Source organism: Ranitomeya variabilis, chromosome 7 (genome assembly GCF_051348905.1).
Source record: "Ranitomeya variabilis isolate aRanVar5 chromosome 7, aRanVar5.hap1, whole genome shotgun sequence".
NCBI lineage: Eukaryota > Metazoa > Chordata > Amphibia > Anura > Dendrobatidae > Ranitomeya > Ranitomeya variabilis.
In genome coordinates this window covers 21,759,939-21,830,457 of record NC_135238.1, presented here as the reverse complement: position 1 = coordinate 21,830,457, position 70,519 = coordinate 21,759,939, and the positions used below count along the sequence as shown (strand labels likewise).

Genomic DNA, 70,519 nt, shown 5'->3' with positions numbered 1-70,519 from the left:
AGCAGACTATACAGAACATGGAGAGAAGGGAATACTTGAGAGAAAGCATATCACCCGGATAACGCTCACTGAGCTCTGAACTTGGCATGTCAAAGAAAACAAATCTTAGAAATTGTCCATCTGCCAAGAGATGGACAAATCAATTCATAATGAGCTGATTTTTTTATATTTCCCATAACATTGGACTTACCAAAGTTGACATTTTTCAAGCATCTAACAAACTGGTGGCTAGAACAATCCAAAACCCAGAGCGGGCATAATGGGGACTGGGCGGGGAGTTGTCCTTCCCAGACTTCCATTTATTTTACTTTGGGGTCCGGAGAGATATTTTTCGTGCACATTCGATTTGGGCCAAATTTTATTCAAACTAAATCAAAACTGCCGGCAGATTTGAGTGAATCTGAATGAATTTTGGGACATTTGCTAATGTCTAGTAATCCTCATTATAAAGAATCAAGGGCATGCGAGAAAGCATGTCGCCTGGTAACGTTCACTGAGCTCTGAACTTGTAGCTGAACAAGAAGACATGTCAGAGAAACTAATTCTTGCTAAAAAGGAGTAATCCAGAAATCAGTGTGTGTGTATAATGGCTTCTTATCGCCCACGCCTTAATATTTGGAATATTTAGTTTATATAACTCAGTACTTTTCTTATTACGTAGTGCCGGTGCGCTCTGCTATGCCAGGAATCTATTTGAGCTCTACATACAGTATCTATCTGATTTCAGCTGTAGACACCTGTGTGGACAGGAAGGACGGAGTACAATTATTTTTTCCCCAGAAAGGACGAGACATGATTTTATGAGTCATCACCAGTAAAAGTAACCAGACACACCTTCGTGATTGGACGGAGGGGCAGAACCCAAGCCCGTCCTTCTGGCTATACATGACCTATGTCTGCCTTCTACAGACTTTAGTTTTAGCATCTACACAAAGATGAAGGAAAGTAGCAGCCGGCATCCCGTCAATGTTGAAGCCATTGGATTAATGCAACATGGCAATGATAAGGTGAGACCCGGGTTATTATACACAGTATTATCGTCCAGCATGTGAGGCGGCCAATAGAATTGTAATATACAAAACTTAGAGTCACATTTAAGACATTTATTTTATATTTGTAATACATTATTAAGAATGAAAGTTGAAAGTTGCTTATATTGCGATTACTTTTTATAGTTAGGTTATTTATATGAATTATTTAATATAACGTAGGCATAGAAAAAAATATTTTCTGGTGTCAAGAGGAATTTTTTTTATGATTTTCAGGAAATTTTTGGGTTATAGATTCGCGAAATATCAGTATGATAAAAAGTGTAATAATAAGTAATTTTAGCGCTATTTCTCACCTGCCTTCTGCTCTTTCAGACATACATGTTTTCAGTTTCATGGTCCGACCACAACAAGGTCCTGATCTACAGAACATTTGGAGAATTTAAGAAATTCCAGGTAAGTTGCATATAAGGATAAGAATTCAAAAACATCATTTTTTTTTTAGGGAAGGAAATTGTAAAACAAAAAAATAATAATGTAGCAATTTTTTAATAATTTGCTGTGTGGTATAAAATGCGTGCAAATTTTATTCTGTAGATCGTTACCAAATGTATTAACTTTTTCGAACAATTGAAAAATAAAGTATTTGTTATTTTGAAAGCTGTGCCTTTTATTGTTGCTTTTTTATTGTTTTAATTTAGGAGAAAAAATTGGTTTTGTTTTTCTTCTTTGATCTTTTTGAACATTTTATTGCGTTTTTTACAAAAATGTTTCTAGGGTTTTTTTTTATTATTTTTGTAGTCCCCGTAGGGGACTTAATTGTGCGCAAATATGAAAATTCAGTTTAAGATTAGAGGAAAAGGCATGCTCCTACTGAATGATAAAGCATGTTGTCTTTTGTACTTAGAGAGATCTTAAGAAAAAATTCCCATTAGAAGCTGGAGCCCTAAATAAGACAGAAAGAACACTGCCCAAACTGAAAGGTGAGAAGAAAAATGATACATTATTGCATTTATTTTATGATAATATATAAAGAGGTCAATAACATGGAGATCAATAATAAAATTGTAGCTGCTTGCAGTCACCAACAGAGGGAGCTCATGAGCTTACGTTATACTGTGTATGCAATGAACTGCATGATAATACAGTCTGCAGTAAGCTCCTTAGCTCCCCCTAGTGGTGACTGCAGGCGGACAAAATATATCATGCATCTTTATGAGGGCTACCGAGCACAATCAGCATTGCTGTTATATGAGCTTTTACTGAAACAAGGATTGTGTAATTTATGGCTCCTTGACAAATTTAGAGTTGACGAACATGGCACACAGAAAAAGAAAAAAAAAAGTAAAAATAGTTAAAAAATGCTAATAATCGTTCCTAAAAGAAGTTACAAAAATCCATGTGCATTACATAATTTTAGGCTTAACGGGGATTTCCACTTTTGGAAAAATCAGATCAGAAAATAGTAAAAAATTGGAATTTTAAAATTAAAGTGACGGCAAAAAAATTTGAACAACCTGTCATTATCAAATGTCACCACTAGGTGGCAGCATGGTTCTAAAAATGGAATCTCTTTCTAGATTTGATTTTTTCTTCTTTTCAGATGCTCCCAGGACTATGACGAAGAGGAACGTCTCCAAGAGGTTCTTAGGAAGACTACGGCTCCTAGAGGCCTATTCACATTCTTTGCTGAAGCTGGATGCCAAGATTTCACAGAGCGATATTGTGGTTCAGTTTTTCACACTACAACACTGCGACCTGAAGCCGTCATTCCCTGAAGACAGGTGAAGATCTGCCCAGACTTCATATATAATGTTCAGATTATAAGAGTCCTCCATAGCTCACATTATTATAAAGATATGGTGGCCTGGATTGGATTTAACCCCTTAGATGCCGCAATCATTTGTGATCACGGCAGCTAACCGGTTAGACAGAGGGAGGAGCCTCCTTGTTGAAGGAGAAGCCTTCCTGCTGAAGGAGGAGCTTCCCTGTTGAAGGAGGAGCTTATCTGCTGAAGGAGGAGCTTCCCTGCTGAAGGAGGAGCTTTCCTGCTGAAGGAGGAGCTTCCCTGCTGAAGGAGGAGCCTTCCTGCTGAAGGAGGAGCTTCCCTGTTGAAGGAGCCTTTCTGTTGAAGGAGGAGCTTCTCTGCTGAAGGAGGAGCCTTCCTGCTGAAGGAGGAGCCTTCCTGCTGAAGAAGGAGCTTCCCTGCTGAAGGAGGAGCTTCTCTGCTGAAGGAGGAGCTTCCCTGCTGAAGGAGGAGCCTTCTTGCTGAAGGAGGAGGCTTCCCTGCTGAAGGAGGAGCTTCTCTGCTGAAGGAGGAGCCTTCCTGCTGAAGGAGGAGCCTTCCTGCTGAAGAAGGAGCTTCCCTGCTGAAGGAGGAGCTTCTCTGCTGAAGGAGGAGCTTCCCTGCTGAAGGAGGAGCTTACCTGCTGAAGGAGGAGCCTTCCTGCTGAAGGAGGAGGCTTCCTGCTGAAGGAGTAGCTTCCCTGCTGAAGGAGTAGCTTCCCTGCTGAAGGAGGAGCCTTCCTGCTGAAGGAGGGGCTTCCCTGCTGAAGGAGGAGCTTCCCTGCTGAAGGAGGAGCCTTCCTGCTGAAGGTGGAGCTTCCCTGCTGAAGGAGGAGCTTCCCTGCTGAAGGAGGAGCCCCCGCTTTTTATGAAAAAAAAAAAATACATTGAAAAATAAATAAATACAATTCTTTTTTTATCTTCTAAAATCCCCCAAGGTCAATAATAACGGTGTCCCTGAAGGGGAGGGGTGCTGCCAATATGCCATAAGTATGTTAAGTGGGAACACCCCTTTAAGAGGTTAATAAGCCTGAAGATCCATGTATGTAATAAGCCTCATATCTGCACGTCAGGATCCAGAATCTTGGACTGAATCTTAGCATTCCATCTTTTCTTTTCTTTCAGCCTTGTCATAATGCCGTCAGAGAAAAAAGAGGAGACTCTGATCGTCTCATCTCACACCCCCGATATCTCCGCTCCTCTCAGATGCTCCAAATACATGTGTATGGCCGACTATGAGACGGCGGATCTGAGGGACCGGGCATTCAGAGTGAAGCGATATGAATTCCTCGACGTTCTGCTTAAGGAGAACACTGGTACGTGAGCAGGTGCTGTGTTTTGCTGAAATAGCGCCACTTGTGTCATCAGGCGGTGACTGGTATTGTAGCTCAGTTCCAATTCAACAATGGGGGCAGGAGTGGTACTAATGTATTCTGATCTCATACACCCCCTATAAGCCAAATCATTTGTGATTGTGTGTGTCCGCCTAGTGGTCATGGAAGTGAACTGCAAATATGTAAATTATCACTTGTAATCGCAGGATGGTGGCTGGTGGAGAACGAAGAGCGACAATTAGCCTGGTTTCCAGCACCTTATTTGCAAGATCACAGAAAAACAGAAGAATTCGACATTGTCAAAGAATGCCAAGAAGAAGGTATGATGAATCTTACACTCATTTGTTTAGTCCTCAACTCAAATTATCATATTATTGTCAGAAATTCATATTCAAAATGATCTATCCTATTCTGCTGGAGCCAAATGGCACTAATCTTTTCATGCTATCTCAACAGCCACCACTAGAGGGAGCACACTGCATACTTAATTAGTATTGAGTTTTATGTATAAACTGTATGCAGTGTGCTCCCTCTGGTGGTGACTGCAGGTATTGTGAATGTTATTTATTAAGTCTATGCAGGAGATTTTGAGCTCTGTGTCCTAACACAAAAATTCTGACCACTTTAAAGATATATTCAGAGTCAGTTAAGATATTTGAAAAAAAAATAAATAAAGCATTTAAGGGTGTATACCAAGAGTGATCTGGGTCCTGACTTTCTCTGACATTGATTTTCTCCATTCTTGAATAGGTACCTTGTGTGTGGTGATAAAAGGCTATGAGGCTCAGAATTTTGATGAACTTTCTGTGGGGATCGGCGTCATGGTGGAAGTCTTGAGAAAATCAGATTCTGGCTGGTGGCTCATCAGGTGGGGATTTTTGGGCGTTTTAGGGTGTTTAACTTCACTTTTTTTGGTTTAATGGTGAAATAGCGATGGAGGAGGATCTGTTACATACTAGTCACCAGTGGCAGGTGGAAAGGATTAAGGGGTTATCCCATAAACAACATATATCATCGGATAGGTGATAGATGTCTGATCGCTGGAGATCCGACCACCGATCGTAAGAGATGTCCCAAAGTCTCATTGTGATTAGAGCAGGACTGAGCACGTGCGACCACTATAGAAGAGGTGGTCGCACATGCTCAGTAACACCTCATTCATACAGCAGAAGGAATTTTGGACCCCCATTCTCTCAATCAGCCGGAGCCTCAGCAATCACATATTTTTCATATGGATAGATCATAAATATTTTTTATAGGGTAACTCCTTAAGAAAGCTACCATTTTTATTTTTTGCACTTTTGTTTTCTTTTATTTTTCCATTCACATAGTCATATGAAGACTTGTTTTTTTACGGAACAAGTTGTAGTTTTAAATGGCCCCATTCACATTACCATATAAAGAAGTGAAAAGTAGGGAAAAACAATTACAAGTGTGGTAAAATAAAAAAACAACAATTCAGCCATTGTTTTGGGGTTTTCCGTGCGCAGTAAAAATCCTAGGATTCTTCAGGTCAGTACAATTAGATATCGTTTTTTAATATGTTAATAATTTGGTTTGTGTCGCAATTTTTGAGATCCGTAAAAAATAAATATTTTTCTATTGGAGGGCTTGTTTTTTTACGATGTAATATGTAGTTTCTATTGGTTTTGTGTTACATATGACATTTTGATCAGTTTGTATTTATTTTTTTGTTGAAAGTGCATTGATCGAAAAACAGCAATTCTGCCGCATCCAAGTATTTTTCTTTACTTTGTTTACTGGAGGGGTTAAATATTTTTATATTTTGATAGGTTGGACTTTTACGGACGTGATGATTTCCAATACGTCTTTTTAATTTCTTTAATTCTGGAGTAGATTTTTTTTACATTTTTTTTTTTTTAAAGTTCGACTACTTTTTAAATAGTTTTTAGTTCTAGGGGATTTGAACCTGCAATCTTTTTGACCACTTGTAATATATACTTTGAGGGTATGTGCACATGTTCAGGATTTTTTGCGTTTCTAAATGATAAGATACATATGCATCTTATCATTTAGAATGCATTCTGGCATTCTGCAATTTTTGTGCACATGATGCGTTTTTTTCCGCGAAAAAAAAACGCATCGCGGTAAAAAAAGCAGCACGTTCATTAATTTTGTGGATTTTTTGCGTTTTTCCCGCTATTTAATGCATTGGGAAAAAAGGCGAAAAAAAAACACAAAAAACGTGCAAAGAACGCATAAAAAAACGCGAAAAAAACACATGCGGATTTCTGGAAGAAATGTCCAGTTTTTGTCAGGAAATTTCTGCAAGAAATCCTGACGTGTGCTCATAGCCTGATGCTCCAATATTCAGTGATTTTGAATGAAGCCCAGCCACAAGCTGGGCTTCATGGGAGTACAAAGATGTCTTCAGTAGGCACCGGCTGCCATTGCAGCCCATCGTCACCCTGCTATGGAATGGGGCGTATTGCATTCATAGGCATTTAAATGTGAGATTCTGGATGGTTAAACAGCAGTGATCAGAGCTTGCTCCAATCTTGGCTGTTCGAGACAGTTTCTGGCTGTATAACACAGCTGGCACCTGCTCTGTATCCAGTGAGTTCAGCTCCTGAGCCTCTCCATAAACATGCACCAAACCTGTGATGTGTGTAAATCAAAGGTCGTTAAGGGGGTAAGAGATAATTGGCTGTGGGAGAACATCTTCCTATATCATAGTCAAGGTGTCCCTGTTATCAGTTCAGGTCTTTCCACCAGAGCAGCCTATGAGAGTGTCGGAACTGTGAACTCAAACAATACTCTGCCTAACAGATGAGAGTGCTGGTTCGTTTCCTCTACAGTCATAGCGGGAGTGCTGACCTGGCCAGAAGTAACTCTCCATGGGATTCTATCATCAAAACATGACTATGACGAACATCTGTCCCAGTCACTACAAAGAAATCAAGCTACAATACCAGACACCACCCATGTAAAGGTGTGGTGCAGTTTCGAGAAGATTTTCTAGACCTATCCAAGTTATAAAATTGTACGTTTATGTCCACAGATACAACAAAAGAACCGGCTACATCCCATCCCTTTACCTAAAGCCGTACTCCAACCCGTGTGAAAAGTTCCATCACATCCTCGGCAGAGAGCGCCTTGCTTCCACACCCAATCTGCAGGAAGATAGGTGGTTTGGAGACACGTATTCTTTTCTATCCTTCCGACCATCGATAGACGAGCAGAGACAAAGAGATAGAGGAAGGTTACAGTCATTGGGGAACACGTCACTGGGGTCTGAAGCCAGGTCTGACCTGGACTCGGATCTAGAGAGTGTGTCAGGAAGTAGACGTAGCTCCTCCAATAGTGGCGTCTCTTTCCTGAGCACCTCCGATATCTCACTGTCCACGACCTCATCAGCGTATGGCCTGCCCCAAATCCCCACAAGACCCAAACCAGAGGAGATCCTACAGAAGTGCAGCACGGTCACCAAGAATAAAGTGCGGAGGTCAATAGATGTCAACATGATCCAGTTTTAGGTCATGATGGTGAAGACATGGATGATAGCAGTCATTTTCATTTGTCATACTGACAGTGTGATCCTAATTATCCGTCAGTTCCCATTAAGGCAAATTGTGCTATAAAGGACATAAATATACGTAGCGGTAAGGCTATAGATGTAGTAGAATTTTTTCTACCTAAAATATTAGTTTTTTTAAGGAGTAACCATCATTTTAACTTTCTTTTCACAAATCAACAGTACACATGAAAATGAGAACGGTTGGAATATATCTTATTAGATATATCTGTTTCTTTCTCAAAATTCTCAATTCACTGGTAAAATCGGTCTTCAAAGTTTGGAGATGGCAGTTGGTGCTTATAAAATTCTATGTAGTAGTGAGGAGCAGAACGTCTGGGTCCGCCTCTAGCTCCTCACTCCTCCATAAAATATTAAAAAACATCAACTGCCATCTCCATTCTCGGTAATGGGAAAGTCTGTCTTCACTGAATACAGATTTTACCCACGAATTGTAAATGACAGATCAGTCCAGGAGGAGAAATACGCAGATTTCTTTGATAAAATATATTACAAAATTCCTTATTTTAATATATAGTATAGAGTTATAAAATAAAAATTAACATGACAGTTCCACTTAGTAGTGGATAATGTGTAGGAATCATGTAGAGGTGCAAATCCTCAGTAAATCCCAGGGATCATTTGTAGATTTCGATCTACTGAGATTGATTAACTTTGCCTTTTGAGGCCGGATTCAAGATCGATTAGTTATGCCTTTGGCAGTGGTTTCCAACCTGTTTTCCAACTTCTGTAAAACTACAACTCTCAGCAAAGCAAGAAAGTCACAGGTTGGAGACCACTGTCCTAAGGCCTAACTAACCAATCTTAGAGGAAAGAGGGAAACATATATATGTAGGAGGCGCAGGTTGTATATTCTCTGCTGTTTTTTATTACATTGATATATGTTCTAGTTTAGTGATTTTTTCAATAAAGAATGATGAAAATTTTAGGAGTTGGATTTTATTGACTCATCATAGAGAGAACATGTGGCCCCTGTGTATGACCAGTGTGTGGGCCCTTAGCTTTTCAACAGCTAATATGACTAGGGCCACCTCCATATTGAATTGTGACCACAACCAATAGTAAACGTGAGCCATGTAGCTTATATATCTTGCCCTTTTGCCACTCTTAAAGGGGCCATAGCAGTATTTTTTAGTCTACATTCTAAAGGATGAACCTGTATACATAGTATAGTTTCAGGATAGCCCAGTCTTTGAAGTCTTGTTTGTATAAACCTCACTGTAATCTTCCATTAATCCCTTCCTCATGACCTAATCTCTCCATTCTTGTAAATCATGTAGAGGTTCAAACATTCCTTTATAATGTAACAGCTTATAATAATATTGCGCTCATGGTATAAAAACTTTAGTTGTGGCACGGTGTCAGTCATTTATTATAACATAATTATGGCTGCGGGCAGAAACAAGGAAGAAGCAAACAAATTAACACAAATTATATAATACCGCACATATTGAAAAAAGGGGCTATCTGCAGTCGTGGGTTCGAGACATCCCACCCCTCCATCCTCAAACAAGGGCTTGCTGTCCAATATCACACTTTGTAAGAAAAAAAATATTTGGTAATGTGAACCTGTCACTGGAATTTTTTTTAATTTCAACTACCGGTATTTCCTCTAATTGCCGCTGCTCCTCTGATTTGGGAACAGTTTTTCTTTTTCATCTGCGACCCTGCGTTACAAAGTTATTCCCCTCCAAAAAAAACCATGGAAACTTTCTCTTCGACCAACTGGGCGTGTACCTCACAACTTCTGTGTGGGTGTTTGTTGTTCCTCCTGTGACGCTGACCAATCAAAACACGGCCACACTCACACAGGACGTCTGTGATATACGCCCACTTGGCTGAAGGGAAAATTTGCACCATTATTACTGGGGGTCATAACTTTGGAATGGAGGGGCACAGGAAAAAAAGAAAAACTGTTCCAGAATCAGGGGATTGGCCCCAATTAGAGGAACTACTCAGTGAAATGTTCACTCTAAAGACTAGAGTTTGGTGTCTGCAGCTTCTGTGCCCACTTATGTGTCTCCGGCTACAGTCTACGAATAGCAGCTATGTTGTCAGATCCTTCAGTTATGTGTTACTCTCTTCTCTACTGTCTGAAGGTTTCGTAAAGGCGCATTTGGATAAGATGACAAGAAATCCCAGACCTATATGTCTATGTACATGCAGCACCCCAGGGTCCTGGTCATTGCAGTAATATCATTCTCCTGTAGGGGGGAGTGATGTTACGTTTGGAGGCAAAAGAAGGACAACTGAGTCCAGGTTCACAAACATGCAACACATTTCATACTCCAGTCCACCAGGGGGAGCTATGCTCCTATTTATTAGGGCACTCTACACAATTAGGTAAGACTAGTGGTCTGGATAGGAAGTTAGGCGGATGCTGACTGGGCTTCGCTCAGGCAGTTGCTAGCTGAGCTTTGCTCAGGTAGTTGGTCCTAGACAGGGGTGGGAGCCTGTCAGAGGCTGAGACAGAAGGTCATGGAGCTGTGCCTGCCCCACGTGCGAAAGGACACGAACAGAGAACTGTATTGTAGAGAGTGAGAAAGAAGTCATAGCAAAAGGAGTGAAAACCAGAAGGAGTTTTGCCCTGCACAGGCTGCCTCCTTCTGAGGCGCAGGATCCGGTAGCTGGAACACCGAGGGTGCAACAGTCCTTTATGCCTTGCTCCAGAGACCGGCAGGACAGCTAATTGCAAGTTACTGATCCGCCCCGTACCCAGGAGGCAAGGTGGCACCCCTCAGAGGCCGGGGCGTGCTAGAGTCCCTGTAAAAAGCCTCAAGCCACCGGTCATACGGGTTTGTTCCTATCCATCCGGGGGACAGAGAGAGAGAGAGACATAACATCTAGAATATCTACAACAGTTGTGAGGAAATTATGAGAGGCTTAGCAGTAAGGTACTACAACACCCAGGCGCTAGAGGAAGGCTACTGATTTCCACCTGGATAAGGGGACTCTGGATTTGCCTCCAAACCGGCTGGACTCTGCCTGCCCTGTGATCTGGTGCCCTGGACTGTGGATGCTGAAGCCTTCAGTAAAAAGGTAAAGAGACTACAACCTTGTGTCCTCGTTCTTCACTGCGCCTCTCACCATCCACACACTGGGAGCCCTGGGGATACACTTCACCTGTGGGAAGGTATACCATCTAGCTGCCATCACATCACCCCAGCGGACCCCTAAGCAGCGTCGGTCACCCTGACCGAATACCACAGGTGGCATCACGAACATATCCTTTTAAAGACCTTTCCCCCTTTTACAACGGACCTCCCAAGGGCCACGGACCGGGTCAGCCACCGTGACTTCCCCACTGAGAACCGAAGGACCCGGTACCGAGTACCCCACTGCCCACGGGGGCGCTCCATACACACTAGTGATCACCCAGAGGAGCAGCATAATATGTGAGCCTGTCATAAAACTCTATTTTTTGGTGTCCCGACTAGGTGGCTGGAACCTAACAACCTATATAGGATCACATTCTGTATGGTATTTTATACCTGTGAACCACTAACACTCTGACACTACTATATTCTATTTTTTTTTTCTCGCTGACACTCCTAATTTTACAAATATTCTACTTGGCAGCATGTAGATACCCTGACAAACTTGTATATTGTACATGTAAAAAAAACCAACGTTTCTGCTTGAGTAACAACCATTTTTTCTGAGATCTGAGATAGTGCTCACAATTACCGCACATAATGTCCCAAAGTGCATTTCTAGGCGAGAATCAATCAGGTTAAGCAATACAAGGATTTTCAGCGACACTGGACAGGAGACACCATGCGTAACGTCAAACTTGGCCTCAAAAATCTAAATTGTAGGCCAACAACCCTCATCCCGGATAAGAGGCTCCACCAGATAACTTCCACACTATGGACCAAGCATTAACCATGAATATGTGTTTTTGGAGCAGCATGCGCTGCAGTATTATTTGGACACTTTTTTGGCAGCATAGTAGTAGTGTTATTCCACTTGCTTTTCACTTCTGCGCCGCACTGTAAAGTCATGATGTGTTTTACGCCGGTCATGGAGCTAAGAGGCATCCAGGGTGCTAGGCTGAGGATGCCGAAGGAGTAAGCGAAAAACAGCTGCTGTGGAAGGCATGACTGGACACAAGTATTGCAAATCGAACTGCTCATCTCTATCCGGCACCTGCAAAGTCCAATTCAAACAAACTTTGTACCCCCGGCTACAGCTGAATACATTTGCTTTAAACTGCTAAGAAAATCCATTAAAATATATATATATATATATATTTGTGATTTTAGCGATCGATGCTTCATTGCACATGAACATGAAATGCCAGTTTAGCTGGTAGGAAGAACCTTTTCAATGCAGAATTCTTCCATGAGATTTGCATGCAGCCATTATCAGCATCACAATACCCCATGGCAGAGCTGTAATGAGGCGTAGGGTCTGTTGTGTTTGTGTCCATCACTTGGGGATGATGTACGTGGCAGATATTCTGCCCAAATGAGAGACGTATTGACAAAACGCCAAGTCGATCTGGGCTCGTTTGAAGGTCCTTGCTGATCGAAGACTGATCGCTGCCTTTGCAGGACAATGAGCAATAATTCTTTAGTTATTTGGTCGATTATTTAATATGATCACCTGAAGACTGTAGGGCCATCTATCAGGCTGGTGCCCTACTAGTACTTATGTTTGATTGACGCAAACCACCATATCGTGTACAGTAGAAATAACCGTGCCATACAGTATGGCACCCAAGAAGAATCAACGCCTTTGAAATGTGGTGCTATTGCAGGATGTTTGGAACAAATCAACCTATATATGTAACTTGAAGCGAGGATCTCCAAGCTACGACTTTCCTACTTTGGACACATCATACGTAGACAACAATCACTGGAGAAGGACATCATGGTCGGAAGAATAGAAGGAACAAGGCGAAGAGGAAGACCGGCAACCCAATGGCTTGATACTATCAAGATGACGGCGGAGAAGACCCTGGCGGACCTACCTAGGCTTCTACAAGATCAATCTTTCTACAGAGGATTCATCCATCAAGTCAGCATGGCTCGAGATTGAGCTGAAGGCAGTTAAAAAAAATGTTGACAAAGTCAGTGGTATGCGGAGAAACCTGTTGACCCCATTGTGAAGGTCCAATATTGACCACCCCAATGGGCCCTGGTTACTGCTTAAAAAAAAAAACTCTGGATCCCCTGATCTGGATCCCCTGATCTTTTGAGCTACCTTCCCAGCTTAAATCTAACTGCTTAGATGCTCTGCTCACCATGGAATCTATCCGGTTAAGATGATCAGATCTAGCTCCAATCGCAGCAGTTATCAACAGGTGTCAACTGTGTAAGACAGCTGGTACCTGCTGGGTATGATGCATGAGATCACTCCATCTAAATCCTCCAGACGATACACGATAAATGTCTGGAGAATTGGGCGGATGCCAGGTCTCACTCCTCTTATGGGTCACATAGCATTTGTGGTATGTCATGACTTCTACACAACCCCGCCCCCACTACTGATAGGAAGCTTTCTGCCTATGCACAGAGAAAGCAGCCAATCAATGCTGTGGGCGGGGTTATACAGAGCTCAGCATTCAGAGAACTGCTAGATCTGCAGCAGATAAAATAGTGATTTTATCAAAACTGTAGCAAATAGCCCAGTAAGTGATACATCGCTGGAATCAGGGTCTATGCCTCTACATCATGCTGCTCTTAGATAGAGTAACAAAACCCTGGTGATGGATTCCCTTTAAGGCAGAATGGCCTTAGACAATGGGTCTGGGAGAGAGCTGTCGGAGCCTGATTCTTGCAGTGTGAGGCCATGTTTTGAATAGCTAATTGTCTTCCGACAGGATCGGATGACAGTCTAATGTCAGGGAAGGAAAGGATCTGGCATGTCCAATTCCTGACTGCTGATCCTTATCATATTTCTCTATATGTCCTGTCAATCTCCTCAGATCTCTATAACTTGGGGTCAATCACGATTCACCAACACCTACCTGTCATTTTAGGGAAACGTGAAACCGCCCTTTAAGAGGAGCTGGATATTGGACTGACCATCTCCCATCTTTTACTCATGTGGGTTTCTTCATCCATTATGATACAGGTGTCGTCTTTTACTAGGTGTTTGATAAGGGTGAGATATTTGCTCTGGCACTGGTGAATAAAGATCAAAAGACAAAAGGGACGGTGCATTTTGGCTTCCTGCAATTTTGGTTTCACCGGAGACCAGCCTTCCACCCCCTCCTTTGTAGTCTATGAATTCCAGGGCTGCAGAGGTAAAAAGCTCAGATTCTCAGCAGATGAGAGCAGATGATGAATATGAGCCGGTATCCCGTAGAAGCCAAGGCTGTAGGACTGGTGCAGCATGAGAAACAGAAGGTAAGCTTCCATCGCTGAGATTTCTGTCCTCTCCCATAATATTTCCCCTTGAGTTTAGGAAGAAAACGAAACACAGTGCGGCAAGGCTGATCAGATAAACCCCTGTAACTTTTATGTAAGAAGGGTCCTCCTATGATTAGATGATCACGGGGAATCCCATTAATTGGACCCAGTGATAAGCTGTGGGGAACCCCGGTAGCAGGTGTTTCATTTTTCTGCAGTGCCCCCGCAGTGTAAATGTAGTATTACACAGTTCTGTACAAAGCCTGGATGCGCTGGATCCTCCAGAATTTTACATTTTACACAGATATTGTACACTGATGCATGTGCTGTCATTTTCACGGCCCCATAGACGTGTATGGGTAATTTCGGTCCTTTATTTGGATCACAAATGAACATATCTCTTTTTTTTTGCGCACACATGGTCTGCCAAAAATCCCAGACAGCCCCATAGACTATAATGGGTATATATTTTACTGTGGAAAAAAATTGAGGTCTGAATGGGGCCTAAAGTTTTATATTGTCATTTATGCTATTCTTCGTGTCCTTGCAGCTCTTCATGTTCTCCATCCTCTGGTCGGACTCTAATAATATTCTCATATACAGGACGTATGATGTCTTCAAGGAGCTTGCAGTAAGGTCTTTTCATTTTAATTTATTTCTAAATAGACTCAAACATATGAGTGAAGTCATAGATAGGAAGCAGCTATAAATCCTCCAATAAGGACAACCATGGAATCCCCATAATAAGTACAGAGCCCCCATAATAACAACAGCCACAGACTTCCAATAATAACAACCGCAGTGCCCCATAATGATAAGTGCAGTGCCCCATAATATGAAGTACGGAGTCCCATTATAACAGTCCTAAATCCACGGTTTACTAAGGGTATGTGCACACGTTGCATTTTTTATGTGTTTTTGTTGAGGGGAAAAATAACAGCGTTTAACAGTACGAGCAAAGGGAATGAGATTTCGGAATATCTTGCTGATGCTGCTTATCTTTTCCTTGCAGATTTGCTGCATGTCATCTCTTTTATATTTATGTAACATGTTGCACCCATTAAAATGTGTAGAGGAAAAAAATGTATGAAAGACGCACGTATATGACGCAGAATTTTCCCTGCCAACATTCCCTAATTTGCGGCAGTAAAACTACTGCAAATACTGAATGTGTGAACATGCCCTAATAATAAGCGGGGTCCCCATAATAAGAGTTTATGACAGCCACATTGCCTTCACATGAGAACAGCGACCTAATAATAACAACAGCGCCACACTGTCATCAATACCAGCCACAGTGCTCTTATCTCAGAAGACGAGTCTTGTAGCCCCCAGTAATTACTGACTGTAGTAAGTATAACCCTCATCATCTACTTTGATCATCTAGAAATCACTTACCAGGAAGTTTCCGCTGGAGGCCGGCGTGGTGAACAAGTCAGAGAGAATTCTTCCCATACTCAGGGGTAAGTGAGGCATCGACTCCATGCAGACGACATCTGAGACGCAAGTGATCCGTGACATTACATAGGACTGCGATGAATGGGACAATGCCAACATCACATTTAGCTGTTTATTTATTTTTGGTGATTTTTGCCTGTTTTTCATTTGCGCCTTATTCTCCTTTTACATTTTTTTTTTCTTTTTTTAAGTCTGTTTTTTATGTCTATAAAAATAAAAATGACTTCTTTAACCCTCCCACACCCCCCACAACTGATCTTATTATACAGCTCTGTGTACTTACAATTGCTCATTTTGCCTTTCTACCCAGTTAATTCTTCTCTTCTTTTTTTTTAATTAAATAAAAACAATCTATACAATTTTGGTATCACCGTAACCATACAGACCTGGAGAATAGGGGGAAAAATTTTAAAAAATCCTTCTCGTGAAAGTGTTAAAGAACTTGTTTGCCCCTGAACAGATACCAAATGAATGAGTAAAGAACTTAATTTTCCTTTCAGGTTGAACAAGTTAGTGGAACAATGGGAGACCTACTTTTTGTTATTTTACACGGAGTTCGTATAACAATGAACATTTTCTTCCAACTATTATGTAAATGTTAGATTTTCATTTTACAAGGAACAGGAAATATTTTAAAGTCACTGTTTTATAGGCAGAATTTACTTATAAGAGCCAATCTACTGATAAGATCTTTACGATGTAGTTTATTGCTCACATTAGAAATATATAGACAGGTCTGTCTGTTCATCCTGAAACTGATAAGCTAAAGTTATAAAAAGTGTGACATTTTATGGGAAGTGGTTTTTATATAGAGTCACACCCTTCTATAGAAACAAAATAAATTCTGGAACTTTTTTAGAACAATCAAAACTGAAGCACTAAGTAAGTGACAGTCTGAGGATGTGAGTACAGTAGAGGTTCCGGAATATTGGGCCACTAGCACTTCAAGGACTGGCATTATTATTATTTCAGGTCTCCGGCCTCCAAAAGTTGTTTTTCTTTAAAAGTAATATGAAAGTATTTAGCTTTCACAGAGTAATGCATAAATTGCAACCGTGGTGCGCCTGCCTTACAACCATTGTGACTCAGGTTACCCACCTGACCAATTCCAGTCACATGGTCAGTCACTGTATTGCATAATGTCTTTTTTTTACTCTTACAGATGCCCCATTGTTGTTCCGCAGTAAATTTACTAATCGATACTTGGAGAGACTCCGACTTTTAGAAATTTATTCCAAAGAACTTCTTCAAATTGACTCCAAGATCTCCCAGTGTGAAGAAGTTATTGAATTTTTCACTCCTAAGAAGCAGGACCTCACTCCATCCTTTCCTGAAAACAGGTCTGTATAGTAGATGTCCTATCTAGAGATCATGGACAGACATATCACCATCACCAACAATCATGGAAACATCCTTGAATGTTTATCTGTAGTTTTTATTAGCATGAAAAGCACCTAAATCATTATTATCTTCTAATTTCAGTGTCGTGATAATGCCATCAGACAATGACCAAAATCAAAAAGAGGTAACATGTCCACCTAGGTCTACACAACTCAGCACCACACAGCCAATTGTATCTGAATCCTACATCTGTATTGATAACTTTGAGACCAAAGATACCAAGAACAGACCTTTCAAAGTCCAGAAGAATCAATGCATTGATGTCCTGATAAGAGATCCTTGTGGTAGGTTCTTGATTTAATTTGTGATAAGAGTCACCACCCAGTAAATCTAAAAACTAGGTATCTGTTTCTTTCTTCTAGGCTGGTGGTTGGTGGAGAACGAAGAGAAACAAGTGTCCTGGTTTCCGGCTCCTTTTCTGAAAAAGTCTGATTCTTTAGATGATACTAATTCAAAGAGGACATCGTTCAGGAAAGGTTGGTGAAGAGGACAACCTTCATAGCTACAACTGGGGCAATTCCATCAAAGTATTCTGAAAAATCATACAGAAATGTACAACGTTGGAGGCTTGTGACCGTTGCTCCCTCTAAAGGCTCCAAATACAAATTAGACTAACGTTCTCCACTTTGCCGATAGCTCACTGGCAGATGACGTTGGTGGAGAGAAGGATCTAGGATGTCTAGCAGCATCTTTCATAGATAGCACAGGAGCGTTGAGCCGAGACGAATGTTCCTGTATGAGGGACTCAGGAGAGTTAGCAGTTGGCTGAACAATTAGTCAAACCATCATTTGGCCAACAGCTATCTACTATGCATGGGGAGCTTGTGCATTTCTGGCTATGGTTAAGGTCCTCATGTACATTAGACTAATGTCAACTGAGTCCGCTGATATTGAGGGGTTTGACTGACTTTCTAATGAAGGCTATGGTCAACTGATGGTCTGGAGAGATATCGATTGTGTGTGTCCGATTTCGGACTGCCGGTCAAATTGTTCTACCTGAGATAAACCGCCGGCTGACGTGTTTGCTGGTGGTTTTCTCAGCGAGAACAAAGAACACATAGCCAAGCTCTCCTGTGTATGGGAATGTCAGTTGATATGGCTGAACGATCAGCTGAAACATAGTTCGACAAACAGCCATCTAAATTGTATGGCTGGCCTTAGGGACAGGAGCACTGATATCTCTAAGCCAGGTGATACAGAAATGATAGAAATATTAACTTAAATCGCACTTGCAATTTTCCATACATCAGACAGATACTCCAGGCCCCACAGTATCCATGTAATTATTATTGCAGAGCATCCAGATCTAGGACAGTGACACTGGTGGCAATTCATCAAAGCTTTTTCACTTGATTTCTGGCAAAAAAAAAAAAGGAAAAGTCGCATTGTGTTGTGCAAAAAAATGTGACATTTGACGTGTCACGTGTTCATTTCAATCTCACAACAGCTTCGACAAAGTTGCTGGAGCGGCACAGGGGCATAACGACCACAGCTCGTAAAATTCATGTAGAGCGGCGGGTTCGCTATGCTACCTATCATACTCCAGCAGGAGATGGAGTAAGATTTCTGGTGAGGTGCACATAATGTTGCACGCCGCTACACGGCTCGCCTGATTCATTAAGAAGTGTGACATTCTTCATAAATCAGGAACATCTGCTCCATAATGCCCCTCATAGAGAGAATCACTGAACTGGACGATTCTGTATGCATCCCTGGTGGTCCAGGGCAGTGAATATGTTAATTTATGTATTTAATGTGGTCTAAAGCAGTAGAAAGGTTATTTTCTCACTCTTGGTCAGCGAAAGGTTTGTTTTCAAGCTCTTGGCTCTCTAGAGTGAAGAGACTTTTCTGTTCTATCGATATTTTCCTAAAAAGTCTCATCCTCCCTGAAGCCTCGTTAATAGAAATCCTTTTTTTCAGTAATGCAGATGGTCAGATTTCCTTTTTTTCCAGGAACGTATTACTACGCAGAGAAAGGTTACGAAGCTCAGAAAACAGATGAAATGTCCCTTCCGGTTGGCGTGGTGGTAGAGGTGGTTGAGAAATCTGAAATTGGATGGTGGCTTATTTGGTAAGAGGGTTATTTTTTTTTTCTTTGCAGCCAATGAGAAGTGGATAGTAAAGTGGTTGTACAAACGTAGAAAAAAATATGGCCACTTTCTTGCCAAGTGAGCACAGTCTTGTAGATTGGATCTAAATGGTATTAACCCCATTCAAGTAAATGCCAGACAACCTATGGAGTAGAGTGGAGAAAGAAGCCATATTGTTCCAATCCCATAAACCCTAGTCTTCCAGTCTTGACCATGAGATGTGCCTCGAAATAACTTAAATAAGGATGAGTTATAATATCTGACAAGCTGGCAGACAGATAGATGCCAACAGATGCTAAAGCAGTTGGCATGGGGCTAAATATGGGACTAGAATCCAAGAAATAATCCATTCTTCATCTAGAAATATTCTCATAGCGGCATTGAAGGCTTCCCAAAGTTGCTGCTTCTGTAAATTCCTGCGGTCAGGGCTTTCAGAGAAGCTTTAATATGGGTAGAAAAGCAGTGTTCAGGGCAGGTGGCAATCAAAAAGCAGAGAAAAGAAGGAGCTCTTGGAACCAAGTAAATGGAGTCCAATTGTCTGCAGTCTGGATTTACATCATGTTTGTACTGTGTGTTCATAAGTCTCCTTCTTTCTTGGTTTCTTCCTCTTTTAGTTACAATGGACGATTTGGATATGCCCCATCCATGTGCCTCAAGCCTTATCAAAACCCACACCAGAAACTACAAGTGACCCTACATAATAATATGTCAGGGTCTTCTCCCAATCTCGCTGAGGTCGTGAGCAGTCTAGATACAGGCTCCAACCCCCAACATATTAATAATGAGGATCGGGGCCATAAGGGTAAACTAGTAAGGATGCAATCAATATCACTAAATGATCTGGAAAATTTATCAGATCCTTCTGACCAGTCATTTGTCACATCAAGAAGAAAAAGAAATGTATATGTGGAATGGGAGGTTCAAGACGCCAAGGAAGGTGCATCTTCTTCTATAACTGAGAAGCCAAGATCCATCAAGACAGTGGTCTCCATTCATGACTGGAAGGATAATATGGCGATGGGCAACCACATGGAGGAAAAACAGCGGAAAGATTCTGGGTTTGTGGAACATCTGTCACCAAAGACATCAATTTCTTTAGACGATGCTGACACCACAGCCCCACCTGTGCCAGAAAGACCTACAATGCAGGAGATCCAGTCTACATGTACCAGCACAACCAAGAAAGCTGCTCTACAGGGGAGTGGATGAACCCATGCTAAGAACTGTAAATAAAGTAAAAACTTGCAGGGAACCTCCACCATGCTTCACTATTGCCTGCAGAGGCTCATTATTGTGCTGCTCTCCAGCCCCTCAGTGGACAAACTGGCTTCCATTTTTTTGCACACCAGATAATACATATTTGTGCATAGTTGAGTCACTCCATCTTGTTTTCATGTCGAAACTTTGTGTTTTTTTGGCAGCCATTATGTCATGAAGACCAGCTCTGGCTAGACTTTTGTGAAGTTCTGAGTTGATGGCACTGCTGGACATCTTCCGATTTACACAGAACATAAGAATGATGTGTCTGTGATCTGCTGCGCTAAGTTTCCTTGGCTGATTCCTGCATCAACATCCTCAGTTTTGCCCATGCATTGGTGCTTCTTCCAAAGAGCCTGAACGACACATTTTGAAACCCCAATCTGCTTTGAAATCTTTGCCTGGGAGACGCCTGGCTGATGCAGTATAACTACCTTGTGTCTTGTTGCTGTGCTCAGCCATGGTGTATAACGTGACATGAAACTGTCTTCTACAACCTCACCTTGGTAGCAGAGCTTGGCTGAACCTGGTGCACTATAACTACCTTGGGTCTTGCTTCTATGCTCACTTTTTTTTTTAGTAGTAAAGTTTAGCTATTCTTTAACCAACTGTAAGCCTCCTACACAGCGGTTTCTGCTTCAGTTACCGTACTGTGTTTCAACCCATATATGAAAGTGATGATCATTTTTACCTGTTTGTAGAACTGATTACCGTACTCACACCTTTGACTATAATCCCACATAATCCCTGATTGTGTGCACATGTACTTAGAAGAATTGATGATGTTTCGAAGACAATGGATGCTTACTAAATACTGATGGGATTCAGATTTCTTTTTTGCTCATTCACTTTTCATTTTGTAAATTGTTGGAAAATAAACTATTAACACTTCTATTTGTGAAACCTTCTTACTTTGCAGAATTTGTTTACTTTTCTGATTAAAATATGTGCACAGTATTGTAAATCTCAAGCAAATAATCCTCCTACCCTCAGACATAGGAGATTTGACAGGAGCATTTCCGAGGTGACAATCTGGTGTCTGACTCCACATCCTTCAAGGATAGTTTCATCTTAGCTGTAAGAAGGCTGATTTCCCGGCAGACGGTTTAGGTGCATGACGCCCGGCCGGTGTAGGGTGACCTCGCCTCTGCTGCATCACCTGCTGCTGGATTTTTCACCTGCAACTGTGTTTTACAATACACATTCTTGCTATGTTAGGGATACATTGTTTTTATTAATTTTTATTGTTATTATTTTTTATAAGCTATGCATAAGGGAAGCATTAACCAGCACTAGGGGGGCCGTTTAAAGGGAATCCAAGTTTTTGCTTCCCTTTCTGAGAACAGTCGCCTTTTGATGAAGTGGAAAAGACCCTGATTCCAGTGATGTATCACTTACTGGGCTGTTTGCTGCAGTTTTGTTCAAATCATAGATTTCCTTGCTGCGGATCTAGTAGAGCTCGGAATGCTGAGCCACATGTAACCCTGCTCACACCTCTGATTGGCTACTTTCTGTGTACACTGTGCATAGGCAGAAAGCTGCCAATCAATGATGGGGGTGGTGTTATACAAAGGAAATGTATATGGAGGACTAAATAACAACAGTCTAGTGATAATCTCCTTCTGATAATACTATGATTTTATCAAAACTACAGCAAACGGCTCAGTAAGAAATATTCAGGAGAAAAGTGGCAATTACACCAGGTCAAACAAGTTGGATATTTATGGCAAGTGACAAGTCTATTAAAAGGGGTTGTCTAGGACTGTGTTTTTTTTTACTATGTGCCTAATATCAACAGGCAGGTAGTTGCTGATAGAGGCAACTACCCACCTGTTCTACCTGGTGCCGGCTCAGTGTGGTCACGACCGCTCCTGCCGACAATTCAGCTGATCCACGTCAACAGAGCAGCTCTTCTTCTTCCAGGCTGCTCTGTGGACAGGGCATGAATGCCAACATTATGCTGAGTGACAGCCAGCAGTTAGGCAGCGGGGAGCCAGCTTTCAATCGGCATCATTTCAACCGTCATGCCCCGTCAACAGAGCAGAAGAGAAGCAGCTGTTCTGCCGCTGAATAACTATCAGAAGTGATCTGTGACTCCTTGGTGCCGGCAGAGATCGGTGCCGGGCACAACAGGCGGGTAGGTAACAGCTCTCTGTTAGTTCTTTGGCCTATAGTAAGAAATAAATAGTCCTGGATAACCCCTTTATTGGGATAATGGCACAACCATATTTAATAAATGCTGAAAACCACAAGTACCATAACACCTCTCCGTAGAGCCACCACTTGCGTGATGTTTAGTGAGTTTTTCTCTGAGGTTTCGCTGCTTTATCTGTAGGGCGGACGGCTTCCCTCCGGCACCTTCTTTGTTATCATAATGACCTCTTACTACTTTCAGATTCATGTTATGGAACGAGGAAACAATACATCATTGTATCCATTGTGATTTTCCCCTGGGCTGGTGGATTTGGTTTTTCAAGGACAACCTCCTCATACCACAGCAAGTTTCTATCGCTTCTTAGGGTATGGTCACTTGACATATTTTCGACAACCCCACCAAATTTTCAAAAGGGGAAGAAGCTTTAGGAAAATGCCTGTGATCTTTTTCCTGAAGCATCTTCATTGACGTTTCTTCCATCCTCTTTGCGTCGGCAACTTTTTTTTTGTAATTTAAAGTTAAAAAGTCACCAAAAAACCGAACATCTTTCAACTACTTCTTGTTTTGGAAACCTGAAGCGGGTAAAGAAATTACAAAGGACGGCACATACGCACAGCGAGTCATTATTACATTGCTTTGCATTATTGCCTTCTTTAGTGCTTTTTCAGCGGAGTCGTTCCAGACACAATCCCCCTGAAAAAGACATTGTGAGCACTTTTTATTTTTTTGTAACAAATAGGACTATTTTTTTGGAGTCTTACAACACTTAGTACTTGGACATTTTAATTATTTAGAGCGTGACAGAAAGTAAATGAACAATGATTTTTTTTTAAGTTTAAGCTAATTTTTTTAGTCACATAGAGAAACGATTACCTGTAAATATGTCTGTCCGTGTTTATTCTGATACAGGTGCTTCTCACAACATTAGAATATCATCAGAAAGTTAATTTATTTCAGTTCTTCAGTACAAAAAGTGAAACCCATATATTAGTCATTACACACAGAGTGATCTATTTCATGCGTTTATTTCTGTTAATGTTGATGATTATGTCTTACAGCCAATGAAAAAGCAAAAGTCATTATCTCAGTAAATTAGAATAATTAGCAAACAACACCTGCAAAGGCTTCCTAAGCGTTTATAAGGCTATGTGCACACGTTGAGGATTTTGCTGCGGATCTGCAGCGGATCTGCAGCTGCAGGTCTGCAGCAGTTTTTCATGTGTTTACAGTACAATGTAAACCTATGGAAAACACAATCCGCAGTGCACATGCTACAGAAAAAACACACAGAAACGTAGTGGGTTACATTCCGCAGCATGTCAATTCTTTGTGTGGATTCCGCTGCGGTTTACACCTGCTCCATAACAGAACAGGAATCCACAGGTGTAAACTGCAGGTGGAATCCGCACAAAATCTGCATAAAAACTGCGGTAAATCCGCAGGGAAAAAAGCAGTGCCTTTTACCTGCGGATTTCTAAAAACCGCTGCGGAAAAAATTTGCAGCCCTAAAAAATACGTGTGCACATAGCTTAAAGGTCCCTTAGTCTGTTTCAGTATCTCCACAATCATGGGGAAGACTGCTGACTGACAGATGTGCAGAAGGCGTCATTGACACACTCCACAAGGAGGGGAAGCCACAAAAGCTCATTGCTAAAGAAGCCGGCTGTTCACAGAGTGCTGTATCCAAGCATATTAATGGAAAGTGGAGTGGAAGAAAATAAATTAACTTTATGATGATATTCTAATTTTGTGAGAAGTACCTATATATAACATGATCAAGGTAGTTCAATTCTGTGAGAACTGGAACTTTGGTCTTAATGGTGGCATAAATATATATATTTTTTCTTAATTACTATATTTAAATTTTTTTAAATTTACTTTAGGGGATATATATTTTTTAATTTTACACTACATATTCCTGCATGCAGCCGATATAGCAGCCCCACTTGTATGGGAAACTAGCCAGGTTGATGTCTCAGTTGTCATATTACGGTAAGTGTTGGGTGTAATTAGATATTGATGACCTATCCTAAGGATTAGCCATCAATATCAAAGTCCAAGTCAATACTTGATAAAATGACTTGCGTGGACTCACGCCATAAATGCGCAGACGTGCTGGTGAATGTGGTTCAGGTACTCCGTGACCGCGACTTTTTTTAGCTTCTTGGATTCTCACTTATTTCCCAGAAGTAGCCATGGTTGTACCTTCTTAGCCTAATTTGCATCAGGAAGAGCTGCTCTGGAGCACAAACTGCTGCTCTTAGTACCCTCGCTTTCAGAATTTTAATTCTGATGAATCATAAAATGATTCAATTACTTTGCGCCTAAGTAAGGAATTTGTAGAGTTTATTGTTTCCTTATTATTTCTCATACACAAGGTAGAATGGATGATATTCTGTTAGCAGCGAGATGTTTTATGCCCAGGGATTGAGGAAGCGAGATTAATATATGGCAGGTATATTTAATCTGTATGATTCATGTACTAATTATAGACGTGAGTACATGACGTGAATATTACAAGTCACTACCTATGACCTATATTATTCTAACTGCTCCAGCCTAGCTGTCAGTAGATGGAAATACAGGGGTGGATCTAGTTTTTACAAAAATGTTTGTTTTGTAATCTGAACACAACCCATTGACCTTCCATGTTGCTGCAGTGCACGATAAAGGCTGCCAGAGACGTCTAGGAGTGGTGGTCGGGAAACGGGGAAAATTACAGGATCAGACAGAAAAACGGATCCATTTTCTACCTGCAATAATTTAGCAGCTTCCACCAACATTACGCTAGGGATCACAATTTTTATTTTCTTGCTCTATGTGTGTATTTTTGGCTATACATAATGTTTGTAATTGGGTTTCATGAAAAAAATGTTCACGGTTTGCCTTCTATGGCCTCTATGCTGCACTATCTCTGTCTGCAGAATTGGGTTAGGTGGGAATCTGTGAGTGAGCTCATTCTAACAGCCCCATAGTTGAGTTTCTAACTCTCTTATCTGTCATTTCCTGAGCCCCTCTCAGCTGATTTATGGCTACAGAGCACAGCATAGTGGAATGTTCAGGAAAATAAAGTCTTTAAAAGCCAAACAATGCAACATTTTTAATAAAACCCATTTGCAAAAATGAATTTTGCAACAAATAAATGCATTTACGTAAAAAAGGTGTCTAAACCCCCTGCATGTCTATATCCCTGGTGGTCTAGGACAGTGCTGCTAGAAGAAACAGATAGAAGCTCTAGCTTCTTTGCAGAGATTGATCGCTGGCAGTAAGGTCCTGTGTCTGTCTCGCATTGCTGCTTCTTTCTCACGCCACTCAGTCTTGTCTAGCATCTTGACAAATGTATAAGTTTTTGGGTGCAACTTTGACATGTCGGCCATTAAGAATCGCATATTTTGGCTGCACCCTCAATTCCTTCTTATGACCATTGATTCATAGCAGTAATACTTTCAGGTTATTTGCTCGCATTCTCTGGAATTATGTTGCGCAGATAAAATCTTATGCAATTTCAATAGTAATAAATAAACGTTATCCATTCCCAAAAACATGCAATACGAAGAGATCACAACATCTTATGTGGGATGTGCGGGGTCTGTTAGAATTTTACGTGATCCCCCAACTTACACGATATCTTCACCCCTGGAAATTCCAGGCGAGAAATATTGTCATGATGCTCATTGTTGCAATTTTATCTTTATATAGAGATGAAAGGATAGCACCATCCATTGGACCGTTATTAGGTTGGAGGGGTTCTAATGGGCCTCCAGTGATGTAAGTGAATGTGTTCGGTTCATCCCTTCGCTAAAACTCTGAAAATCTCTCTCATAAATATCGGATGGATGAAAACCCCAAAAGTCATATCTGTACACAGGCACCTGCTGGTCTGATACAGACTATTTGATCAAAGAAAGCCCTTTCGTGGGACAGTCAGCTTTCCTCCTCTGCGTAAACGAATCCCAAATTTGGTATCTGGTTCCCAGAGAATCTCCTGTTTAATTATCTGTACACTGCAGGGGGCTGCTGCTTCAATGGAGCTAGAGGTGTCAGCTCTCGTTCTCATTTCCCTTGTTTCAATTAGTCCCTCTGTTTCTAGGTCTAATCCTATGTTCAGTGTGAGGGGCATACCTCTCCTCTCTGGAGATGTCTTATGGATTTTTAATTTTTCTCTATGACATACTCCAAAATAGTGCCAATGACAATGGCAGCTCAGACCACAGAAACTAAGCACTTATCCCAGGTCCTATAACGGATAAATAGAACAGTTACGGGTCTCAGAAAATGGCAACACAAAACAGATTTTTCTTCTATAAATATCTGTAGTTTCTTGACCATTGGAAAAAAAAACCCAACAACATAAAACTATACAAGTTTGGCATCACCATAATCGTTCTGACCTTAAAAATCATGTTGCCGGGTCATTTTTATTACACAAAGAACATCATAAAAACCCAAAGATTAATGACGGAATTGCCAAGATTTATTTATTTTTCCACCATTACACCCCACTTAGAACTTTTTGTCTATTACATGGTAAAACGAAAGGTCATTCACAAGTACAACTTGTCCTGCAAAAATAAGTCCTCACTCAGCTATGTAGATGCAAAGATAAAAGGTTATGACTCTGGCAGGAAGGAGAGAAAAATTGGCCACAGCGGGAACAGGGAATTGAAGGCTCGACATGTAAATCTCCAGCCTCATTGTAAATGTGAGCGAGCTCCTTCTACCAACTCAATAGCTGACTTTCTAACTCTTTTTTTAAAAAATGTAAGTGTTAAATTTTCCGACCATTAAATCCGCCTCAGTTTTGTAGTCATTAAACTTACCTAAGAAACTGAGGCGGATATAATGGCAATGAAATTTGTAAACCTGGGGTATAATATAGAACACTTGAAAATTAAAAAATTATAAAAAAAAACCAAAAAAAAACAAAACATATATATATATATATATATAAAAAAAAAAAAACAAAACACAAAAGGAGACTATGGAAATTCCGAAAGAGAAACTATTGGAAGATGGATCAAAGACACAAAATGAAAAAACAACCAATTCACACATAATAATTCCAATTCTAACCCAACATAACGCTGACACAGCCAATAATGTCTGTAAGGGGCTGCAGAAGTAATGGCGCCATATACGGGAGTAAAATAAATACAGGAATACTTAAACATATAAAAATACACAGGAGTTTGCTACAGCAAGCCAAAATAACAGATCTTATTCTTACTAAACCCAGATTTATGTATAGGAAGGCATGTAACATGGAATTTAGTAGCTCCAATGGTGAAAAATAGTAATTGTATCCAGAATAAATCACGACTTTCTGAATGAAAAGGTTTTTTTTCCATGCAAAAGATGTAAGGCGTCGTATGCAGAAAACTAACAAAAGTATAAAAAATATTAGCAACAATGAACGGAATGTTAATTTTCATACTTGCATGTTATATATTATTTTAAAGGGGCAATATACTGTTTTCAGAAATATCAGGGACATTCATTATCTAGGCACTATATAACTAAACATGGAGGATCATTTATAGAATATATAGTTTGGGGTCTAAAAACAATTAAAACCCCCTGGAAAGGGGGAGACAATATAGCACAAATGTCCCACATTGAGAGTCGGAGGTTCTTTGATCTAGATACACTTGCACTGAGAAGTCTAAATAAGGAAATGTAACTATTTGCCTTTCAATAAAGCAATCTACTTGGGGGATAGACTTCCGAGACCGGCCATGGACCAATGGAATCCCTGATGAAGGAAAACAGATTTTACATAAGTGTCACTATTCTGTGACCGCCAGCAATTCTCTATAACCTGAGGGATCACTTTATCAAGTGTTCTTTTCCCCTGCAGCACACCCGCAGGAGAAATGAAGTATTACACAGTCCTCATAGAAATTAATAGACTGTGGAATGTTTGGATATGTGGAGTCCTCCAGAGCTGGGGGCGCTCTTTTTAATGAAGATTGAGATGAAGATACCCCTTCAGAAATCCTTAGTAGATATATGAGCATAGCTTTCTTAAGCCAGATTCATATAATATGACACAAGTTGGACAAGTGCGATTAGATAAAAAATTCAGATTGCACTCAGACCATTGCTATTCCACAAGGCAGTGCAGATCGGCATATTTTTCTCAGCCATTTTTCTCAGCCATATTCGGCATGCTGTGATTTCACTTCGAAATCGGGCAGTGCGAAAAAAAAAAAAAAAGTGTGAACGTTCCTTAAGGGCGAGTTACAAAGTCTCCCCCTGTTCTTTCGTCAGACCAGGCATTTTTTACATTGTTTTCTCAGCGCTTTAAGAAATCACATGATGAGGAAAACAAGGAATTACCCAACTACCTGAATGTTGAGTCCTTTACTTCCTTCAAGGTTTGATGTTTTTCTTGAGTCATTAATTTCTGATTGGTGGAATAATTATAGCCCGGCGCTGCAGACTATTATAAAGAGCGGCCACCACTGTCAATAATCAGAACCTCGGCTTGTTTGCAAGATGCCTCAGCAGTGCCCGGCCGGGCGCCATCCATTGGAAGTCAAAGCTGTCGGCGTTCTTCGGAATGGGAAGGGAAAGGTAGCGTATTTCACCCATCTGTTCTTCTCGTAGCAGTACAGTCTAGGGCAATGCCAATAACAGAAACAGTGCCACACTGGTCCTCAGGTTGTGTCTGGTATTGCACCTCAACTCTATTAAAGTGGATGGTGCTGAGCTGTAATACCATATATAACCTGATGGGGTGCTGTCAATCTTGAGCTTGTTTGCACTCATGGCAGTACCCCTGCCTATGAGGATTGGTAATGATTGCAGTGCTGGCCGTCACCTTTATAATCAGAGTATAATGGAGGAAGCGTGAGAGTTGGGATCATAGATCCAGAGATGCAATTATTCTGTTGGGGTATTTGGTATCGGGCAGGGCCGTACTTCTAGGGGGGGCATGGGAGGTAGTTGTACTCAGACACTGGGCCTTAGGGGGCACAAAAGGTCCCTTTGTGATATGAGAAGACCAATGCTATTAAGCATCTGTGATAATGAAGATTTTGTATTGGGGCCCACCAGCTTGAAGTTACCACACCAGGTGTCTGGAAGGACTCTCTCCAGCTGATGACCCAACTTCTTCATAGGGTTTCACTTTACTTTGTCAGGAATAATGTAGTATTTCTTGATTTCTAAATATTTTTATCCTCATTAACATTGTTTTAGCTTAAATAGTTAGGTCTTGAAAACTGAAGGCTACTTTTTAAACGAATACTCTTTTTGTCTACTTACTAAACGGGTCCTTCAACGAGCCCCTACCGGGACCCCAAAAGTTGTAATCTATGTGAAAGCTTAATTTTCCTACAGCGCCACCACAGGGAAAATTAGGCATTGCACAGTGTCTACTCAAATCTATTGGTTGTCTGTGTAATGTAGGACAGGAGAGGTCCTCCAGAGCGAGAGATAGTCTTTAGATCGCTCTCCGCTTTGGCCAGGAAATAAGTATCATAAACAATGGACCCCATATATGATATCAATAGCGTGTATGAAAATGGGTTTCCAAACTAAACAACCCCTTTAAATATGGTTGTTCTGTAAACAGAAAGGCTATAAACCATGATGATTGCCTTCTTGCTTCTTGAGGTTGCCTTATGCCTACAGGATGCATGGCTCGGCTATAGGAACCTACGCATTTTGGATAAAAGTTGGTTGAACCTACCGATTTTGCAGGACCGACCAATCATCTGTTGTGTATGGGGTCCTTCCGACTCCCCTCAACAGATGATACCAGGAAAGATAAGAATCATGGAGTTTTCAGGGGAGGAGTCTGACAACAGCCCTCTTCCCTCTGTGTCCATTCAAGAACAGGAAATTAATCTTACTGTAGGGGATGGAGGACTTTCGGGGTCCTGCAGTTTCGGGGCCTCAATGCCAAATCATGTTGTGACCCATGTGCGGTGCACCCCCTAAACTTACACCCTCGTAACAATGTGATCCTTTAACCATTTGAGCCTAACAAATACACATGGCATGCTATGTATAGATTTAGCTTCTTGCTCCAGTCCTTGATGGAACTTGTAGTCCCCCCCCCCCTTAACAAAAATGTAAATTTTAGGTCATTTGTTTTCTTTAATTTTAACAGAGCAATATCTTTTCAATTCTGTGGTCCGACCACAACGACATAGTCATCTACCGGACGTTTGAAGACTTCAAAAAGATGCACGTAAGTCACATTTTCGTCACCGTGCTGTAGTCCGTGAAGCCATCGTTTACATAGAAACCAAGGAGGCTTTTGCTCACTGAGTACCAATAGCATTTAGGCGAGGCCTGGTCACGGCGGAGGCCATGTAATCACACTACAGTTGACGCGTTTCAGTATCCGAGATGCATCATGTGACCTGTGTCCAGTTTTAGTCATATTTTTTTAACTTATGCCATTTTTTTTGTGGTGTTGTTTGTGGTGTCGCCATAGCAACCACAGCTCAGCTTTCAAGATGAAGGCCGAACTCTGAATGGTTGCTACAGGCAACAGCGCCAAAATGAACTAGTTAAGACTTCAAAACTCAGGCAAGGGACAAGTGTAGCAACCAGCATTGCCCATGGCAACCAATCAGCTGTCAGCTTTTATTTTTCACAGGGCCTTTGAAGAATGAAAGAGGCGACCAGATTGGTTGCTGTGGGAAACTGCTCTACTTTACTCTTTTAGTGACCTCGTTAATTTTTGTCTACGTGGAGGATTTTTAGTCTATGTATTGCTGTGTTAAAATGTTTTGGCTACAGCATAAAAATATTTCTACACCCAATTTGACACTTATAGAGGTGCCCTTAAGAGGTAGGGCCGAGAGAGATGAAAAAAATCCACCAAATTTAGCAAATACCACAATTTTTGGATTAAAATATGTGCACTATCTTGTGTCAGTCATGAAAAAAATCCCTTAACATGCATTACACGATGAAGAAAAATTGTGCGCCATTTTTATAAACAGGATTTAAAAAACAAACAAAAAAAAGTTATAATATATATTTTTTATATTCTTTCTTCATAGCGAGAATTAAGAAAAAAATTCCCATTGGAATCCGGGTTACTTCGAAAATCAGAGAATATGATGCCGAAATTGAGAGGTAATAAGCCCCGTCATCAATAACCAAGAGTCACTGACAGATCCCATTAAAGCCTAGGGGTCCCAAAAAGCAATCAAATTTAGGAGGTTCATAAGTCAGGATAAGATTTTTTCACGTTTTAGGTATGACTGTTTTTGTAAATTTAATTTAATAATTCTAAAAAATAAATGAAAAAAAAAAATCATACCTAAATTGTGGGAAAAAAAAATCCTATCCAGAATTTATGGCTCATTCACGTAAAATTCTGTACTGGATTTTTCCTTATCATATATATATATAATCTCATACCTAAAATAAGGAAAAATCCTATACAGAATTCATTAATTCATTTACATTTTTTGGGCCCATGGGCAGATAATTATCTGTAATAAATATTCGGAATAGCAATGTGTTTACACCAGAGGTGGCCGAGCCGTTCCCTAAAATGACTAATACCCTTGTGGCCATTCCCTTTAACAGCCTTCCTGATGACTCATGTGCCAATTTCCTCTTCTTCCTATAGACGTGCCGATCTTCAGGAAAAACAGGGGCAGCAGTCGCTTTATAGAGAGGCTGCGACTACTGGAGAGATTTTCCCAGGAGCTGCTGAAGACGGACAACAAAATCTCACAATGCGACGTGGTGACGACGTTCTTTACGCCCAAAAACAGCGACCTCAACGCCACCTTCCCTGAAAACAGGTCTGTGTGCAGCGTGATGATAACAAGTATTCACATTTTAGGGGACATTTAGGACATTTTAGGCAATTTTTGGGGCAGCCCAAAAATGGCCACTTTTTTTTTGGGTGGAGTTTGCATAATTCTCGACCTTTGTAACAGGGTGCATCGGATCCTGGGACTATCAGAATTGCTGGCAAATATGTTTTATGTCACTAAATGAACTATACTAGTCAGAAGGGGGACATGTTGCATACTTTAATAGAATTTTTTAAAATGACCTACAAAGAAATTCATAGTAATGAGTCTCCCTATTGAGGACCTTCATCTAGTAACTGGAATGCAGCGGTTATAGGGAGCATCTAACCCGTCCATGCATTATATGGACAGACCATTAATCTCAATAAACACGTTGCAATACTTCATTTCTCCTGTAGTGGCCGCTGTAGGGAATTTTAACACTTGCTTTTTAATTCAAACACAGATTATGGGATCGCAGTTGATCGCTGATTTTTACCATACTGTGTGGGTTTTCTTAAAATAAAACATAATATTGAATCCCTTTAAACGGGATCTATCACCAAGTCACCAGTTGCTCTTTAAGTATATTATCATCAGTTTTCAGTGTTTTAGTTTTTAATTCCACCAAACTGTTCCGGAGACACAGGATTTTTTTTATGCTAACTTTTTTGGTCACAGAGTATAAATGCAGAGCAACCTAAAGCCACATCCCCCCAAAAAAACACCCCAATAAAACATGTGAGCCACGCCCCTTTGGCAAAGACTATAAAAATTAGGACTAAATAAAATGGTACATATCTCCAGAACCATATGGTGGATTTAAAAAAAAAAAAGCAAAACATTGAATATTTAGGCAAGGTAGAGGAATAAAATAGGAGCAAAGAACTGGCCATTTTTGGCTTGGTGACGGGTCCCCTTTAAGACACCGAAGCTGCTGGACTAACACTTGGGACATAAAATATAATTTGTCTTTCTGGTTACAGTGTAGTGATATTGCCATCAGAGGTAAGAGAAACTCAGAAAAGGGAGCAGCCGAAACAACTACCACGACCACCCGCCTCCGAACCTATTGTATCCCAGATGTACGTGTGTATCGAAGACTACGAAACCAAGGATACCAAAAACCGGCCCTTCAAAATCCAGCGCAGCGAGCAGCTGGGAGTACTGATCAAGGAGACCTCAGGTGAGACGTCACCAGCCGGGGACCGATAGATGTAAGATCATGGACGCTGTAATAACGCCTATTACATTTTAGGGTGGTGGCTGGTGGAAAATGAAGAAAAGCGAGTGGCCTGGTTTCCAGCTCCATTCCTTAAAGCTGTAGAGGAAATAGAAGAGTCGGATTCGGGAACAGAATCAGATGACGAAGGTAAACCACGCACCCAGTGTTGGATTTTCTACATATGTACGCCGCTTAAAAACAGTGGGAACTTAGATAATTGCTATATAAAAAGAAAAACAAAAGTGCAGGAATTGTTTGCACCACTAGGTGGCAGATTAGAATATTGTACCACTCTTCTGTGTTGCTCATGGACTCAAGAGCACAACATCTGGTCAGACAGAGTACTGCAAGCAAAAAATAATCAGCTGTATTATGAGATATTATGATCAATTATTTTTGGGAGAGGTGAGGAGACCGATACACTGCGATTGTGGCATTAGAATTATATTTTTTGCTTTATTATTTATATTTTAATTGATTGGGTTTATGTGGACATAGCAACGCCAAATGTTTTTTTTCCCTGTATTTTTTATGGAGAAAAGTGGAGCAATTCAAATTTAATATATTTTTTTTTATATAATAAAATTAAATATATATATAAATATATAGATATATTACAAAATATATATTTCTTTTTATTTTAGTGTTTACTCTAGGGGACTTGAACTTGTGATCATTTGATTTCTTGTACTTTATACTGTAATTCTTCAATACATAGCAAGAAAAAAAGCCTACAGTGAAGCCCAACCTTTCATAGAGGACGGGGTTAATAATTCCATCATTTATAACATCCCGTTCTTTTTAACCAGGACTTCGTTACTATTCAACCTCATCTTATGAAGCCATGAGCTGTGATGAATTGTCCATCTCCAGAGGGGTTGTAGTCGAAGTCAAGGAGAAGTCCAACAATGGATGGTGGCTAATCAGGTAGGAAAATAGAATTGGTTTCTAGACATAAATCCATTCCACTAAGGATTTTATATCTCATTAATATAGATTTAGTTGAAAAAAAAATGTAGAAACATTATTTTAAAAGGGCCATGTAATACCTCCCTTCCCCTGTGGGGGTGCTGCAGGGAAACCTAACACTTGCTGCATCAGCATAACTTTATTATATACTTGTTATAATAGATCTCTTATCTCGTCCTTATGAACAGGTACAATGGAAAAACCGGGTATGTCCCAGCGATGTATTTGAAGCCCTACCGAAATTGTCACCAGCTCGAGTCCATGATGAACCAGAGAGTCTTCTCGTCTGGGGGAAATCTCTTCAAGGCCTCCAGCACCTTGGAGGTGAGCAGCGCAGAGGAATCATGGAGGGAAGACGACAACCATCCAGTTCTCAATGATGCAGAAAATAAACTGGACCGACGGAAATCCAGGTCAATCAGCGGCTTCCCACTGAACAGTCAATATGGATATCACCAACCTCCTGGGAGATTAGCACCGATGGGAAACATTGGGGCGGTGGGCCCAAGCTCGGAAACAGAAATGAAGCCCAAGGTTCGGAAGATCAGAAATCCACCGGCAGCTTCTGAGCAACCGGCAATAGTCGTCAAAGAAGCCCCCATACCGCGACCGAGGAAGATAAGTCTAGACGCGTGGACTGTGGGAAGCAATCGTCCTAAAGAGACGAGCGGACCCCCGAACTCTCCGCTTGTCTTGGGCATTACCCCTCCGGTCCCACAACGGCCCAAACAGCATGAGATCCTTAACAAATGTACGACCGTAACCAGGACAGCTTTTAAGAAAAGGGGGGACGCTCTCATGTATGGCTAAAGGCAGTAACATTGAGGGGGGTGGGGGCATTTATATTTTTATTATCTATATTTATTCTGTATATTTATTATTTCTGTGATCCACATTGGTGGAGAGGCGCTGAGTAGATCTATATAGGATTTAGTGTAACTGGAAATGTACTTAAATCTATGCTCATTCTGTGCTTAGGAGTCCAGCGGGCGGTCCCACCAAGTAGAACCACCCACTGGACTCCTAAGGATGAGTCGGAATTTGAATGAATAAAGTAGAAGTTCTGAGTCTTTTCCTATAAACTATATATTAATCTTCTCAGTGCCTCTTCCTTTATAATTTGACCCCACCTTTAAAGGGGTTTGGCCAGGGTGATATTAAAAGGTTTCATCTATTTTGTGAGTTCAGTTAAATGGTTAGTCCAGAACAGAGAGGTGCTGGACACCCGCCTCCATGCAGCGGCATCTCCCAAAGGTAAACCAGACGGAAGAAAGAGGCGCAGGACGATCCCTTTATCGTTAAGGGCATACATTCACAATGATTTTTATCTGATAAATCGGCATATTTTGATGTTACATTGTATCAATGAGAAATAAATAACATTTGAAATATAACCCAAGTGTTGTAAATTTCCATTATGCCTCATCATAGCAGGAAATTCAGCGGTTTGCTATCTGCAATACCGCTCTTCTCCACTGGGAGGTGCAAATTATTTTTCTACAGACTTCTATGCAACAGCGCCCCCAGTGGTAATCAGCTCAAATCTCACTTGGATTAAAAAAAAAACCAAAACAACTTTTTTTAGCCCAGTACTACTATAATAAGATCCTTTAAACCTGAATTGATAAACTCACAGTATGAAAAAAAACTAAAAATAAAATACCACTTATATACAACGCCATATAGTTTTTCGGACTAATGTTCTATTTGGATTATTTCTTTACTATATCTTTATGGCATAGACATAAAGTTGAATGATAAATTGCTTTCTGCCAGCAGTCACCACTAGGGGGAGCACACTGCATACTGTCTTATCATGGAGCCCAATGTAAAAACTGTATACAAGTGGCTCCATCTGGTGGCTGACAAAAACGGTGCAGGTATTCTAGTTCCCAGTAATATACTGGCAGTCTGAGGTCACTTGATATTGCAAAATGAAAGACCAGAATAGATAAAATGTCTGTATTAAATATTCAAAACAATGGTAGGAGGGGTCAGGCAGAAGTTTTAGCCCCTAAAAAAAAATTAAGAATTGAACCAATGAAACTGGAGCATGAAGCGTTTTTTGGTGACTGGTCCACAATCCATCCAAGATGGTGGCAATGACCCCAGCAGGTCCGGGGGGAACAGTTTCGTTAACCCCATACATGACTGTAGTCTCTGATGAATGATCCTGGCTTCACACCTTGCCATTTTCTTGCAAAGGAAGAGCAAGACTGGGCCCAGGGCCGGGCGCGCCACTCTTCTCCCCTGGCAGATCGGACAGTCTCATGTGCTGCCACATGAAGTCCACGAACATGGAAGCCTGCAGCAACCTCCCCATCCTCTGCATGTGGCGCTCTGGAAGAAAACAGGGCAGCGTGATGAGAGCGTGCAGGAGGCATTCCCTGCACCGTGTCTGTGGCCGCCGTCCTCACCTGTGTAGGGTATGAGCGCCTCCACGCTGCCCCTGATGCCGCTGTACTGAAGCAGGTCCTCGGGGGTCTCGTGCCGCAGCAGGACGCTCAGCACGCATTGGGCTTCGTGACAGTTGCGGGAGTTGGTGTTCCAGACGCTGCAGTATCTCAGGATGGACTCTGATGGGCAGACAGGGTCGTTATGGTATGGTACAGCTAGAAACAGCGCCACCCCTGTCTTCAGGTTAAGTGTGGTATTGCAGCTTGGCCCCAATCACTTTAATAGAAGTGACACAACCTATGGACAGGTGTGGTGCTGATCGGGGAAGACAGCAGATGCTTTTCTAATGCAGGACAACACTTTTCAGGGCTTAGAGACAAATATAATTAGGTAATTTAGAGTTAATAAAGGGGGAAGGGTGGTGGGGGTTGTCTGTTCTCTTGGCCAAAATGAAGAGGGGTTATAACTAGTGCTTCTCACTGCGGAGGGCCTGTAATACACAGACAACCCACTGATTTAAATAGTCACCATGTAATACTTCATTTATCCTGCAGGAGTGCTGCAGGGAAACAGAGCACTTAGTGGCCGATCTCTGCTGATCTCTGGGGGTTTTAGCACAGAGATATTTTATGATCAGTCGATTATAACAGGACTCTTCCAACTAGTAGGATAAAGCAGAGGACGCCTTTAATAAAGATGTGCATTTCTTTTAAAAGGCGTTATCTAAAAAAGGATACTGATGTGTTCTCAAAAGCACGATGTCCCAGTGATTTGTGGCCAATGTACGGGGAACACATGGCTATGAGACCCCAAAACCAGGCGGGTCCCTCAGACATGAAATTCACCGCAATCATCCCAATTACCTTTTTGGTCTTGTCGCAGCCTCAGAATATTTTTCTCCAGGTCGTCCTTCCCTTGTGGTTCTTGCAAGATGGCTGGAGGCAGAACATAGGATGGAAGATAAATCAGGGCAAACATATTAGTACAGCTTAGCACAAACGTAACCTATGCTGCAGCTTCTTAAAGGGCCAGCAAACCTAAAATCAGCAGTGTATTAATTAAGGAGAAGAGGCACATCAACTGTATCTATGAATGTAAATGTATCTGTAGGTAAAGCGCAATGAGAAGGCACAGTGGCCACCGACAGTATAGGGAAACTAGCACAGCTCCAGCAATAAATCCTTACTCAAACGGGTGGCTAAAGGCAAAATTGTGCAAGCAAATCCAGTGCTGAATCAGAACGATGTTCATTCATTTTCTGATGTGTGTGTGTGTGTGTGTGTGTGTGTGTGTGTGTGTGTGTGTGTGTGTGTGTGTGTGTGTGTGTGTGTGTGTGTGTGTGTGTGTGTGTGTGTGTGGTCCAGAAATCTGACCCTGCTGATCATAAAAGTGATGGCATATCCTATAATAAAGAAAAACTCCTTTAAAGGGGACTTGTCACTTGCCATCAATATGCTTTTTATTTACCTGGTGTAAATGCTGATTGTCTCCTGAATCTGGCGATGTTTTTGTTTTTTTCCTGCGCCTCTGCGTTCCTGAGATATCGCCCCCTCTTTCCTGTATGTAATTCTAATCTTGTAGTTCAGTTGGGTGTGGCTCTGATGGCAAAGACCACACCCACTCAGCTACAAAGACCACGCCCACTCAGCTACAAAGACCACACCCACTCAGCTACAAAGACCACACCCACTCAGCTACAAAGACCACGCCCTCTCAGCTACAAAGACTGGATTTGTATACAGGGATGAAGGGCCATATCTCAGGAATGGAGAAGAGCAGAAACAAAAGAAAAACATCGCCGGATTCAGGAGAACTGCAGCATTTACCCCAAGTAAAATATAGATATATTTATTGCAAGTGACAGGTCCCCTTTAAGGGTTTTTTCAAAAGTATATATTGATGGCCTATCCTCCGAACAGCATGTGGATGCGTGATTGGTGAGAGTCTGATCCCACGGAAATTCAATTACTCACCTCACTGACAAACACGTCATCCTTTACCTACTCTTAAGTTAGGTTTTAAGTTTTAATTCGGGTTTTAGCGCCATTGCATTTAAGCACCAATGTACTCTCAAACACTCAAAGGGTTAAAAATTGGCACTTGGCTACCCACCTTTTATGACCCTGAGAACAGTATGGGGCTGGTCTAAGGAGATTGCTAGGCCCAAAGCCTTGAGGAACCTCTTCTCATGTAGAAGATTCGACAGTTCCTGTTGTCTAAGAAGAAAAAAAAGAAAATAAAAGGTAATTAGGATGATGGCCAATAGGAGAGCCGTATATAATAAGCCGGACTATTATAAGACTCACTGCAAGATCTCATTCTCCTGCTTTGCCTGCTCCTCTGCCAACTCTACCTCCGTGACGTCCTGCACACAAACCAAAACAGGGTGACCACCCGAGAGCTCAGTCCGCCATAGGCAAAGAAACGCACTTTAAATGGGCGGAATATGGTAATTTATTATACGTCCTCTTAAAGGGTGTTCCGACAGCACAGCAGGAAGGAGCTTACTAAGTCACATGATGTGATATGTCAGGTGTGGAGACGTCTGCTCACCTTCCACAGGACAATGCTGGAATCTGCTGATCCAGTCACCACGGCGCTGTCCAGTCGGTTCCTATGAAGCCCCCAGACTTTATCCTCGTGACCGTCCAGTGTCTTTACGCACTCGTTGGTTTTAATGGTCCAAAGTTTCAGCAGACCATCGGAGCCACTGAACAATGAAGGGTTAAAGGGTTATTCAACATCTTTATAAATGGGGTACGGTCGGATACAGCTCGTAAAAACAAGCACTTTTGTAATTTATTGCTTGTTAAAATTTTCTGCCGTTCTTGAAATATTAACACTTTTCTTTTGTTTACATCTTGTTGCCGTGGAGAACGACCACCACTGCTAGACAACAGAACATGCGCAGTGCTGATCAGCTCTTTTCTATTAAGCTTCTAAGCACCGTTTTGAAACTGGCTGGGAAAAGCGGGACCTCCTAATCATGGTCAGCTTGAGCACAGTGCTTACAAGTTAGACAGCAGTGGTGGTCGGTCTCCTAGGTAACAAACTGTAAACAAAAAAGAAAAAGTGTTAATATCTTAAGAATGGCTTCAAATTCTAATCTGCGGTAAATTGCAAAAGTGCTCATTCTAACAAATAGAAGCTGATAATATCCACATCTGAAAATGGAAATAATCCCTTTAAAATGGAAGCATACGGTGAAGGAGGACGACGAGCAGAGGCGGCTCAGCGATTACCTGGTCATCAGCTGGGTGCCACGACTCACGAATACCACCTTCAGTACAGAGGCGTCATGACCCTCAAAGGTCTGCGGGAGGGGAAATGAAAGGGAGGGTAACATACAGTATAATGGAAATGTATTGTACTCATGCTGGGAGTTGTAGTACTCTGTATAGAGGAGGACATCACCTTTAAGCAGCTGAAGTCATGTAGACCCCAAACTTTGACGGTCCCATCTGCAGATGAAGTTCCTACAACTTGGTCCACAGGTGAGAACTGCACGCACCACACGCCTCGCTTGTGTCCCCTGAAGACGCCCATAAGAGAGAGGTCGGCCGACGACCAGAGCTTGGCGGTTCTATCCTGAGACCCAGAGACGACCAGCTTGTCGTTAGGAGAAACCGCAACGCTGTTAATGTCCTGGAGAAGGAAAAGGGGCTTATATGTCATTTATACAACATATATGTGCAGCTGGTATAACCTGGGTATATCCTGTATATAATTATATATGTACAGCCGGTATAACCTGGGTATTTCCTGTATATAATTATATATGTACAACCGGTATAACCTGGGTATCTCCTGTATATAATTATACATGTACAGCTGGTATAACCTGGGTATCTCCTGTATATAATTATACATGTACAGCTGGTATAACCTGGATATCTCCTGTATATATTTATATATGTACAGCCGGTATAACCTGGGCATCGCCTGTATATAATTATATATGTACAGCCAGTATAACCTGGGCATCTCCTGTATTTAATTATATATGTACAGCCGGTATAACCTGGGCATCTCTGTATATAATTATATATGTACAGCCAGTATAACCTGGGCATCGCCTGTATATAATTATATATGTACAGCCGGTATAACCTGGGCATCTCTGTATATAATTATATATGTACAGCCGGTATAACCTGGGCATCGCTTGTATATAATTATATATGTACAGCCAGTATAACCTGGGCATCTCCTGTATATAATGATATATGTACAGCTGGTATAACCTGGGCATCTCTGTATATAATTATATATGTACAGCTGGTATAACCTTGGCATCTCCTTTATATAATTCTATATGTACAGCTGGAATAACCTGGGCATCTCCTTTATATAATTATATATGTACAGCTGGTATAACCTGGACATCTCCTGTATATAATTATATATGTACAGCTGGTATAACCCGGGTATCTCCTGTATATAATTATATATATATACAGCTGGTATAACCTGGGCATCTCCTGTATATATTTATATATGTACAGCCGGTATAACCCGGGCATCATCTCAGCCCTCTCTCACCTTCTCATGCCCCTTCTCGGTCACGCTGGCATACAGACTCTCCAGTTCGGGGGTCTGGCCTTTGGACTCGGTCAGGGTCTCGGGAAGCGTCCAGCGCTTTAGTGTGAAATCTTGGCTTCCGCTGACAATAAAGGAATTTTTCAATCTAAAGGAAAGAGAGACAGAAGCTGAAGGCGGCAGCGGTCGGCCATGATGCCACGTCTGGAGGGAGCGGCAACACTGCTGTTCGCACCGAGATCAGCGGCGCCTGCAGTTTGTTAGCCGCTCATCCATCCTTCCTACCTGGAGCAGGCGATCGCCCCCACACCATTGGTGTGACCTCCGCCCATGGCAACACAATGCACCCGTCCGCTGGCTTTATTCATCCTCCAGATCCTGACTGTGCGATCCTATAAGAAAGCGCAAATTGAGCAAAGCACATGGAGGTCATGTGCTGAGCGGCTCATATTTTAACACATTTTTTTGCATTGTACCTTGGCAGAGCTGGCAAACATGAGGCCTTTCTTAAACACATCAAGCGCAAGAACAGTCTCTAAAAAATAAATAATAATAAATAATAATGAAAAAATAAATACAATTGAGAAAAATGCTGCCACCTTGTGGCTCACATTGGTATTACTCTTGGGCTACTAAACGCTATGATAACTTAAAGAGAAAAAAATTAAGCAACTTTGGAAACAATCTTGATTAAAAATCTACAGTTTTGTGCTCACAGCTTCTCTGCAAAATTTATGTTCCTCCAAAGTTCCTTCCTGAGTAGGTTTACAAGATTTCACATAAGGAGGGGAGTGACGTAACTTCAGGATCGGATGGGGGGGGGGGCGAAGAAATCATCTTTGCAGTTAACTTTCGTTAAAATCTTTGGATCGTTTGACATTTTTATGACTTTTTTTCTCCACAATTCAAAAAGAGTTAACTGAGGATCTCTCGGTGAGCTCATTCATGTGACCACTGCAGCAATCACTAGCCGCAGCAGTGACTCACATGCCATAGCGGCCAGTGATTGCTGACAGCGGTCACATGTCCTCTGTACTCCTCACGTGCGATTGGCTGCAGCAGTCACATGCACATTCAGACAGAATTAAAAAAAATAAAAAATCTGCAGAGGATGTGGAAGAAAATCTGCAGCAGAATTTTGGGGCGGTTTTTGTATTGTGAAGCGTCTGCAGACATTTGCACAACGTACCCGAGTGGCCGTACAGGATCTGGCAGTTGGAGGTTTCCAGCTCAAAGACTTTTATTTGGGGGCTGTTTGTAGCCACGACGATATGGGAGTCAGAGGGACCCAAGAATTTCACGTCCAGAACCTCGTCGTTATATCCTGCAAACTGCGGGTGAGAATGTTAGGAGGCGGCGAAGATCACGGGAGCTCGGGACGAAACCGACGAGACACACCTGCTTCTTCAGCTGCAGATTGTGCAGGTCGTACATGATAATGCTGTGCTCCGCGGTCACCGTTACCACCTCCTGCTGGTTAGGCAGAAGCAGGCAGTGCGTCAGGCTGTGCTCATCCCCCTCCACTTCCGAGGATTTCTTACTGCTGTGAGGCGATGGCTGAGTGTATAAACACCTGGACGTGGCGGCGTCCCACACCTGCAGTATACCTGGCGAATACAGATGGAGCCCAGGATCAGTAATGTGTACACAGTGACTGCACCAGCAGAATAGTGAGTGCAGCTCTGGGGTATAATACAGGAGGTAACTCAGGATCAGTAATGTAATGTATGTACACAGTGACTGCATCAGCAGAATAGTGAGTGCAGCTCTGGGGTATAATACAGGATGTAACTCAGGATCAGTAATGTATGTACACAGTGACTGCACCAGCAGAATAGTGAGTGCAGCTCTGCAGTATAACACAGGATGTAACTCCGGATCAGTAATGTAATGTATGTACACAGTGACTGCACCAGCAGAATAGTGAGTGCAGCTCTGGGGTATAATACAGGATGTAACTCAGGATCAGTAATGTAATGTATGTACACAGTGACTGCACCAGCAGAATAGTGAGTGCAGCTCTGGGTTATAATACAGGATGTAACTCAGGAGCAGTAATGTAATGTATGTACACAGTGACTGCACCAGCAGAATACTGAGTGCAGCTCTGGGGTATAATACAGGATGTAACTCAGGATCAGTAATGTAATGTATGTACACAGTGACTGCACCAGCAGAATAGTGAGTGCAGCTCTGGGGTATAATACAGGATGTAACTCAGGATCAGTAATGTAATGTATGTACACAGTGACTGCACCAGCAGAATAGTGAGTGCAGCTCTGGGGTATAATACAGGAGGTAACTCAGGATCAGTAATGTAATGTATGTACACAGTGACTGCACCAGCAGAATAGTGAGTGCAGCTCTGGAGTATAATACAGGATGTAACTCAGGATCAGTAATGTAATGTATGTACACAGTGACTGCACCAGCAGAATAGTGAGTGCAGCTCTGGGGTATAATACAGGATGTAACTCAGGATCAGTAATGTAATGTATGTACACAGTGACTGCACCAGCAGAATAGTGAGTGCAGCTCTGGGGTATAATACAGAATGTAACTCAGGATCAGTAATGTATGTACACAGTGACTGCACCAGCAGAATAGTGAGTGCAGCTCTGCAGTATAACACAGGATGTAACTCCGGATCAGTAATGTAATGTATGTACACAGTGACTGCACCAGCAGAATAGTGAGTGCAGCTCTGGGGTATAATACAGAATGTAACTCAGGATCAGTAATGTAATGTATGTACACAGTGACTGCACCAGCAGAATAGTGAGTGCAGCTCTGCAGTATAACACAGGATGTAACTCCGGATCAGTCATGTAATGTATGTACACAGTGACTGCACCAGCAGAATAGCGAGTGCAGCTCTGGGGTATAATACAGGATGTAACTCCGGATCAGTCATGTAATGTATGTACACAGTGACTGCACCAGCAGAATAGCGAGTGCAGCTCTGGGGTATAATACAGGATGTATCTCAGGATCAGTCATGTAATGTATGTACACAGTGTCTGCACCAGCAGAATAGCGAGTGCAGCTCTGGGGTATAATACAGGATGTAACTCAGGATCAGTAATGTAATGTATGTACACAGTGACTGCACCAGCAGAATAGTGAGTGCAGCTCTGGGGTATAATACAGGATGTAACTCAGGATCAGTCATGTAATGTATGTACACAGTGACTGCACCAGCAGAATAGTGAGTGCAGCTCTGGGGTATAATACAGGATAAAGCTCAGGATCAGTAATGTAATGTATGTACACAGTGACTGCACCAGCAGAATAGTGGGTGCAGCTCTGGGGTATAATACAGGATGTAACTCAGGATCAGTAATGTATGTGAATAGCCAGTGCGACTTTTTCAAGATATGTTTTAGGTTCAGAATGAGCTATGTTAATACAATAACTAGAGTTGGGCGAATTTGTTCGGGTCACTGCTAATTGGGCAAGCTATAGTGCTTACTGAATAAGCTGCAGAGGTAATCTGGATACATGGAGGGCGCCGGGTGATCAGCTGATTGGCACTGCAGATGCATGGAGAGCCCAGCACACAGGCTATGTATCCAGGCTCCCTCTGCAGATTATTCTGTAAACACTATAGTTGCCCAATTAGCAGTGACCCGAACAAATTCGCTCAACTCTACCAATAACCCCCACTGCCCAGCTGTGTCTCTGACGCATACACTCCCTGTAATTCCACCTTCTGTCTTACCTTTACTGCCAGCTGTAATGAAGAGAAGAGACTCCGTGTCCTGATCTCTGCCGATCAGACTGGGGGTGTTGGGGAGGAGCAGGACTTCCTCCACACTCTGTTGAGAAAGAAAAAATAAAATTGTTTCTCGTGTATCTAATGTCCACAATAATCACAGAGCGAGCGATCACCGACCTCGTACACTGGAACCGTCCTCTTGGGGGTCTTCGTCACCAGGTCCCACACGGTGCAGATTTTATCACGACCTGAACTGCAGACAAGAAGCGATCACAATAACTGATCATCACTGGGGTGTACAAACTTCTAGGAAAGGATTAACATTGTGCAATTAGGGCCTTACCTGATCATGGTGTCCCCATCAGGGGAGAAGCACAAGGAGGTGACAGCGCTATAATGATTCTCCAATAGACATAGACACTTGCTGGACTTCAGATCCCAGATACGGATCTTATAATCCATGGAGGAGGAGAGGAGCTGCAGCCGGGACATGTCAGGATGAAACTGCACCAGACTAAAAAGAAAGAAGTGCATGAGAGACTGCAATACCAGACCGAGCCAGTGAGTGGTGCTGTTTCCGGAGAAGCGCAGTTGCGCCTTTCTTATCTCCTACAACCCCTTTAAATACTGTATTACCTAAAATACTAAACAGACAGTTTGCGAGTGCGATAGATGCTAAAGCCAATGCTGACGGGAGTGTTACCCCTAAACTTGGCATATAAGACTTACTGGACCACGCCGGAGGAGCCCTTCAGGTTGTGGGTGCAGTACTGCTTCAGGACATCCCAGATCTTGATTGTGCTGTCACAGCCACCTACAGGTAGAGAAGGGTAATACAGTTATATGTAGCTGCACAGTGTCAGCAGATCTCCGACTCAGCAGCCAGAAATATGTAGTGATCGTAACAAGCACAAAAGTACAAGAAAACAATAGATATTCTAATCAGGATTCTGCAATATGGAAGCTGCACTCTTATTTTACAACTGACATTGGTAGAATTAAGCTACATATTAGAGAATCAATCCGTAGCACCCTGGCACAGAGTCCAGGTCAGTACTTTGTGGCCACCAGCCCTGTGATCCGCCTCCCCAGCTCCTTTTTCTGATGAGCAGGCCTGCACTCATGCTGCACTGCCGGGGAGGCTGATCACAGGGCTCCGGACCAGCAGCCATGACTGCCTACCTGGCAATCTGGACCAGGGTGATGCAGATGGCAGATAAAAAGAAATGATGATGGGTATCAATGAGTCCATCTTATTCAAAGTGTTGTTATCTTTTTAAGGTTTACTTTACAGCAGGAAATAATAAACCGGAGAGGACTCATTGACTTCTATGGGAAAGTGTTGGGGGCATTCTCTTTGACCTCAGCAAGGAGGGGGCGGAAGAGGTGAACTACGACAATCCACCATTGTGAATGGTGGAACCTGTGTAATATATCACTTTTGAGCAGTCTCACTATCATCAAAGGTAGACAACATACACTTATAAATACTGTGCATATGTATGTTACCTGCCTGTGACGATAATGCGACTGCTGAAAAGCGATATACTACACAGAATCCACCACTGACATCACTTTTCAGCAGTCTCATCATCACAGGCAGGTATAATACATGTGTGTGTGTAAAAGTATGTTGCTTGCCTGTGATGATAATGTGACTGCTGAAAAGTGATCTCTACAGAACAGAAAGTGTCAGTCTACTGAGAATCAGAGTAAAAGCTGCAAGATTTCAGGATAAGTTTAATAAAGCCAGAGACATGGAAAATAAAACTAAAAGATAAAATAACATTCTAAATTTTTTTTTAAACAAATTATTTAGATTTCTATTATGGTTTTAATATAATGGTAGATACGATCAGAGAAGAAACGCGGGAGTGTTACCGGTAGCCAGCAATGTAGAGGTAGAGTCGAAGGCCATGCTGGAGACTGGTGCGGTGTGGATGGCCTTCCAGGTCCGAGTGCATTCGCCTGTCTGCCACTGCCATTGTTTTAGTAACAAAGCGCGGCTGCTCGTCACCAGGATCTACAGGGAAAACAGAACTTAAAGGGTAGGTTCACCTTTGCAACCAATTTTAATTAATTGCTCCGATACAGTCAAAATAAAATCAAATAGTACAGATAATCCTGATTAATAATCTGCTAAAGTTTTGGGTCTACATCGCCTATACAGAATCTGTCACCATGGTAACAGACTACAAACAAACCCTGTGTAGTCTGACCCCAAGTATATCTGTATGTGCTTGGCTTCTTGGCAACTCCTGAATGTAGAAACAAAGGAGCAGATATTACTGCAGAATCAGACTACACTGAACTTGTTTGTAGTCTGTAGATATGGAAACACACAGGTTTGCACAGGAGCTCTATATACAAAACGGCAGGATTTTTAAATTTATGTTTACCAATACTAATAGCAAAAGGTCTTATTTTTTCTGTTGAGAGGAGGCCACTTGATGTTATATACTTACCTCATCGTCTGGGCTGAGTATAAAACTCATGATATCGTCCTGATCATCCTAGGATACACAAAGATGAAGTAGAGTTAAGTGAAATGGCGCTCTATATAGGATGGTATCAGACAGGTGACGCTTCAGTCTCACCTCCTGACACTGACTGGGGGGGTCACATGCTCCTGTTATTGCCCCTAAGGCCCCAGCATTGCCCCCAGGATCCCCGTTACCTCCTATGGGGCAACGTTTTAGGACGGCAGGTCCCCTACCTGTTCTATAGTTCGGGTGATGGCCCCGGTCGCAATCTCCAGGACATTCAGCTTATTTCCGCATATACATAACAGATGGGTCCCATCCTTACTGATCTGTCAGAAAAAAAGAAGAAGAAATCATCATCATCATCATCATCAGCTCCTGGCGGCCTCTGACATCATGGACGTCGCTCTGGAAACATCTGCTGAATACCTGAACTTTGCCTCTTTTATAGAACGGCTCAATCCTCTTCTCCACGGCGTAACTGGAAAGTATAGAGAATGAGTTACAGCGTGTCCACCAGCCAGCGCTCTGGTCTGTAGGCCAAAATACATCTAGGGGTCTGGCCTGGGAAGGAGGGGGCTAAACTAGCAGGAAAAAAATAACTACCCCGCTACACACGTTAACCGCTCCTGATGACACCCTGCTCACACCGCTGCAGGGCCCCTTACCAGAGAGGACTGGCGCAGTCACGCACCCGCCCAGTGTGACCAGCACGAGCCCAGGAGGAGCCACTGAATGGAAACACGAGGGTCTCCAGTCACTGACAGCAAGCAGGGGTCTGGAGGGAGGATTTATAGAAGATTTACACACAGTCAGCCCCTTTAATGTTAAAGATCAATATTACATAGAACTGTGATGTGGTGGTGGAGCTGGGACTTGTAGTACCACTACTACTATACGCAGGATTTGGCAGAATACAGGAAACAAACCACCCCGCCTTACTTGGTCTTAAACTGCACAGCAGGAGCCGCCATGTCCCCTTTCTACCCGGTCCTTCTCCTGCTGATCAGCACCATATAGCAGAAACACACGCGGACAGCAACATCACATGCGTTCCGTACAGAGGAGCACACTTCCGGCGCTATCATTCTACGTCATCAGCGGGGCAGGAAGTACCACGGGCGCCATCTTGCTGCACCCAAAGCTGTGCATAGTTTTATGGCGCAGAGTAAAGTTCTATAAAGTGATTATTTTATAGGGTGTGGTGGTTGTAAAGGTCCAGCAAGGCATGTTTGTACACTTTTGTTTTACTTTTCAACGTCAAATAAGTCAATGTTTTCCCATATGATGGCCGGCCTTATATTTATAGGATAGGGCTAGACCCTGTGATATAATGCATTGCCCTTATATCTCCACCTTGGCTGCTGTACTGAATAATCAATTTCTTCATCATCAAGTCTTATTAGTGATACCCAACCTCCAGCTGTTGCAAAACTACTACTCCAAGCATATCATGGCAGCCTGTAGTTCTTAGGGCATGCTGGGAGTTGTAGTTTATCAATAACTGAAAGAACACTACTAATAGGCAGCTTGGAACACGATGTGTCTCTTCGTCCAGCGAGTCGGCTTTTGTTTGTGGCTTATGACTTCTCAACCTAAAAGGTCCAGGGTTCTTTAAAGTTATTTTAAAAAGTAACAGCAAACTGCAAAGGTCTCGCCTTATTTCATGTGGTTTTGTGTAACCTCCGGGACCCTTAGATCCTGAGCATTAAAGGGTCATTGCCATCTCCATAATTGTCCCGTTGTTAGATAGCCCTTGTAAACACAAGTCATTTTGCAATTTACTACTTTTTAAAAATAGTCTACTGTTCTTGAGATATTAACACTTTTGTTTATAGCTTGTTGCCTAGGAGATCGACCACCGCTGCTAGGCAGCAGAACATGCTCAGCGCTTAAAACGGGTGGGGAATCTTTTATCTACCAAGGGTCATTTAGATATTTATACTTTGGAGGTCATACAAATTGCGTGCTAACCCTGCCAAAAGTGCGTCCTGACCCTGGCACTGATGTCCGAACGTAATCTTTCATTGCACGTGCCGCAGCGTCCAGAAGTGAACACTGTGTGTGCCTGCTCGCAGAGCAAGAAAAAAATGAATGGGCCCACAGCCATCAAAATACAGCTGCCAGCCCATGCACTGCGGTTATCGAGCACCTGCCCAGGGAACGGATAAAAGGCCAGTGAGGGCCTGACGTTCCTCACCCCTGGCTTACAAACCGATTTCTGTTGAGCTTGTGATCACTGTTTTGAAGCTGCGGAGGATCTCTGGAACTCACTATTACCTCCTAAAGCTGACCAACATTATCTCCCTGTTTACAAACTAAACAGTCAAAGTGGTGGTCGGTCTCCTAGGCAACCAGCTGCAAACAACAGAAAAAAATGTTAATATCTCAAGAGTGGCTGCATATTTTAAGACGCCATAAATTGCAAAAATGCTTGTAATTACAAGAACTATCTGACGATATGTATTTATGAAAAACGGAAAACAGCAAAAAAAAAAAAAAAAGGTCTGGCTTTTATAACCGGGCAGATGGGCCTTGAGAGTTGCGGAGCAGAGCTACCGCTTCAATATCTGGCTGGTCAAACAGGTCACAAACTCACAGAACGTAAAGTAATGGCACATCCTAGCGATATGGTATCACCTATGGCTCAGGCTGTCTGACAATGGAGCCGCCACTTCTCCTACTCTCTAATTTATTATTATAAAATACACATATTTGCTCTTGCTGCGTTAAAGTCCAATCCATCAAAATAGGAAAATTAATATGTGGTAAGAAGAGAACACCGGCACCATTAATAAACTCATGTATCATAATTGGACATCCGCGCACACCTTTGTGACTTGCTTGGGATTTTCTGGTGATAACCTCATAAGATAAGGATAAAATATCCAAACAAAAAATTGGTGGCCCTCACAATCCCATAAAAATTCTTCTTTAATTTCAATGAACCTTAAAACATGGATTCAGGATAATGCAGGTACAAAGATGGACGACAACCGTTTTGCGTGCAATGGAGCTTCAACAGACTCAGTGAGGCGTTATTGCACTCGAAACGGCTGTCGTCCGCCTCTTAACCTGCATTATCCTGAATCCATGTTTTAAGGTTCATTGAAAAAAAGAAGATTTTTTATGGGATTGTGAGCGCTGTCAATTATTTGGATATATGGCGTACTGAGAAAAAAAAAAACACGCTAGAATTACAATTTTATGGATACCCCAATAGTGCAATAAAAGGCAATCAAAACATGGTATCTACCCAAAAATGTATCAGTAAAAACGTCAGCTTAAAATGGTAGCTGGGGGCCTATAGCGGACCCAAAGTTACCTTGACTGTCCCAATATTTTTAGAAGCAGTCCCAATAAATTTGGGTATGTCCTGGTCTGAAACTGTACAGAATTTGTTCGATTCATGAACAATAGTTATTCCCACCTTCTTTTGGCCCATCACCATTTTACCAAGGCAAATATGAAGGCCTTGGTAGGAGACAGACAGCCCTATACCTTATAGTTTTAAAAAAATAAAATATATATATATATATATATATATATATATATATATATATACAAAAAAATAATAATGCATAAAGCAAATATAAAACTGTATTTATTAAGAAAATGGTTCATTAATATAAATGTTCAAAATTCCGGCATTTATCACAATTTTCCTCTCATTGTAAAAAGATTTGTATGATTTAAATAAAGTTTATTGCAGTTCTGCCATTTTCAAATCTATGAATCTCTCCGCTGCCCATAGCAACCAATCACAGCAGAGCTTTCATTTTGTATTCTGCTTTTCAGAAATGAAAACTGCGCTGTGATTGGTAACTGCAAGAGGACAACAACTATACTGACCCAGTCCGTGCCGCTGAGGGGCTTTTTACAAGCTTTTATTTTTGAGCTGTGGCAAAATGAACACATAAAAGTACATTAGATAATGGCAGAACTATTCATTACACAGCATATACGTTATATTAACAGAAAGTTAAAAAAAACCTGGGGAGTTCCAAGACAAAAGTCCATTATCAGATTAAATAAATGATATATAATTATATTCCGCCCCTGCATCAGTTACAGGGGTATTCGCATCTCAACAATCCTATCCCAATATGGAGTAAGTGGAATAATAATAATAGCAATAACTTCAATTAGAAATGTAGTATAGTTGTTCTGATTAGCTGTGTCACCCCATGTGCAGGGCATTGTGGTAGCTTAGATATCCATGGTTACTACCACTGATAACTAAGGCCGGAGTCATACTTACCGTATGAAAAATCGGTCCGATTTTGACGGCCGAAAATCGCACAAATGTTCCCGAACAGTGATCCGTATGGCATCTGTATGCAATGCGATTTTAACATGAGCTTTTACATACAGCAGTTCTCTCTATGTAAAATCACATTGTATACGGATGTCATACGGATGTCACTCTGATGGTCCGTGTGCTGTGCGAGTTTTTCTCGCACCCATAGACTTTCATTGGCGAGTCTCGGCCGAGATACGCTGACAATCGCAGCCTGCAGTGATTTCACTCAGATCCTGAATAAAACGGATGATGGGAGCTGTCCCATAGATTAACATTGGGCCGAGTGCTATGCGATGTTTTATCGCATAGCACTCGTCCGTATTACGGTCTAGTGTGACTCCGGCCTAATTGTCGCTACATGGGTGGTCGTAATCATGGATACCTTAGCTACTGCAATGCCCTGCACATGGGGAAAGAGACATAACTAATCAGAAGAACTATACTACATCTCTAATTTGAGGTATTTGCTGATATTATTATTACACCCATTACATATTGGGATAGGATCTTGGAGATGGAAATATCTCTTAAGGCTGTTTTAACATGTTGCTGCCAGGTTAGCAAAATGTGCATTTTCTTAATGGTGATTTTCCAATATCATGGCATAAAAAAGCTTTAATTGCGATGCAATCGCCGCAAGAAACGCAATGCACGAGCGCAGTCTTTGTTTCTTTATCTAGGGCCATGGAGGGGGTCCTATTACTTAAGCTATGTTCACACAGCTATTTTTGTAGGCATAAAAAGCCAATTATTTCAAGCGAAATCATTTTTTTTTACCCAAAGTGGTATTGAAATTATTTTTTTTCTCGCATACTGACAGCAAAATCTGTACCAGATTCCATGTGGGATCTTCCTCAAATAAGTGACGTAACTTTTTATTTTTATTTTTTTTATAGTTTTTCCCCATGGACTATTTTGCAAAATCTCATTGGGAATAAAAAACACCATTCTTATGAGCAGCAGCTTGAATTTTCCAATGAAATTAATAGGAAGAGTAAGGCCGGCGTCACACATGCGTGTTTTACGTACGTAAGAGCGCAGAAACTACGTACGTAAAACTCGCATTACATACGGCACAATTATTCTCAATGGGGCTGCTCCTATTAGCCGTATATTACGGTTCAGTATTATACGGCTTTCTACGGTCGTACAAAATCACAGCATGCTGCGTTTGTCAGCGTATTGTGCAAAAAAAAAATCACCAATGAAAGTCTATGGGGGCGAGAAAAATACGGATTCCACACGGACCTGCAGTGTGACTTACGAGAAATACGCAGCGGTGTTAGTGAAAAGTCAGTAATTCAATTGCCGGCTTTTCATTTCTCCTGCACAAACCCGACATGATATGAGACATGATTACATACAGTAAACCATCTCATATCCCCCTTTTTTTTGCATATTCCACACTACTAATGTTAGTAGTGTGTATGTGCAAAATTTCAGCGCTGTAGCTGCTGAAATAAAGGGTTAAATGGCGGAAAAAATTGGCCATATATATATATACTGTATATATGTTTTCCCGAACATTTGAGCACATAAATCCATTAGATGTCGGTTTTGCAAGCCTGCGCGAAAATCTCGCAGTACGGATGCCATACGGATTACATACGGAGGATGCCATGCGCAAAATACGCTGACACACCCTGCCTACGGATCAATATTTTGGGAACATTTCTCCGTATTACGGCCGTAGTACGGACGTATAATACGTGGCGTATTGTCTTACGCCAAGTGTGACGTCGGCCTAATATTGCATTTATGCAGTTTAGGAGGAGAATTCTGGAACAGATTTACAGTAAAAATCCTGCTTATACAAAACTGCATGTACAAATCTTCTTCAAAATCAACTTCAAATGCTGCACTATTCCGATTACTTCAATGGAAATCAACTTTGCTTTTCATAAGGAGAGTTTGAGCTTTTTTTGTAATAAGGTCTTGAAAAACGTCGTCCTCTCGGAATCTAACAAGTCAAAAGGCTGCAAAACAGTGTGGAAAACGGTAGATTCTTTTGAAGACAGAAAAAAAAATCTGATTAGTTTTTCAAGAGGAATCCACTTCAGGAAACTTTTTTTGGAGGTTTTTTTCTTCCTGGAGGCATTTTGAATTTTATTTTTTCTCCACACTGCGTTTGCAGCTTCCTGACTATGTCAAGTTCGGAGAGGATTCTATGAAAATGTGTAACTTTTATTTCTCCACAGGGCATTTTTCAAAACCTTGATAAAAAAAAAATAAAAAAATGTATTTTTCACTGAAATGAGCAGGGAGATTATCCAAAGCGTATGAAATAAATAAAAAAAATAAAAATCAAACAGTATTTTGGATTAGATCCCCTTATAAATCCTAGCCAAGTGCTTTAACAACCTCTTCAAAGCTATTTCAAGAGAACCTCCCTGCAAAAAAACCAAAACCTTTTCTTGAAAACCTTGTCAGATTTTTTTTTTTGTCTCCCAAGAACCTTAGTGTGAACTTGGCCTTGTACCGCACTGTTGCTACAGCAAGGGTCCCCATAACCCCAGGGACAGCGATAGGGAGTGGTACAGTTGGGGTCTCAGTATGCATGCCACAGCTACTATAGTCATATGGGAGCATTGACGGACAAGTAGCTGCTGTTCAATCGGAGGATCCCAGTGGTTGGACCCCAGAAATCTAAGATTTTATAATGTCCTGTGTGATAATGGAATTATGGGGGAAGGAATGTAATGAACCCAAACAATAGAAAATAGAGGGTCCCTATATCAAGCACAGCTATGCAGTGGGCAGACCCAGTATATGAATTCTGTCCAGAGCGCTCCTTTGCGGAGCTGTCGGCACGATAGAACATGGCAGTGCTTGTGATCCGGTTACTCCGCTTCCTCGGTGCCTTCCAGGACTTCACTAAGCAGCTGGATCTGTCGGCTCATCTGCGAGGAGAGACTCTCCATCCTCCGCGCCTTCTGGCGCAGCTTGTGCAGCTGTTTGTTGTAGGTCTCTTTGAGTTCCATGTAGCAGTTGTGCTGGTCTCGGTTTGCGGGGGTCAGCAGCGCTCCGCACCCCATGTGACACATCTCGCTCCAATACTCGCAGCTTTGGCTGTGGTCACCTATGTCTTTCCTCATCACCTGGGCAGGACATCCGTCATTAGTGCAGACCACCAGTCCGAAAGCGCACGACTCTGCGTGTTCCTCGCTCCTCAGCAGAGGGAAGAGGGCTGGGCAGCCATTCTGCTCATTAGGACACTGATAATCAAGACAGATGCATTATGTCATAGACCTTAAAGTGGATTTATCACTGGGTACAAAACATGTATTTTATTATGTAAATGCCGCTGTTCCACTGAATCCAGCAGTGTGTTTATTGTCTTCCTGCACCTCTCCATTCCTGAGATAAAACTCTTTCTTCCCTCTATAAATCTAGGCTTTCAGCCAACTGGGCGTGGCCCTTAGAAAGACAACAACAGGGAAGAGTTAGGGTGCGTGTCCACGTTCAGGATGGCCGGCGGTATCGGCGCTAAGCCCCGCCCCCTTTCTGGGACGCGATGATGCCGGATGTGTTAACTGTACACATCCGGGATCATCGCAGCCTCGCATAGCGCCCTGTGATATTACTTGCGGCGACGCAGCGTTGCCGCACGTGACACGGACATGCTGCGATCTGAAAAGACGCACAGCATGTCCGGAGTCGCAGGGCCGACGCGTGCGGGTTTCCAAAAAATCCCCTCCACTATGCTGGAACATCTGGACGCAGCGTGTTTGACGCTGCAGCTCTGCGCAGCGTCAAACAAGCAGCGTTTACTGACCGTGGACACTCATCCTTAGGATCATACAGGGAAGAAGCCGCTACATCGCAACAGAGAGGTGCATGAACAAAAGAAAAACACCGGATTCAGAAAGGCAGCATTTACACGAAATGAAAAAAAAAATGCCATATTTGTGGTATGTGACAGATCTACTTTAAGGGTTTAAAGGGGTTGCACAAAATGAAAGAACAAAACATGGCCGCTTTCCTTCTGTCAAAGACCGCTCTGCACCTGTTTGCAGTCTCTGAAAGCTCACTGCAATGGAGCCGCAAAACCAGACAATCCGTGGAAGGGGTGACGCGGTTTGTGGAAGAAAGCAGACGTGCTTTGTGTTTCATTTCACCGCCATTTTGAAGAACTTCTCTGCATTTATCACCCACTCCTGGTTTTGGCTCCAAAACCTGATGAAAAATCCTGAGAAAATCCTGACGTGTGCACATACCCTAAAGGCCATTTCAGACATTTTGTGCCAGATTCAGTATTGCATTTACCATCTTTCTCATTAGATCATGAAGAAGCCTATGGCCGCCTGATCTCCTTTACCTTGACTTGCAGACTGTTGATTTTCTTCTTCAGCTTATGCATCTGTACATAGGGTTTACCCCTCACTTCAGTTCTACAGCATGGGCAGGTCTGCTGTCTGGGAAAAGCAAGTGCAAACAAACAACGGAAATTACCCCAATTTACGGTCTGAGAACCATTAAACTGCTTTTTATGGAGCCGATTTTCAAATTTCCATCATAGGAAGTTAATTAAACTGGTATTTTTCACCTATTTAAACCTGTAGTAATATCCTATCATGTTTAGGGTAGAATACACGGTAATTAAAATTGGGTTTCGAAAAATAAACAACATCTTTAAGATGCCAAATTATTATTTTTTTTTAATAGTGTGTGAAATAAGTATTGAACATGTCAACAATTTTTTAAGTAAATCTATTTTGAAAGGTGCTATTGACATGAATTTCTCACCGGATGTTGGCATCAACCTATCAAATCCACACAGGCAAATTATCCATAGATGTCCATAAATGGAGTTATGGGTAAGAATGAGAAATGAGAGGGGGAAAAGTATTGAACACATGAAGAAAGATGCAGAAAGTCCTGGAAAGTCTTGACACCAAATTATAAGTAATTAGAAAACAAATTATAAGTAATTAGAAAACAATCTTGGTACTTAGTGAAAAATATCAGCCGGTTCAACAGATGGCCTATAAAAGATGTCTCATTACAAAGGTGCCATACAAGAAACATTTCACGATGGGTAAAACCAGTGAGTTGTCTCAAGACCTTTGCAACCTTATTGTTGCAAAACATACTTACGTGCTTTGTTACAGAAGACTTTCTAAACTACTAAAGGTTCCAGTGAGCACTGATGTGGCCATAGTCCAGAAGTGGAAAGATCATCATTCCACCATAAACCGGCCACGATCAGGTGCTCCCCGCAAGATTTCAGACAGGAGTGAAAAGAATTATCAGAACAGTTGTCCAAGAGCAAAGGACCATCTGTGGAGAGCCACAGAAACTTGAAGTCAGCAGGTACACTTGCTTCTAAGAAAAATATATGTAATGTGTGCAACCTCCATGGCCTGCATGCACGCTCACCACACCTCCATGGACTGTATGCACACTCTCCAAGCAAGACTCCATTGCTGAACAAAAATCACATTCAAGCGCGTTCACAGTTCGCGCAACAACATTTAGACAAGCCTGTGAAATACTGAGAGAATATAGTCTGGTCCGACGAGACCAAAATTTAACTCTTCGAGTGCTATAATACCCATCATGTTTTGAGGCCAAAAGGCACTGCATATCACCCCAATAACACCATACCAACAGGGAAGTTTGGAGGTGGGATGAATGGACAAATGTACCGAGACCTTCTTGTTAAAAATCTACTGCCATCTACCACCAGGATGATGAAAATTAAACGAGGGTGGACACTTCCACATGACAATGGTCCCAAACACACAGCCAACGAAACTCAACTGGTTTCAGAGAAAGAAGATAAAGCTGCTAGAATGGCCGAGCCGATCACCGGACCTGAATCCTAGAGAAAATGTGTGGACGGAACTAAAGATCAGAGATCATAGGAGCCCACGGGACCTTCAGGATGTGAAAAGTGTTTGTGTGGAAGAATGGGCCAAAATTAGTGATGAGCAAATGTGCTCGGATAAGGTGAGCATGCTCGAAACATTTGAGTCCCTGTGCCTGCATGTATCTTGGTTGTTCGGCAGCTGTTACGCAATCCCTGCATGTGTTGAGGCTGTCAAACAGCCGCAGGCCCTCGAACATACTATTCGAGCAAGTGTGGATAACACCTTATCAGCATGTTCGTCGATCACTAGCCAAAATCACAGCAGAGCAATGCCAGCGACTAGTTTATCAATTACACAATTTATGGACATCCATGGTTTGATTTCTTTGCCTGTAGATTGAATGGGCTGTTACTGATGTATGGTGAGAATTTCATGTCAATAACACCTTTAGAAATAGATTTACTTAGAAAAGTGGTAATGTTTTATATTCTTATTTTACCTGCTGTATAAGTAGCCAATAGCCAGTGGTCACAGGAGGTGCTGCAGACACACTGCAGTGTATGGATGCAATTTTGGGAAAATGCACACTTTTCCTTGTCATGGTCCCTCACCCAGACACCTGATGATGGAGCTTACATTTTTATTAACCCTCTGCAGCCTTGATCTTACAGATCACATAACACACCCTTATTTGCTATATTTTCCCAGATTTTCTCACCTTTTTAGCCATTGTAAAATGCATTTTCTGCAGAAGATGTGCCCGCAGGAGATCATGACGGGGCACCTGAGCACACCATGGCAGATGGAGCACAGCAGGTCGTCATCTGGATTTTCTGTAAATATATCTAGATCATATCCACCTCCCTGAAAACATGGAAGCACCAGAGGCATCAGGTCATTAATACAAGGTCAGCGGGGCGAGGAAGCCATGGACCACATCACAGCCACCCTGCATCCTGGTTCACGGGGACCTTACAGCTATGATCATGCCGTGGGTTGCCCCCGTAAAAGCCCAAGTACCCACTGGAGGCCTTAAATGTCCCCGGCACACGTCACTCCAGTACATACCATTGTAGTATATATGTACGCTCCACTGCCCCAGGGAATCTGTCACATTACACTTACCACGGCCGGTCCCAGCGCAGCCATCCACCACTCGGCTCTTTCTAGATCCAGGTCATTCATCACCCTGATCATGTGCGGCCGGCTGACCCCATCACATTCACCATACGTCCACGTCAGCATTTATTCTGGACACGGCCCACTATTGGCTCTGCAGATCAATGGGAAACTAGATTCCTAGCTGTGTATTGTCATCAGCCCGAAAAATACTGCACAATGCAGGACAGGAGGCTACGTGCGGAAAATGTCAGGAGTCATAAAATGAGGCAAAGAGTTCTGTAGATAAAGTACAACTTTATTGAAAATTAAACAATTAAGCAACACGACAAGCAGCAAAACCTACCGTAAAAATTGAAACATATGCTAAGGACCTGCAAAAGGGAGGAATGGCAACTATATTTTAGGTCCTTTCAAGCACGAGAAGGCAGATATCGGACTCTGGGCATAGTGGGAAATAAGCCACGACCTTTCCAGCTCTATTACATTAGTTCCCCTTGTGATCCTTAAGAGCCCAGTATGTTCTCTCCGGCACCGCTCACTGACACGACCCATTATGTGGGCAGCGGCCTGTATGACGTCCATGTACCACCTGCCAGCCATTACCCTACCTGGCAGGCACCGGTCACAACAGCTAGTGTGGCACTGAGCGGTGACAAAAACCCTTTAAGCCCCAGGATACTGCGATTTTGGCCAGGACAGGTTTGCCGCTGTGCCATTAACGTGGACAACTTTAACTCCTAGCTTTTGGGACTTAGGAGCCAAATTATAGTATTCGGTCACTACACTAAAGCAAGATTTATACAGAATTTTGGAGGGGACCGGTTTGCCATTTTGCAGATTTTCTGAACCGGTGATCAAGATCTCACAATTTGGTCCTGGTCAGTCGCTCAGATGCTTTTTTGTTTGTCATTTGTCTCGCTCCCATCACACTTAAGATAGGACTGGTCCCTTACTGCCCTAACATTGAAATTGCAACACAAAGTAGTAAAAGTTGTGGAATGATCGAAATCACAGACAAGTTAATGATCTGGAAATGGTGAGAAACTGAAAAAACATCAGGATTTATTCAGCGTGAAGTTTGAGCGCCACGTGCAGAAATCTCAGCACTGAGGTTATTAATGGTCGTCTTAGGAAGGTTTTGCCACGCTGAAAGTACTTGGGCAAATCATCAAGATCCTCTGCTGGCAGCTCTATGTTATCAGCGATGAAGCCGCGTAGGCAGCTCACTGTAGCACGAGCAACATGAGGCCCGACGTGGAGTTTAAAGCCAGCTCCAGGGAAAAATGGCCGCACCCCTGGTTCTACCACTGAGAGGTTAGTGCACCTGGAATGTAGACTAAGCGGTTCCAGCTACTGTACATTATTCCAGCCCACAGCATAATCCCTGGAGTGGGACCTCAGTTATTTTCATAGCATTGCCCACAAAGAGGGACACTAACTACTGCTAGTAAACCTACATATTAAGGCTACTGAGCCAATAAGGACTGATCACAGAGCGAGCATATAAAAAAAAACTAAAAAAAAAACTAAAGATTGTTAATAAACTAGTGACAGAAACAGAGCAATAGCAAACACTATTTTTCAGACTATAAGATGCACCACAAGGTTATCAGGAGAAAAAAAAAAACTGAACGGGGCATATGGGGGGTCATCGACTTAGGCCATGTTCACACATTGCATTTTTTTCTGCAAATTTTCAGCTGTGTTTCACAGTACCAGCAAAGTCTGAGATTTCAGAAGTCTGATGTATACACCTTTTTTCCCCCCTGACTGTTTTGTCAAAGAGCAGCATTTTTGCAAAATGCAGCATGTCACCATTCAGGTTTTGCTGTGTTTATGGTGTCAAAACCTGATGAAGTAGAATGCGATTATTTTATGCATTAACTTTATCGGCATGCACAAGAGGCAAACGTACCCCGAACAAAAAAATGCAGCAATAGAAACACAGCAAAACTGGCTTTTTGTAAGCTTAAATTTTGCATAAAAATGCTGCAAAAACACAATGTGTGAACATAGCCTTACACTCAGAATTTAGCTTACCTGGAAGAAGGGGTGTTCTGCAGTGCAGAGATATTAATTTGAGCATTTCCCCAGTGTCCACAGCACTGAAACCATGGAAGTGCGGGAGGCTCCAGGCCTTCACAAGATTTTGGCAGAGCCCCTGCACACCCCCATTTGCCAGCCTGGGACTTGCAGCACGCCGCCCCCAAACACCCCCTCTTCTCAGCCCAGTGCTTGCAGAATCACCAGACTCCTGCCACCGCGCCTCCTTGTAAACTACTTTTCTGACTATAAGACGCCCCCTAATCTTTTTTGGGGTGTGCGAACAATGCTACTTCCTCAATTTCCATAACCCTACAACTTGTCCTTCTTGGTACTGCAATGTCAATGCTCTGGCATCTCTACAGTCAAAGGTTTTGGCACAGACTGTTGTGGAGAACCAAACCAATGTGATGAACTTATGTATTTTTTGTTATTTAGAGCACAGATAAGTCTGCTGCCTCACTGCTGCTGCTCATACAGGACCCTGGGCCTTACGGTAACTAATCAGTAGCAGGTAATGAAAACCACATAATTTACCGCCATTTATATACAGCAGTAAGTCCTAAAGCTCCTGTTATTCAGCCTTAGTTACAGGTGTATGCTTATGAACAGCCCCCCCAACAATAGGATGGCCCCAGCCACTACTGAAAACTCTCCGTGTTCCATTCCCCCAATGCTTTGCTCCGCTGTGCAGCGTGTGGACTAAGACTCGGCACAGCAGGTACAAGCTAGTGACTGTGCCTGCTGCACCGAGACCCGGACGCTCCGCTGAATGCTGGCGCATGAAGCCAACTGTTCCACCACTGAATTAGTCTGAGGACTGAGGCCTCATGGCCCAGGTCTGTTTTATGGTATATTGAAATACAATTAAACCTTTATTGACAAATTCATCAAGTTTCATCAAAGACTGAATATTTACAGCGTTGCCCCTGATTTTTTAGGACTTCTGCGATTCGCTCGGGCATGCTGGATATCAGTTTCTGGGCCAAGCCCTGAGTGACTGCAGCCCATTCTTCCCTAATCAGTGTTTGGAGCTTATCATGACTTAGGTCTTTTTGTTCGGCCACCTGCTTTTTGAGGATTGACCACAGGTTCTCAATGGGATTAAGATCTGGAGAGTTTCCTGGCCATGAATCCAGAATTGCAATGTTTTGCTCACTGAGCCACTTAGTCACCAGTTTTGCCTTGTGACATGGTACACCATCATGCTGGAAGATGTATTGGTCCTCACCAAATTGTTCCTGGATGGTCGGGAGAAGCTGCTCTTTGAGGAGTGTTAGATACGATTCTTTATTCATGGCTCGGCGCCGAGGCAAGATGGTAAGCGAGCCCACTCCCTTGGATGAAAAACAACCCCACACATGAATGGTCTCAGAATGATTTACTGTTGGCATGAAACCGGCCTCAGGGAAGCCCTCACCACTTCTCTGAAGCGTCATTCTTCCAGATACCCCCAACAGTCTAAAAGACGCTTCATCAGAGAAAATCACTTTCCCCCAGTCCTCTGCAGTCCAATCCCTGTACTTCCTGCAGAATGTCAGCCTGTCAGTCATGTGTTTCGTGGAGAGAAGTGGCTTCTTTGCTGTCCTTTTCGTCGCTAACCCAGCCTCTAAAAGCCTTCTCCTCACGGTGCGAGCAGAAGCACTGACCCCTGCCTGCTGCCATTCCACAGCAAGCTCTGCGCTGGTGTTACACTGATCCTCTTGCCGGATCTTCTTCAGGAGACTGTCCTGGGACTCGCTAGACTTTCTTGGGCGCCCTGAAGCCTTTTTCACAGCAATCGAACCACGCTCTTTGAAGTTCTTGATGATTCGATAAATGGTTGATTTAGGGGCCATCGTACAAGCGGCCATGTCATTCATTGAAAATCCCTTTTGATGCAAAGCAATAATGTCTTCACGCATTTCCTTAGAGGTAACCATGGCTGACAAATGACAATCTAAAGCTTCAGCTCCAGATTACAGCAACCAGTCTGGTCTTAGAAATTAATCAGCATGAAAGCAATCTCAAGGGCCTTGTCCTAGTTAACACTTCCTCCAGAGTTAACAAGACCACCACTGGAATGTTAGCAGGTCTTTTTGTATATCCCACCCCTGAGACTCCATTTTCAACAGATGATCCGTGTTATTAACTTTATCCATGATGTTCGCACCTCTGACAGGTGATCGCTGCACATTCTTCTAGCTCCGCATCGGAAAGTCCGACCCAAATGAGGACTAAAATAAAGAAAACAAAAGGTTTAGTCAGGTGCAGTCATACATGACACTCCATGTATACACAGCCAGACAAATGTAGGAACACGGGTCTCATTACACGCATACAGATTATGGGTAATGAGCTAAATGCTCCCAATTCCTGTAGGCACAGAGATCTTACTAAAGGCTACGGAGAGGCCAGAAGTAATTTTCAGTTTGTGCCAAAGTGACTATACCAATATCCCCCAATACAAGTCATGCACAGGACTGCCAAGTGCTCCGCCTACAGACATCATACCAGCCTCCACTAAACATCCTGCCTGTACCCTGACGCTGGGATCCAGCCTCTGCCATACGTACCGCCACCCTGGGGTCCAGCCTCTGCCATACGCACCGCCACCCTGGGGATCCAGCCTCTGCCATACGCACCACCACCTGGGGATCCAGCCTCTGCCACACGCACCCTGGGGGCCGGCCTCTGCCACACGCACCCCCACCACCCCGGGGGCCCGGCCTCTGCCACACGCACCCCCACCACCCCGGGGGTCCGGCCTCTGCCACACGCACCCCCACCACCCAAGGGGGTCCGGCCTCTGCCACACGCACCCCCACCACCCCGGGGGCCCGGCCTCTGCCACACGCACCCCCCACCACCCCGGGGGCCCAGCCTCTGCCACACGCACCCCCCACCACCCCGGGGGCCCAGCCTCTGCCACACGCACCCCCCACCACCCCGGGGGCCCAGCCTCTGCCATACGCACCCCCCACCACCCCGGGGGCCCAGCCTCTGCCACACGCACCCCCCACCACCCCGGGGGCCCAGCCTCTGCCACACGCACCCCCCACCACCCCGGGGGCCCAGCCTCTGCCACACGCACCCCCCACCACCCCGGGGGCCCAGTCTCTGCCACACGCACCCCCCACCCGGGGGGGCCCAGTCTCTGCCACACGCACCCCACACCCGGGGGGGCCCAGCCTCTGCCACACGCACCCCACACCCGGGGGGGCCCAGCCTCTGCCACACGCACCCCACACCCGGGGGGGCCCAGCCTCTGCCACACGCACCCCACACCACCCCGGGGGCCCAGCCTCTGCCACACGCACCCCACACCACCCCGGGGACCCAGCCTCTGCCATACGCACCCCCCACCACCCCGGGGGCCCAGCCTCTGCCATACGCACCCCCCACCACCCCGGGGGCCCAGCCTCTGCCACACGCACCCCCCACCACCCCGGGGGCCCAGCCTCTGCCACACGCACCCCCCACCACCCCGGGGGCCCAGCCTCTGCCACACGCACCCCCCACCACCCCGGGGGCCCAGTCTCTGCCACACGCACCCCCCACCCGGGGGGGCCCAGTCTCTGCCACACGCACCCCCCACCCGGGGGGGCCCAGCCTCTGCCACACGCACCCCACACCCGGGGGGGCCCAGCCTCTGCCACACGCACCCCACACCCGGGGGGCCCAGCCTCTGCCACACGCACCCCACACCACCCCGGGGGCCCAGCCTCTGCCACACGCACCCCACACCACCCCGGGGGCCCAGCCTCTGCCACACGCACCCCCCACCACCCCGGGGGCCCAGCCTCTGCCACACGCACCCCCACCACCCCGGGGGGCCCAGCCTCTGCCACACGCACCCACCACCCTGGGGGCCCAGCCTCTGCCACACGCACCCCCCACCTGGGGGGCCCAGTCTCTGCCACACGCACCCCCCACCCTGGGGGGCCCAGTCTCTGCCACACGCACCCCCCACCCTGGGGGCCCAGCCTCTGCCACACGCACCCCCCACCCTGGGGGCCCAGCCTCTGCCACACGCACCCCCCACCCTGGGGGCCCAGCCTCTGCCACACGCACCCCCCACCCTGGGGGCCCAGCCTCTGCCACACGCACCCCCCACCCTGGGGGCCCAGCCTCTGCCATACGCACCCCCACCACCCCGGGGGCCCGGCATATGCCATACGCACCCCCACCACCCCGGGGGCCCGGCATATGCCATACGCACCCCCACCCTGGGGGCCCAGCCTCTGCTATACGCACCCCCACCCTGGGGGCCCGGCATATGCCATACGTACTGCACCACACTGGCAGACACACGGAAAATCGCCTCTGTGCAAGAATAAATGAGCCCTCTGCAGTACAGTAGCGCCTCAGAACAGTTCCATCTGCTTTAGAGGAGGTTTGGCCCCATGACCAACTGCACAGATCTAAAGTTCACCCCTGCCCCTACACTATATACACCCCCACCGTGTGTGTGAACCCCTTAAAAATAGTTTCACTTTCCCTCACACTTATAACTCCCGCCATACTGCACCTCTCTACCAACAATCACCTCCATCATCCCTCCCGCAGACTCTCACCTCTATCACGCGGTGCACGCTGCTGGACTAAGAGGATCCTCGTGGCCAGCTCGCCTCCTTATATCGTTTCCGGATGCCTAGGACGTGACGTCATCAGCAGCCAAGCCCCTCCGAGCTGCGCATGCTCGTCCTGGAGCTCCAGCTCTCGCGCTGTTTCACGGGTATAAGAAGCTCCTTCCGCCGACTTCCGCCCTTCTAGTCTTTTCGACATCACGTAAGTGTGTGCGGCTGGCGGGAGAGCGAGGGGAGGCCGGGCGGTAATCCGCGGATATCGGGGCCATCCTGCCCGCGGGGCCGCTTGTGTTGGGGTAGTGTGAGAGTGTGTCAGCGAGTGGCTGTTTCCATGGTGATATTAGTGGGGGGGACTCCCTGTATTTGTCGCTATGGTGATATTAGTGGGGGCAGTTGTCGCGCGGGTTCTTGGTCTTTGCTCTGCGCATTTTATCTCCATTATATTAACCCTTTCCATGCTGTCTGCCCCCAGGCTGGCGTCCTCGGGTAACGAGGACCATGTGCTTCTTAGCTGGGGGGGTTACACTTGACTGTCTTGCGCCTTTTGTTACAGTGTGTCAGTGCAGGAGGATTCTGCAGCCTGATGGGGATCTAGGAGTAGCCTCATTCACTGACAACAAGCAAGTTTGGAAATCCTATACCAGAATATATTTTTGGTGTTCTCTTGCAATCGGGGCGCTGTTCTCCTGTTCCGATATAGCCGGCCTGGGCAAACTGCGGCCCGCGGGCCGCATCCGGCCCCCTGAGTGTTTCTGTGCGGCCCGCTGACACTCACAGCCAGCGGGCCGGAGAGGGACTGATCTAGGAGTCTGATCTTTCTCAGAAGGGATTGTTGCCCCGTCTTCTCATTGGTGGATGCGGGGCTGCTCAGTTCCTGGCTTGCAGAGCTGCTGAAACCTGTGCAGAAGGAGGGAAGCATGGACAGGACAGAGCGGTCAGGACCGGAGGAGGGGAGCATGGTCTACAACACCCATCTGCTGCAGATAATGGGCAGGTAGCGTCCTGTGTCCGCTGTGCTGAGGAGGTCACAGCACCTGCGTTGCCTCCATTCACACTGTGGAGTGAAAGTTGTGAGGCTGTAGTTTAGGTTCAGGGAGAGCAGCTTATTCGTAGCCTCTGCATCTCCCTGGATCTTCCTGGCAGCTGAATGGGGATAAAACACTTGGGCTGAGTATTCCCTCTGAATATGGGGTCCAGCAGTGAAGTGCCCCCTCACCCCCACTACATACATATTCTATGTGCTCCCCACCATGTATGCCTCCTCACCTCTGTATGTGGAGGTTAACCCTTACCTCCCTCTTTGCTCCCAGCTTGTACTGTTGTATGTCCTGTGCAGGAGAGGTAAGGGTTAAGTCCCCCATAGTGCTCCCCCCTGTGATCTGTGGCTTATCACATCCACTCCAGACTGTTCCGCCTGTTGAAGTCTATGGGTGTACAAAAATAAAAAAATTGGATCCCATAATGAATCATCCATATAGCCTCCGATTTTTACGAATACATTTCCATTACTAACACAGGACACTGTATTTCTTCATTTAAATTTTATTCGCTTCTGCTTTATAAAAATGGATGACATACAGATGACAATACAGATGGAAAATCGTCTTTTTCTGGATGAAAATCATGATTTTTTTATATGCTCATGTAAACTTCATCACATTATTACACTATACATTTAATATGAAATTCACCTTTGGTTTCGGACCGCCCCTTTAAGTTCAGCCGATTGGTTCGGCCCTCCACAGCAGTGCCAGTTTCTGATATGGCCCCTTGGTAAAATTAATTGCCCACCCCTGCGATATAGGGACCCCCATCCTGTGCTTGTGCTTTCTCAAGCCCCCATGTGACTCCCGGTGTAGGGTGGGCACTAGTAATGACTGGTCTATGGCCTTGTTGACCTTTATTCGGGGAAGGGGGTCTTTCTTTTTTTAAACGCTTTGATCCTCAATTAACTAAATGTATTTTATATCCTTGCAGCAAATGGCGGACGACGCCGGTGCTAACAGGGGAGGCTTCCGCGGAGGCTTTGGCAGTGGGGGCCGAGGCCGCGGTCGTGGAAGAGGCAGGGGCCGCGGAAGAGGTCGTGGGGCCCGTGGTGGCAAAGCGGACGACAAAGAAGTGAGTAGATCAATGAAACATGCAGAGGAAGGAGCAGACTCACCGCGCTCGACCGACCGGTCACTGTGGTTTAGGATCCCCTCCAATCCTGATACCAGAGGGGCTCGGTCCATTTTCTTTGATCATTTTTTGTCCTAAACACATGGATTCAAGAAAATGCCCCTGAGTGTTGTTCAAAATGTTAGTTCAGCTTAGACTTTCTCTATAGTCACCTATATGTGGTCATAAATTAGCGGGGGAGCTCAGACACTAGTTACAAAGTCTCCCACAGGACATTGGAAGCGAGCTCACTGACACATTCTTAGTTGGCTCGGTTTATGTCCTGCAGTAGACTAACTACGAGGGGTGTAGAAGGCAAACTGTGCAATTACTCAGTTAGCCCCAAGTTCATGCACTTACATATCAAAGGAGGGCAACCCCTTAAAGCTTGCTATGCAGGGAGATGGAAAGTGTGAAAGAATGGGCTGGATTGTTGGGAACCTGGAAGAAGGGGCCACTTTATTAAAGGGATCACCCTTAATGGGATGTCTGTGCTGCTGGCTTCCACCTTGGAGGTGAACAGTGCTGATACGAGCGGACATACCAGCCCGCCCAGACAGTGCATGAAATCTGCCAATCAAGCTCCCATCTTGGCAGATATGTGATGTAACATCATTGACTCCACTCGCCTACAATGTGCTTTGCTGGATGTCCCTTTTAATATATTACTTAAGGGCATACGGATAGGATTTGGAGATTATGGTCAGTTCATAGACTGGAATCTGTGGTGCCCCTTCTGGGTTTGCATTTGTGGGGGGCAGAGAACTGGGTTTTCATGCAGTATTAATTTATTTTAAATCATTTGACAAAGAAAAAAATATCCAAATCAGAACACTTGAGCCCCATCTCAAAAATCCCATCAACAACCCACCCACTTTTTTCCAGCACCAGCCGTACTCAACCGGAACCCACTTGCAAGTCATCAGTGTGTATCCCAGAATACGAATCGGGGGTCTTTAGGCACTGTACAATTATAAGCCAATTCTATAAGCTTCAGAACCACAACACAAAATGTATAGAAATGATTAAGTTGGAAGTACTGAAATACACTACTTTCATGTAGATGCCATTCCTCCTGTAGACGTGCATCATTACTGATTAACATATAAGTCCCATGGACCTGAAATTTCCAAATATAGATAGCTTCACAAGTTCTGTGAGATTAATTATTCCGTATGGGTAAATATACCGTATAGAGTTTAATTTCTCTAATTTAACCACCATCCAGTATTCAGTTTAATAACCTTTTTTTTTTTTCAGTGGGTTCCAGTCACCAAACTTGGCCGTCTGGTCAAAGACATGAAGATCAAGTCCTTGGAGGAAATTTACCTGTTCTCCCTGCCAATCAAGGTAAGTGAAGTCTGTAGTGTTGGTCATGAAATCCTTTCCCCGCGCCCTTACTTGGGTATTTTCAGAGTTAACCCTTCACGTCTTCCTCCAGGAGTCTGAGATCATTGACTTTTTCCTGGGCACCTCTCTGAAGGACGAGGTCCTGAAGATCATGCCTGTGCAGAAGCAGACGCGTGCCGGGCAGCGTACTAGGTTTAAGGTGGGTCTTCTAATCTTGTGCCCACCCTCCACCCAATTTCATTATACAGACACAAATGTAAATATTTCTTTCTTATTTTCAGGCTTTCGTGGCTATCGGAGATTTCAACGGCCATGTTGGTCTCGGTGTGAAATGCTCTAAAGAAGTCGCCACCGCCATCAGAGGCGCCATCATCTTGGCTAAGCTGTCGGTCGTACCCGTGCGCAGAGGCTACTGGGGTAACAAGATCGGCAAACCGCATACCGTGCCCTGCAAGGTAGAGAATCCTGGGGCCTTTCTCATGCTAGTACACAATCATGCGCCTCTCAGCTCTGCTCAGTCATATGTGTACATGTGGTGTGATTGGCATTTTTAGAGAGGCAGAGCAATGGGCCCCTATGCACGGCGGGCTGACTCTATAAATGGGCTTCCTGTTCCTGTTTGAGGCTTAACACTCATTGTCCCTAAATGTTCCTGTGGTGCCGAGTGATAAAATGACTACCTTATTGTATCTTCCAGGTGACCGGACGTTGCGGCTCTGTCCTGGTGCGTCTCATCCCCGCACCTAGGGGTACCGGCATCGTGTCTGCTCCCGTCCCCAAGAAGCTGCTGATGATGGCTGGTATTGATGACTGTTACACCTCGGCCAGGGGCTGCACTGCCACCCTGGGTAACTTTGGTAAGTTGACCCTTAAATTTAAGGGGTTGTCTACAGTTGGTTTGTACATGCAGATGGTAACATAAATCATTAGGGCACTTGCTGCGAATGTCAGAACACTAATAAGCCATTATGGTCATTACATAGTCTGGTCTCTGGGGGGAGGGGGTCTTATCTCCAGTGTTTGGTGCCCTCATCTATGTTCTCCAGTAGTTGAATAACCCTAATATGAATCTGCTGGTTTTTCACAATCCATAGAATAGTGAAGAACTTGCGGATCTGAGGGTCTAACTGCTGGGACCCCCACCAAATGGGGCTCTGTAGAGTATGGCGCCTTTATGCCCTTTATCTGTGCGACTGCCGGATATGGCATCTGTAGTCTTATAGACAATGAATACAACAGTGGAGTGTGCGTTCCTCACTGTTGCAACTACACTAGATTCCAGCAGTGAGGCCTTGGGTATGCTGGGAGTTGTAGTTCTGAATAGACATTAGCTGTTTAGTCACCAGTATGTGATAAGTTCTGGTTCTCTCTGCTCTACCCAGTTACATCTGTCTGTGGTGTCGCTGTCACTATGAGAGAGAAAAAGCAACTGAGCTCCATTTGCACGACAGGGTGGCCGCCATTCCGGCTGCTCTGCTCCCTTATGAAGCTCTATAGCTATTTGTGTAATGCGGGAGGCTGCGGGATGGAGGCCGCACATTGATCACTTAACGTGACCGACTCTTGTTCTGCAGCCAAGGCCACCTTTGATGCGATCTCCAGGACCTACAGCTACTTGACTCCAGACCTCTGGAAGGAAACTGTCTTCACCAAGTCTCCATACCAGGTAAGTGCA

At 43.6% G+C, this 70,519-nt stretch overlaps 5 protein-coding genes and 2 non-coding genes across 7 annotated transcripts in view; 4 read left to right on the top strand and 3 right to left on the bottom strand.

Moving 5' to 3' along the window:
• The first annotated feature begins 816 nt into the window (after positions 1–816).
• LOC143785525 (NADPH oxidase organizer 1-like) lies at positions 817–8,590 on the top strand. The gene is made up of 8 exons (XM_077274435.1): positions 817–1,007; positions 1,365–1,445; positions 1,897–1,972; positions 2,593–2,773; positions 3,900–4,090; positions 4,315–4,428; positions 4,859–4,976; positions 7,131–8,590. Exons 1-8 carry the CDS (start codon positions 936–938, stop codon positions 7,603–7,605), a joined length of 1,308 nt encoding a protein of 435 aa, XP_077130550.1. The 5' UTR covers positions 817–935; the 3' UTR covers positions 7,606–8,590.
• A 5,318-nt stretch (positions 8,591–13,908) lies between these two features.
• On the top strand, positions 13,909–35,173 carry LOC143786177 (uncharacterized). The gene is made up of 17 exons (XM_077275466.1): positions 13,909–14,020; positions 14,574–14,654; positions 15,411–15,486; positions 16,644–16,821; positions 16,964–17,166; positions 17,245–17,358; positions 18,836–18,953; positions 19,587–20,179; positions 22,625–22,687; positions 28,863–28,960; positions 30,504–30,584; positions 31,408–31,483; positions 31,986–32,163; positions 33,144–33,343; positions 33,416–33,529; positions 34,192–34,309; positions 34,540–35,173. Exons 1-17 carry the CDS (start codon positions 13,952–13,954, stop codon positions 35,159–35,161), a joined length of 2,982 nt encoding a protein of 993 aa, XP_077131581.1. The 5' UTR covers positions 13,909–13,951; the 3' UTR covers positions 35,162–35,173.
• Positions 35,174–36,063: 890 nt separating this feature from the next.
• Positions 36,064–48,653, bottom strand: TBL3 (transducin beta like 3). Its single transcript, XM_077274432.1, has 22 exons — positions 48,431–48,653; positions 47,918–47,969; positions 47,722–47,817; positions 47,471–47,518; positions 46,887–47,028; positions 45,735–45,819; positions 45,349–45,519; positions 45,183–45,258; positions 45,009–45,105; positions 42,686–42,894; positions 42,477–42,618; positions 41,764–41,822; positions 41,573–41,679; positions 41,291–41,435; positions 40,163–40,393; positions 39,991–40,061; positions 39,302–39,458; positions 39,055–39,113; positions 38,861–38,964; positions 37,612–37,683; positions 36,769–36,927; positions 36,064–36,691 (listed from the first exon to the last, which is right to left on the bottom strand). Exons 1-22 carry the CDS (start codon positions 48,460–48,462, stop codon positions 36,531–36,533), a joined length of 2,475 nt encoding a protein of 824 aa, XP_077130547.1. The 5' UTR covers positions 48,463–48,653; the 3' UTR covers positions 36,064–36,530.
• Positions 48,654–54,495: 5,842 nt separating this feature from the next.
• On the bottom strand, positions 54,496–58,612 carry RNF151 (ring finger protein 151). Its single transcript, XM_077274433.1, has 3 exons — positions 58,323–58,612; positions 56,110–56,206; positions 54,496–55,006 (listed from the first exon to the last, which is right to left on the bottom strand). The coding sequence occupies exons 1-3, from the start codon at positions 58,493–58,495 to the stop codon at positions 54,632–54,634; spliced, it is 645 nt and encodes a 214-aa protein (XP_077130548.1). The 5' UTR covers positions 58,496–58,612; the 3' UTR covers positions 54,496–54,631.
• Positions 58,613–63,056: 4,444 nt separating this feature from the next.
• On the bottom strand, positions 63,057–63,184 carry LOC143786421 (small nucleolar RNA ACA64). The gene has a single exon (XR_013218306.1). It is a non-coding gene; the product is annotated as a small nucleolar RNA ACA64 (small nucleolar RNA).
• Positions 63,185–65,416: 2,232 nt separating this feature from the next.
• The window catches only part of RPS2 (ribosomal protein S2), a 5,294-nt gene continuing 191 nt past the window's right edge, over positions 65,417–70,519 (top strand). The window contains exons 1-7 of the mRNA XM_077274431.1: positions 65,417–65,539; positions 67,315–67,455; positions 68,755–68,844; positions 68,936–69,043; positions 69,126–69,299; positions 69,542–69,701; positions 70,419–70,510. Coding sequence (XP_077130546.1) covers positions 67,318–67,455; positions 68,755–68,844; positions 68,936–69,043; positions 69,126–69,299; positions 69,542–69,701; positions 70,419–70,510 — 762 coding nt within the window. The 5' untranslated portion in view covers positions 65,417–65,539; positions 67,315–67,317. The remainder of the gene's footprint in view (positions 65,540–67,314; positions 67,456–68,754; positions 68,845–68,935; positions 69,044–69,125; positions 69,300–69,541; positions 69,702–70,418; positions 70,511–70,519) is intronic.
• LOC143786404 (small nucleolar RNA SNORA64/SNORA10 family) lies at positions 69,343–69,479 on the top strand. The gene has a single exon (XR_013218290.1). It is a non-coding gene; the product is annotated as a small nucleolar RNA SNORA64/SNORA10 family (small nucleolar RNA).

What these genes read in the sequence shown, in the direction of transcription:
- TBL3 (XM_077274432.1), bottom strand. Translation starts at nt 48,462, where the DNA reads ATGGCGGCTCCTGCTGTGCAGTTTAAGACCAA. An exon ending in CAGGAGAATGAGATCTTGCA is followed by an intron (nt 38,965 to 39,054) that starts GTGAGTCTTATA and finishes TTTTCTTCTTAG; the next exon opens with ACAACAGGAACTGTCGAATC. An exon ending in TGTTCTCAGGGTCATAAAAG is followed by an intron (nt 37,684 to 38,860) that starts GTGGGTAGCCAA and finishes TTCTGCCTCCAG; the next exon opens with CCATCTTGCAAGAACCACAA.
- LOC143786177 (XM_077275466.1), top strand. Translation starts at nt 13,952, where the DNA reads ATGATGAATATGAGCCGGTATCCCGTAGAAGCCAAGGCTGTAGGACTG. An exon ending in AATTCTTCCCATACTCAGGG is followed by an intron (nt 15,487 to 16,643) that starts GTAAGTGAGGCA and finishes TTACTCTTACAG; the next exon opens with ATGCCCCATTGTTGTTCCGC. An exon ending in TGTGATTTTCCCCTGGGCTG is followed by an intron (nt 22,688 to 28,862) that starts GTGGATTTGGTT and finishes GTCAATAATCAG; the next exon opens with AACCTCGGCTTGTTTGCAAG.
- LOC143785525 (XM_077274435.1), top strand. Translation starts at nt 936, where the DNA reads ATGAAGGAAAGTAGCAGCCGGCATCCCGTCAATGTTGAAGCCATTGGA. An exon ending in TGCAACATGGCAATGATAAG is followed by an intron (nt 1,008 to 1,364) that starts GTGAGACCCGGG and finishes CTGCTCTTTCAG; the next exon opens with ACATACATGTTTTCAGTTTC. An exon ending in TCTGCTTAAGGAGAACACTG is followed by an intron (nt 4,091 to 4,314) that starts GTACGTGAGCAG and finishes TTGTAATCGCAG; the next exon opens with GATGGTGGCTGGTGGAGAAC.
- RNF151 (XM_077274433.1), bottom strand. Translation starts at nt 58,495, where the DNA reads ATGCCTCTGGTGCTTCCATGTTTTCAGGGAGGTGGATATGATCTAGAT. An exon ending in ATTTTACAATGGCTAAAAAG is followed by an intron (nt 56,207 to 58,322) that starts GTGAGAAAATCT and finishes TGCTTTTCCCAG; the next exon opens with ACAGCAGACCTGCCCATGCT. An exon ending in TCAACAGTCTGCAAGTCAAG is followed by an intron (nt 55,007 to 56,109) that starts GTAAAGGAGATC and finishes CTTGATTATCAG; the next exon opens with TGTCCTAATGAGCAGAATGG.